This window comes from Capra hircus, chromosome 8 (genome assembly GCF_001704415.2).
Source record: "Capra hircus breed San Clemente chromosome 8, ASM170441v1, whole genome shotgun sequence".
Classification (NCBI taxonomy): Eukaryota; Metazoa; Chordata; class Mammalia; order Artiodactyla; family Bovidae; genus Capra; species Capra hircus.
The window spans coordinates 67,930,828-68,002,916 of record NC_030815.1 but is presented as its reverse complement, the minus strand read 5'-3'; positions in this window follow the sequence as shown (position 1 = coordinate 68,002,916).

Here is a 72,089-nt window from a genome sequence, read left to right as displayed (position 1 = left end):
TTTTGACAGTGTGTAATGTTTGTGAAATTTTATTTTTCTGTAGTCATGTACCTTAAAGAGTTAAGGGCTTGTTGTGGCTGGCTTTCTACTAGGAGGCTTGGCAAATCCTGCCTTGGCCTTGGGCAGGTTGCTAATTACCTCCCTCTGTGCTTCAGGTCAGCTTGGGAAAAGTATTCTATCAACAACCTCCCATGGGGCTGGGGTGGTCCTCTGCTTAGAAGTTGGGCTGACACCAGGCAGATGGGGGAAAGCCTGAAGCTCAAGCTTCTCGCCTCAGTCTCAAAGCAGACCTGAGCAACATCAGCGTTTACTTTACTTGCTTTTATTTTTTGTTGTTTTATGTTGTAGGCTAGTATTTATTGTCCATGTCCGCATGCCAGATTGTGCTAAGAACTTGGCATGGCTTAGTGCATGGCACCCTCCTGTTTTTATCCCTAATTTACAGATGAAGGGCCACACTTCTAATGAGTGAAGCCAGGGTTCCAGCCCAGGTCCATCTGCTTAGCAAACTGGCCTGCTTTTGAGGCCAGATAGTATTTTCAGGGGCATTTCTGGAGCATGGGACTCCCTTCCTGGTTCTTTTATGAACTTGTTGCCCTTTCAAGCCCTGCATCTCATCGTCATGGGTAATTTTCTCCTGAGCACCTCATGTGTAGGGCACATGGTCTGGGGGTCACCAGGGACACACACAAAAATGGAAGATTCGGTTGCTGGTCCCAGGGTCTAAATTCAGCTTGGAAAACCAGAAATGTAGCCTGAGGCAGGGCTAAACTGAAGCAATTTAGCATGCACGAGGAAGATGCTGAAGGTCCTAGTGATGACGATGGGTCCTCACTCTCCTGCCTAGAACACTGAAGGCTGACCTTTCATCTGTGTGAGCTTAACTGTTTACTGTAGTAAGCTTCAGTTTAGCCTACCACCATGTGTAGTCATGATTGTTCCATGAGTCCCTTACTCCCTCACCTGTCTGTCAAATCTTTCTCATCCTTCAGATGTGAGTGACCCAATGGCCACCTCTCTGGGAGGCCAGTCCAAAGTGTGTTTGTCACCTCTATCAGCATGGTGAATTTTCTTTTGGGTTACAGTCATTTGTGTTACCATGTAGAAGGAAAGCCCTTATTAGAAGGAATCTGTGTCTTATATATATATATATCAGTTCAGTTCAGCTGCTCAGTCGTGTCCGACTCTTTGTTGTATATATATATATATACATCTTAACATTTTAGTTATTTTGAGTGTTTATTCTTTGCCAAGCACTGGGATGAAGGTTTTACATGCATATCTCACCTAATCCACACAGCAACACTCAAATCCAGGTGTTAGGAGCCTGAAGGTATGGTCCATAGGGTCTCAAACAGTCGGACATGACTGAGGCAATTTAGCACGCATGAGGGAGATGCTGATTTACCAGGCAGCAGATCACCACCTAGTGATGGCGTGGTCCTTTCCAGTGATGAAGAAACTGAGGCACAGTGGTTGAAATAAGCCAGGGGTCACAGAGCTGGGGCCGTCTGTGCAACTCCACAGTTCACTACAGTAAACAGTTAAGCTCACACAGATGAAATGTCAGCCTTCCGTGTTCCAGGCAGGAGAGTGAGGACCCATCACCATCACTAGGTGGTGATCTAGGGCGTGCTAGATCAGCGTCTTCCTCATGCATGCTAAATTGCTTCAGTCGTGTCCGACTATCTGAGACCCTATGGGCCATACCCCCAGGCTCCTCTCTCTGTCCATGAGATTCTTCTGAAAAGACTACTGGAGTTTGTTGCCATGCCCTCCTCAGGTAATCTTCCCAACCCAGGGATCGAGCCTACATCTCTCATGCCTCCTGCATTGGCAGGCAGGTTCTTAACTATTAGCGCCATCTGGGAAGCCCGCATCTTCTTCAAAATATCTAGGGAATCACTAACCACCTTTGGGTGAATCACCTAGAGGTGATCCCTATAATTATTTCAACCCTGGGAGAAAACCTCTTCAAAAGAGCAAGACTCTGATCCATTCAGTTTGAGACAGAAAAGTAGGGGCTATTTTGAAATTCAAAGGAATTCTAGGGAAAAAGGAACCAGCAAACTATCCTAGACTGCAGAAGATGTTTTCTCAAACCCTGAAAATTCAATTATTAAGTCAGACTGAGCCCTGATTTGTCTTAACGTCTCCCAACATATTCTTCTACTTTTTAAAATTTGTATGAGACTATAGTTGCTTTACAATGTTGTGCTAGTTTCTGCTGTATAGCAAAGTGAATCAATTATATATATATATATATCCCCTCTTTTTTGGATTTCCTTTCCAGTTGGGCCACCATAGAGCACTGAGTCGAGTTCCTGCACCCTACAGTCAGTTCTCATTAGTTATCTAATTTATATATAGTAGTGTATATATATCAATCCCAGTCTCCCAATTTATCCTATCCCTTTGCCCCGTGGTATCCATAAGTTTGTTCTATGTCTCTATGTCTCTATTTCTGTTTTGCAAATAAGTTCATCTGTGCCATAATTCTCGCTCCTTCTCTACATACCAAGTCCAGTCTCACCACTCACAGCTCCAGGTTCGGCTTCCAGCAGGTCTGTGTCTAGCAGCCTCCTTGCTTTCAGAGATGCTCTTCTTCCTCCCTGCTACTCTTCACCAAATCTTAGCTTTCCTTCAAGCCTCACTGCCGAGCTCCAGTTCCTTTAAGTAGTGAAACTGACTCTGCTCCCCATGATTACCCCCACCTCATCACTCCTCTCTCGGTGCTTGGCACCTGGAACTGTAACTTTCTCCTTTGTTAACCGGGCAGCTCTGCAAGGTTGCACTGTGCCCACGTGTTTTGCTCAGGGGCTGGCAGCCGCTGGGTGCTGAGTCCATATCTGAATGTGCATGGTTTCCTCCAGGGCCCCACCCCACTGATTCCCCCAGGAGTACCCGCACTGCTATGGTACGAAGAGTTTTACTTCTCTTGGAAATACTTGCTTTTTTAAGAAGAGAACGAGGGAGAGAGCCCAAATACAGAAGTTGTATTGCAAAGACTAATCTAATGGCGGCATTTTGGAAAATAATAGAGTAGGGGAATGAGTGGGGAGTTTGAAGGGCTCTGGAGTGACTGAGGCAGCCCATTGGATGAAGGATCCCTGCTCTGAACCTCTGACCCTTCATAGACCAGGCCCATGGCAAACCCACCTCCGTCCCGTGCACCCATCTCACGATCTGCAGATGAGTATATGGAGCTTCACTGTGCAGAGAGCTGAGGCACGTCCTGTGGGCACGGCGTGGGTCTCAGACTCCTCCTCCCACACTCCCTCCCGGGGAGCCTGTTTTTGCCCAGCTGGGACTCCTGCTTGTGCTCCGCATCCAGCCCTCCAGCCTCCTGCCTGCTGGCTTTGTTGTTTAGTCACTCAGTTGCGTCCTACTATTTGGTGATCCCATGGATTGTAGCCCTCAAGTCTCCTCTGTCCATGGGATTTCCCAGGCAAGAATACTGGAGTGGGTTGCCATGTCCTTCTCCAGGGCATCTTCCTGACCCAGGGATCAAATCCACATCTCTTGCACTGGCAGGCCGATTCTTTACCATCGAGCCACCTGGGAAGCCTGCCTGCTTGCCCCCTCTATTTATCCTTCCTTCCTCTTGCTCTCTCCCTGTCTTCTGAGGTTTAATTTCCATTTTGGGGGTAGGGATGGGGAAGAGTTTAGTGAAGAAAGTGGGCCTGAATAAGGGGTATCCCCTTGCTTGTGAGCCCAGCTTCTCCCCCTGAAACTCCGACTGCCACTGTCTTGCTGCTATACCTCAAGGGCTGCCTGCTTGCCTGGGAGCCAGTGTGTCTCCTGCTGACCCCTGATTAGGTGGCATGAGCCAACCCTACACTGCTGAGCCACTCCTTAAATCAGATGCTCACTTAGCACAACCACCTTATTATGAGATGTTTAGCGCTATTGTAGTTTTACATACACTTTTACAATTGATTTTAGGTAGAGAATAATTCAATCGTTGTGGGGTTGAGCTTGCATGCATATTCCATTTTTAGAAAATCAATTGCCAGCCGTGGAGGCATTTATGAAGCTGGAGCTCTAATAAAAAACCCACAGTTGGTTCAGCAATGTGGGAGGTTATGGAGGAGGAGCAGAAGAGAGAGATTGGAGAAAGCACTAGGAAAGGAGTCCCCCTATTCCCCCTCTGTTTATATCCCTGGGATATGATGCAAGGTTCCTAAGTATGGGAAAGAATATTAGAGTTTTCATATGTCCCCATTTTACAGATGAGGCCAGGGAGGCTAAGCAAGTGGTGCTCAACCCTGCCAAGAAGCTATTTCCCCAAAATACACGGAGGCTGACTCTTCCTGGATGAATTCCTTGGTTCCTATCACTAGTATTTCCCTGGCAGGGATCTGCCTGGTGACAGGGCCATGTTGACTTGCTACAGTAATGTATTTTAGAGCTAAGGACTAAGCCACACTCATCATGATCTTTCCTTTCCTCTCAGCACTTGCTCAGGTTTTTGATGGGAGACAAGTTGTGTCCCACCTGGCTAGGCTCCGTCACCACCACGTCAGTCTGTGCCCTATATAGGAAACTATCATTGACTCTCCTGGCCCATTTTCCCAATATCAGCCCCTGAGAAATGTTCCTCACTGATTTCTACCTAGCACTGTTATTTCTTTGCAGGGCTCATCCTCCCCTCTGTCCCAGCCTGCCTTTCTGAGACCTCCTCCAGTTCCTCCCCTTCTCCTCCTATCCCCACCATTTACATTTTACCCACTTCAGGGCACTAAGAAGTTTTGCATGCTATCCTAACCTTCACATGCCTGGTAACTGGGGCAACCTTCTAATTTAAGTGGCTGTGAGGTTTCTGGAGGGCTTCCCAAGTGGTGCTAGTGGTAAAGAATCAGCCTGCCAGTGCAGCAGAAACAAGAGGTGCAGTCTCGGTCCCTGGGTTGGGAAGATCCCCTGGAGAAGAGAATGGCAACCCACTGCAGTATTCTTGTCTGGACAATTCCATGGACAGAGGAGCCTGGTGGGTCACACAGAGTCGGAGACAACCGAGGTGACTTAGCACACACATGCATGAGGTTTCTGGAAGGCCAAGGACATGATAACAACAGAACATTGTAATACCAGAAAAAAGGGTACATTTTCTTTTAGGATCTTATCATCCAACCAAACAAAACCTCTTTCATGACCTCAGATGGAACCTACTGGTCTTGTCATGATTCTGCAAGTGCAGATCGTGGGGATTTGCAAGGGGTTTGGGGGAGGAGGGATGAATGGGGTGGTGGAAAACACCCCTGATACTGTAGGAAAACAACTTCAAAGCTATGGCAGGGTAGCAGCAAAATCCTGTGGCTACAGTTGGCTGTAAGGGATGGTAGACTATGGGGTTCTAGGATTATAGAAGGCTGATCACTTTTAGTCCTATTCCTTCAGGGGTCAAAGGGATAAATGTACATAAAGAGGATTGGAATTGGATGGAATTGTGTACGTTAAGTGCTCAGTTGTGTCCAACTCTTTGTGACCCCATGGACTGTAGCCTGCTAGGCTCCTCTGTCCCTGGAATTCTCCAGGCAAGAATACTGGTAGACATTGATGGAGTAGATGTCATCCCAAAGTGGGTCTCACATGACAGGTTATTGTAATGGACTGAATTGTATTCCCCCAAAAGATGTATTGAAACCCTAATCTCTAGTGCCTCAGAAAATAAACTTATTTGGAAATAGGGCCATTGCAGAAATAATTTGTTAAGATGAAGTTATAGTGGAGTACTGTGCTGTGCTTAGTTGCTCAGTCATGTATGACTCTTTGCAACCCCATAGACTGTAACCCTCCAGGCTTCTCTGTCCATGGAAATTTTTCAGGCAAGAATACTGGAGTGCATAGCCATGCCCTTCTGCAGGGCATCTTCCAAATCCAGGGATTGAACCCAGGTCTCCCACATTGCAGGTGGATTCTTTGCCATCTGATCCACTAAGGAATCCCAAGAATACTGGACTGGTTAGCCTATCCCTTTTCCAGGGGATCTTCTTGACCCAGGAATTGAACCAGAATCTCCCACATTGCTTCCCTTGTGGCTCAAAGGTTAAAGCATCTGCCTGGAATGCGGGAGACCCGGGTTCTATCCCTGGGTAGGGAAGATCCCCTGGAGAAGGAAATGGCAACCCACTCCAGTACTCTTGCCTGGAGAATCGCATGGAGGGAGGAGCCTGGTAGGTAGGCTACAGTCCACGGGGTCGCAAAGAGTCGGACACGACTGAGCGACTTCACTCACTCACTCACTCACTCCCACATTGCAGGCAAATTCTTTACCAGCTGAGCTACTGGGGAAGTCCTAAAGTGGAGCAGGATGGCCTTTTAATCCAATGTGATTACAATGTGTCCTTCTAAGAGGAGAGAAACAACAGTAAAAATACATGAAGATGAGACAGAGATTGAAGTGATGTGCCTAAAAGCCAAGGGACAACACCAAGGGTCTGCCAGCTGATCTAAAGCTAGGGGGGAGGCCTACGGCAGATTTTTCTTCAGGGCGCTCTGAAAAAAGCGACATGCTGACTCCTTGATTTCAGGCTTCCGGCTTCCAGAACTGTGAGAGAATACATTCCTATTATCTGAAACCATCCAGTTTGCAGTACTTTGTCATGGCAGACCTATAAAATGAATATAGTTATCAAAGGGAATTTAGATCTTGTAAATCAGCACATCTTTTTTTTTCCCCCTACATTAAGGGAAGCCAGAAATATGAGGCAATGAATGAGACTGAAGACTGTATCCAAACAAGGCAGCTGTCAACCAAATGCCAGTTCTCATTCTGGTGCCAAACCATATCGCCAGCATCACTGTCTCTGCTAAAACCTGAATAATAACCATAATAACCGCCATGTGGGGAGTATGTTGCAAAGATAAAGGAAAATGCCAGAATAAGTTGGTTTTCCCTGCCTTATTTCCTCTTGTACTGGTAAGTAGAAAAGTACAGTTGATGCCACTTTATGAAGTAAACACACACAATATAGTTTACATCCAATCAGATTCTATAAATTTCCTATTTTAAATTTTCAAACATATTTTTTAGAATATTACTTTAAAATTGCTAGTGATGCTTTCTTAGAAAGGACTGTTTGTTTGTTTTTTTCTCTGAAATGGTCTCTTTTAATGTTTAATTTTTATGTGTTTATTGATCCTTGAAATTCATACCTGGGGATTGCTATGTATATTCTTATCTGGACATTTTGAAGTCTACGTTCTATTTGCAACCTTCCCTGTGATCCTCAAACAGTGATTCTCAGTGTGGGGTGACTGTGCCCTTCAGGGGATATTTGGCAATGTTGTAACCACTTGGGGAGGAGGCTGTATTGACATCTAGTGGATAGAGGTCAGGGATGCTTGTAACAGCATCCTGCAACATACAGGACAGATTATCCCAAACAAAGAATTGTTGATGTTGTTGTTTAGTCCCTCAGTTGCGTCTGACTTTGTGACCCCATGGACTGTAGCCCACCAGGCTCCTCTTTCCATGTGATTCTCCAGGCAAGAATATTGGAATGGGTAGTCATTTCCTTTTCCAGGGTATTTCCCAGCTCAGGGGTTGAATCCGTGCCTCCTGCATTGGGAGGCGGATTCTTTACTACCAAGCCGCCTGGGAGTTATCCAGCCTCAAATGTCATTGGTGCCAAATTTGAGAAATCCTGCTCCAGACGAATCTGAGTTTTCTCCCTTACGGTATTTCCAGCATTTTCTGTGTGTTCTAATTCTGCACATGTACTTATCTTGCATCTGGTTTTGTATTGTTCTCTTGATTGTTTCCATCTCTGAGCAAATGTGAATTTTGATCCCAGGTCTTTCGTTTATCCAGTTGTATAATTTTGGTTAAGTCACTAAACTATTCTGTGCTTCAACATCCCTATCTGTAACATAAGATAATAGTATTTAATTTAGGGGTGGTTTTAATGATCAAAGTCAATGCACATAGATAATGCTACTTGGCATTTGCTCAGTGTTTGCTGCCCGCCAAGGACTGTGCTAAGTACTTTAGGTTTCTTATTTTTCACTTCTTCTTCAAAGCAACTCTGTAAGGTTAGCATAACTATTACCCTTTTTCATTTCATATACATTTGGTAAACTCTAGCCATCTCTGTAATTACTGTTTCTTCCAGGTGGGGTGCTCTGTGCTGGGCTGAGGGCAGAAGGAAGACTGTTCTCTAGACCAGGGGGTCCAAAACCCCCAGGCCACTGACTAGTACCAGTCCACGGCCTATTAGGAACCAAGCCACACAGCAGAAGGTGAGCAATGAGCAAGTGAAGCTTCATTTATATTTAAAGCTGCCCCACATTGTTCTCATTACCTCTTGTCAGAGCAGCAGAGGCATTAGATTCTCATAGGAGCACTGACCTGAACCCTAAAGTGAAGCTGGAATATCCTGAGATTGCCACAAAACAGAAATAAAGTGTAAAATAAGTGTAATGCACTTGAATTATCTCAAAATCATAACCCATCCTGCAACCCCGTCACCACAGTCCCATCCAAGGAAAAATTGTCTTCCATGAAACTGGTTCCTGGTGCCAAAAAGTTGGTAACTGCTTCTCTAGACTCTTGACCATGGGCGTGTCAAGAGTCAAGACATGTCAAGTGTCAAGAGTCTTGCATGTCACGATTTGCCTGTCTTGGCCCATGTCCCTGTCTAGCTAGCAGGAAACTGGCTCCACTCCATGTGTCTCTTTTACCTCCTAGAAACATCAAACTTGCCCAGGCATGTCCTTCTCATGAAGCAAGAGAACCAGCTTCGCTGGGCAAGTGCATTTCAAGCCGTTGCTTGCCTCTGGTCTGCTAACATCTCATTGGCCAAAGCAAGTCACGTGGTCAAGTACTGAGTCAAGGTGTGGCAAAAGAGATGCCATCTGAGTTGTGAGCCCACTGCAGAGAGAGATGGCAAAGGGAAGGGTGAAACCTCCAGGTCGTCCTTGCAATCTGCTGCAGCTTTGCGATTATAAACCATTCTCCCAGTCCCACTTGGAAGGAGCCCTGGGGCTCTCACCCCACTGGAAAAATTGGTGTCAGCTTTGCAAGAAATTCTCCTTCCTTCCTTCCTTCCATGGACTGGGCCACACACACTCCCGGATGTTGGATGGCGAAGGTTCCCCACCAGGACCTGGTGATGCTGTCCTGCTCATGGGTTCCTGGCTGCAGGAGGCAGGCCTTCCAAGTGTTTTCTAGGGAGTCAGAGAAAGAAGGACAGTGCAGGTTTCCCCCTCACCCCCAACTATTAAAGCATATGTAGACATAGCAAGAGATGTTAGACCAGGAGTGGGGGAAAGAGGCCACTTTGAAAGCCTTTAGAAAGCCTTCTCTCCCATCTGTTCAGCTTGTGGGAAGGCTCTGTTTCCCGTACTTAGAGGATTTGCAAATTCATTACCAACAAGTAAAATGTACAAAGCACACACAGAGACATCGAGGTCTGATTCACCATCTGCTGGGGAGTCGCATCCACGCAAACAGAGCGGGGCTGTTTCCAGCCGGGCCCCAGAGACTCCATTGGGCAGGACAGGGCCCTTCCATGTAAATCATTGCACCTGGGGAAGGGGTGCACTCCTGTAGGCCCTGGAGCAACCCCCTCTTCCTCTCATTTAACCCTCTGGAACTGGAGAAAACCAAAGGTTTGCCATAACATGTTGAAAAACCTCACGGTTTTCCCAGACTCTTAGCAGAGATGGAGCAGAAGTTGAAAGTGTTAGTTGCTCAGTCGTGTCCGACTCTTTTGCAGTCTCAAGGACCGTAACCCTCCAGGCTCCTCTGTCCATGGGATTCTCTAGGCATGAATACTGGAGTGGATAGCCATTCCATTCTCCAGGGAATCTTCCCAGCCCAAGGACTGAACCCAGGTCTCCTGCATTGCAGGTGGATTCTTAACTGTTTGAGCCACAGGGGAAGCCCACGAGATGGAGCAGAGTTCGGGTGGAAACCACTTATTTCCCTGGCCTCAATGGGGCCAGCTTGGCTGGATGTCAGTGGGAAGAGCCATTGGCATGGCTCTCTCTTGCTGAAGAGATCTTCCAAAGCCCTACCCCGCCCTCTGTTCTTGCTAGTTCCCGTGAAGTCTATTCAGGGCTGGCCTTGGGAAAATTGTGAAGGAGTGGAGTCTGTGCCTGGCTGTCTCCCAGCTCCCTGCGCCCCAGTGCTGCCTCAGCATCCACAGCTGTGACCTCATGACTGCTCCATACAGGCTCTTACTTCCTTTCTTTCTGAGCCCAACAGGGGCTTCATGCTAAGCCCTCTTTGCTCTTTACCCTCCTCCCATCCCCCACCATCGTGTCCCAGCTCAAACACCCCAACTGCCCCATCCATGTGATTATGCCAACTGCACCCCACACAGATGGAGGTTTCTGTACTGCTGTTCTGCTGGGCTCCCCTGTTTCTTCAGGGTCAACCGTGACTCTCTCACCAGTCCTCTCAGGGAGGGGAGTGCTGACCCTAAGTCCACGCTAGCCTCTCGTGCACAGCTACCACCCCTGACATGGCCTGTCGACCTCAGTCTTCCTCCTTGCCACCTTCCTCCCCTGTCAATAAGAAATTAACCAGGACACGCCTTCTGACCGCCTGTCTGGACTCCACAGTGATCCTGTCTTCTTCATTGTAAGGCTCTTTGCTGAGATTGCCCCCTTGGGCTCCCGCACACTGCCTGTAGGTGGACTATCCTCAGACACATTTTCTGCCCCCTAGGTGTGCCGCAGATCTCAGGGCCAACCATCCCGCTGTCCACTGGCTGCCTAGGTTTCCTCTCTGTGAAGCATTTCCCAGGCATCCCCCTGTGGGAATGCTCTGCATGTTCTGTGCCCGAGCAAAGATGGAAGACAGTGCTTAGGACCCCATAAATGCCCCAGCCCAATCACTTATAGCTGAGTCACCATTCATTCCACAAATATTTGTTGAGCACAGCGCCAGGCATATTTTAAACTGCTGGCTAAGTGAGCTAGGCAGGGTTCCTGCCATCTGGGAATTTATAATGAAATTGAAGAGAGACAGATGATAAAATCCAAATAAGAAAAAAATCCAAGTTGCCGTAAGCAGTTATATAAAGAGAAGGATGCAATAACCACATAGTAAGTCATTGAAATGGGGGGTGGTGTTGACAGGGGAACATAGAGAGTCTTGGTGAGTTTTATCTAAAGAGTTGCTTCTCACCAGGGACCTGTGTCAGATGGGGCCAAGAACCTAGTGAGCAGGGAAAAGAGAGTTCCAGGCAGAAGGAACAGCATGTGCAAATGTCCTGAGGCAAGAACGAGCCTGATATGTCCTAGGAACAAGAAAGAAGACCCAGGTGAGTGTAGCCTAGCGAATAGCATGGGGAGTGATGCCTGGAGAGTGGAGAAGTAGGCAAGCGTCCGGACCACTGGGACATTAGGCTGTGGTGGATTTTATACCAAATGCAATGATAAATTAGGCAGGAGGGAACTACAATCTGATTTACATTTTAGAGGAATGTTCCGGCTGCTGCAGGGAAAGTGGGAGAGAGATGCTGGCGACTTGGGCTCCAGCAATAGCTGTGCAGATGGTGAGAGATGGTCTGCTCGGGGATGCACTTGGAAGTGGAGACAAGAGGATTCACTGACGTATTAGATGTGACTTAATGGAAGGAAGCATCCAAACTAAACACGAGGAAGTCTCCTCCCTGTGATGAACTCTGGTGTCCTCCCTACAAAAAGGCTACATATTTCAATGGGCATTAAACAGCAGAAGGCCTGTACGATTAAATGTGAACCTGGCTCTAATTGAGATCTTATATTGGCAATAAAACAAATAAGCAGAAGCATACCACAGTGCCCTGACCTGCCAAGGACAGTACTTTGGTGGAGATTGTTGGACTCACCATGTTCCTCTTCTCCTTTTCTCCTCTGCATGTGCAACCCTGGGACATCATTGTCCTTCTCATCCTCCTTGAGCTGGCTCACTCCCTACTGGTCCTTCAGGTCCCAGCTAGTTCTGGATGATCAGGACTTCTCGGACAAGACTGAGTTTTCCTCTCATCCTGCTACTGATACTGCTGGGCTGTTTGTCTATTTCTTTTCTTAGGTTATAGCTCTTTCATGACAGATCTAAATCCCCACTGTCTAGCAGAGTTTACAGCTCCTAGCGGTTACCCCAGTTTGTCGACTTAGTCAAGAAGTTTCTTCCCTCCATTCCCCAACCTCTTAGCCACCTTGCTGTTGTCTCCTGGGACTGAGCTGTTGAAGTTTCCATCTCAGTCCTCTCTGCCCGCTCAAATCCCAATCAACCTTCAAGACCCAGTGCAACCTTCTGCTCCATTGAGATGCCCAGTTCCTGTTCATGTTTCTCTCCCTGGAACTGCTCACGTTTTCTTACTGCTCTGTACAGACGAGTTGACAGAGTAGATGTGATGCTCCTATCCTTAGAAAAGCCTACTTTCAAGGTTGGCCCTTGGCTAGTAAGCAGGTCTCTACCGTCATAGGATCTCCCCCAAATGGCAAGAGTGGCTTGCTGTGTCTAGACTGTTCGTGCTGAGTATGTGTTTTCCTTCCAGAAGACTGGCATTTTGGTCTAGGCACATGCATAGACATGTGCCTGTGTGACCCGCCCCCATAATAATCTCAGGCACTGTGTTTCTGATGGGTTTCTCCAGGCAGAAAGGTCACACATGTGTTGTTGCAATTTTATTGCTGAGGGAAGAGTGTGTGCTGTGTGTTCAGTCTTGGGAAGGAGAGAGCGAGAGGAAGCCTGCACATGGGTTCCCCCAGAAGCCCACTGAGCCCTTTTGCACTATGATCCAGCTGCGTGTCATTACTGTGCATGTGTGCTAACTTGCTTCAGTTGTGTCTGACTCTTTGTGACCCCATGGGCTGTAGCCCACCAGGTTCCTCTGTCCATGGGATTATCCAGAGAAGAATAGTTGAGTGGGTTGCTGTACCCTCCTCCAGGGGATCTTCCAGACCCAGGGTTTGAACCTTCAGCTCTTGTTTCTCCTGCATTGGCAGGTGGGTTCTTTACCAGTAGCGCCACCATCATTGTAATAAACATTAGCCATGAGAACAATTATATGCTGTGTCCTGTAACTCCCCCTAGTGAACATCCAAGCACAGTCCTGCGGGCCCCTGGCACCTACTCATTTGGGATCTCAGCATTACTGTACCATTCCGTGACTGCTTTTTGTTGTGACATAATGAATTCTTTGCATGTAGGCCTTGTATCCCCTCCCACAAGATCCTGAAGAACAGAAACATGCCTTATATGTACTTCTATCTTATACAAATCATTGCACAAAACACCCAGCAGAAACCCAAGAAATATCTGCTGAGACAATGAATGAATAAATGAAAGAAACATCAAGGCAACCAGTGGTTGGGGACATAGCTTCATGGCAGACTGTGGGCAGGCAGCAGAAATGCTTTACTGTAGGTAGCGCTCAGTGTCCTAACTCCTGGGGCTAAAGAAAACGGAATTGATTTGACTCCAGTAGAGTTTCCAAGTAATTCCTGAAATCATAAGGCAGCCAAGGAAGGCTCTGCTACAATTCCAGGGAGATAGAGAATGCTCGGCACAGATGCAAGAAGAAATATCGATGCAGACCCAGAGCTGTTTGCAAACTGTATATTTAGAGCCCAGAGACTCATGTCCTCAGCATTGTACCTTGTACCAGATGGTTTCAAAGCAGCTGTTTGCGTATTTGTAGCCCCAGAAGTATAGGGAGGTGGTCACGTTTGCATGTAAACATAGATGTGTGTTCAATCATGCATGCTAAGTTGCATCAGTCGTGTCTGACTCTGTGACCCTATGGACTGTGGCGCACCAGGCTCCTCTGTCCAAGGGAGGTCTCCAGGCAAGAATACTGGAGTGGGTTACCATGCTTTCTTCCAGGGGACCTTCCTGATCCAGGGATCAAACCCAGGTTTCTTATGCCTCCTGCACTGGCAGGCGGTTTTTTGTTTTTTGGGGGTTATTTTTAACCACTGGAGTCACCTGGGAAGCCCTGTAAACATAGACACTTCACCACATTTACTTGCAAAATTACGTGAGTGGGCATATATGCTTCTATATGCATGAACAGACAGGTTTCACATATGCCTGTGTGTGTGTATGAGCTCGAATGGGTCTGCACAGGCTTGCAAGCATAATGACGTGAGTTCATGCACTTGGAGTATATGGACATGTGTTTTTGCATGCACCCAGGCACGCTGGAGTGAGTCTGTGCACATGTGTGCACGTGCACACTGATCTTTTCTTATCTTTAATAACAGCTGCTTTAATAACATCTGCAGCTGAGCGACCGCACTAACTGCTGCGGCCCCACCGTGCTATCAGGATTGCTTCAGCCCTTTCAGGATTACCAGCGCTCAGTGCAGTTTAAATATATCTCCAGGCTTAATCCCTAAACAAAGATGCAATGATTTCTGCTAAATGTGTTGGATTATTTATTAAGATAAAGTCAAGGATACGAGAAGCCACATCTAGTGGGATGGTGATTACCATTCAAGATGGGAGGTCATCAAACAAGAGGTACCCCCATCCTTTCCCACCCCCCCCCCACCCAGGGAGGGAGGGAAGGAGAGAGAGAGGGTGGGAGGAGGCGAAAAGAAAGGAAAAGTCAGTGAATGATTAAAATAGCCTGATTGCTAGAGGCAGAGACGTCATCATCCTGGATGACAGCAGGTCATGCACACAGAAGCACCAGCACACTCATTAGCAGTGGGATAAGGCTCAGGCCACTCAGGAAGGGTCACGAGCCAGGACTGGAACCTGAGTGAGAATCCACTGTGAGTGTACAAAGGACAATTAAGCAGCTTCTACTTTCAAGAGATTTTCAGTTGAGTGGTGGGCCAGGGGAATAGAGAGAGAGTCATCGCTAACCCAGAGGAAATTTCTGGGCAAGTTGGAAAGGTGCTCCTCCCACCCCCATCCTCCAGGTGCACACAGTCATGGACCGGGAAGCATAGCTGGGTGGGTGATCTGGGGGGATTTCAGCTCATCAGGTACCCTTGTATACTGAGCCTGAATGAGTCAGATATAGCACCTTGAGCCCATTGAGAGAAGGCCAGAGGAATGAATGTGGATGAAGCCAGGCCTGCTCCAGGGAGCAGGTGGGCCAAAGGGAGGATGATCAAAGAAACTGCTTCCCACCTTGATTCTGCCACATCTAGAGTCAGAGTGCTCCCTTCTCCTCTCGCCCGTATCCCCAGTCTTCCTGCTGCTTCCCACAGGGAGTTCTTGGTATATAGAAACAGCTCAGACTTGGAATCTGGAAATGGAGTTAAAGTCAGAAATAGCCATAGCTTTCTGGGTGAGCTTGGATGAGTAACTGAACTTCACACTTCAATCTCTTCAGTAAAATGGGGCGACAGACTTTTTTCTTTTTACATGTTGAGGTCCAACTGAGACAGAAATTATTCCACAAGCCAATGTGTGTAACCCATGTTAGATGCCATAGGGTGAAATGAGAAGTCATAGTCCTAACCTGAATGAAAAGGCAATTCCCGTGTTTATTGATATGGCTGGATTAAATCTGTCATTCTATTTTTTTTTTCTGCTTACCCTCTCTGTTCTCTTTATAATTTCTTTTGTAGTGACTAATTTTTAAAAATTGTATCCCCCCCTTTCTCTTTTGGTAACCATAAGCTTGTGTTCTGTCAGTGCGTCCATTTCTGCTTTGTTAGAAAGTTCATTTGCATCATTTTTTTTAGATTTCACATATAAGTGATATCATATGATATTTATCTCTAACTTACTTCACTTAGTATGATAATCTCTGGGTCCATCTATTTTACTGCAAACGGCATTATTTCATTCTTTGTAATGGCTTAGTAGTATTCATCACATATATGGACCATTTCTTCTTTATCCGTCTGTTGATGGACACTTACGTTGTTTCCGTATCTTGGCTATTGTAAATAGTGTTGCTATGAACACTGGGGTGCATGTAGTTTTTCCAATTATAATTTTCATCTTTATCAGATGTATGTTCAGGAGTGGCATTACTAGGTTGTATTTTTAACTCTATTGTTAATTTTGTAAGAAACCTCTATGCTGTTCTCCATAGTGGCTGCACTAATTTACATTCCCACCAACAGTGTAAAAGGATTCCCTTTTCCTTCACATCCTCTCCAACATTCATTATTTGTAGACTTTACAGTGATGGCCATTCTGACTGGTGTGAGATGATACCTTATTGTAGTTGTATTGATGAATTTTTATTATACTATTTTATCCCTTTTATTTACTTATTAACTATAATTCTTTGTTGTATTATTTTGATGATTGTTTTCAAGATTATAGGGCACATTTTAACTTATCAGTCTACCTTTAAGGAATATTATGCCACTTCATGTATAGTATAAGAACCTTTCAATGGTATATGTCCAATTGTTCTTTGTTCAATTGTTGTCAGATAATTTCCTTCTATACATATGATAGAAACAACACTACATTTGTCTTTAAACAATGAATTATCTTTTAAAGTGATTTAAATAAAAAAGGAAAAAAATATATATACATATACTTACTCACATAGTTACCATTTTCTATACCGTTCGCTTGTGGGTATTGATATGTATTTCTATTTAGTTTCACTTTCATTTTGCATTTCTTGTAATGCGAGTTTGCTGGTGCCTAATTCTTTCAGATTTTGCGTGTCTTCATTTTGCCTTCATTTTAAAAGATGTTTTTACTTGGTATAGAATGGAAGGTTGGGAGTGTTAATCTTTCAGTAATTAAAAGATGTTTTCCTACTATCTTCTTGCTTACATTGTTTCTGCTATCTTTTTTCAAAACTATGCTGTTATCTTTATTCCTCTGTACATAATGTGTCTTTTTCCCTGGCTACCTTAAAGATAGGATTTTAACATTTATCACTCATTTTAAACAACTATGATAAAGTTTTATTTGGCAAAATCCAATATACATTACTGAGAAAATCTTTTAGCAAGTTAAGAATAACAGAAAACTTTTTTAACCTGATAATGGCAATCCACAAAATCCTACAGCTAACATTATACTTAATGATTTCCCCTAAGATCAGGAATGTCCACCCAACTACTTCTATTCAATATTGTGCTGGAGATGATAGCCAGTGCAATAAAATACGATGAAGAAAAAAATAAGTGAAATGTCTTCATATACAAACAATGTAAGTGTCTATATCAACATGAATATCTTTGTGGAAAATTCTATGAGATATTATATAAATAAAATATATAATATATGGTTTGGTTTTGTAGTGGTTTAGTCACTAAGTCGTGCCCAACTCTTTGCAACCCCATGGACTGTAGTCTGCCAGGCTCCTCTGTCCATGGGATTCTTCAGGCAAGAATACTAGAGAGGCTTGCCATTTCCTTCTCCATATTATTTCTACCAGGACTAGTGAGTTTGACAAATTGCAAGATGAGATCTATGTATAAAAGTCAATTTCATTTCTATATATTACCAAGTAAGAATCAAAAACTGAAATTTTAAAAATAGCACTTATAATATCTTTTTTTTTTAATTTTTATTTTTACTATAGTTTACTTTACAATACTGTATTGGTTTGGCCATACATTGACATGAATCCACCATGGGTGTACATGCGTTCCCAAACATGAACCCCCCTCCCACCTCCCTCCCCATAATATCTCTCTGGGTCATCCCCGTGCACCAGCCCCAAGCATGCTGTATCCTGCATTGGACATAGACTAGCCATTTGATTCTTACATGACAGTATATATGTTTCAATGCCATTCTCCCAAATCATCCCACCCTCTCCCTCTCCCTCTGAGTCCAAAAGTCCGTTATACACATCTGCGTCTTTTTTGCTGTCTTGCATACAGGGTCATCATTGCCATCTTTCTAAATTCCATATATATGTGTTAGTACACTGTATTGGTGTTTTTCTTTCTGGCTTACTTCACTCTGTATAATCGGCTCCAGTTTCATCCATTTCATCAGAACTGATTCAAATGTATTCTTTTTAACAGCTGAGTAATACTCCATTGTGTATATGTACCACAGCTTTCTTATCCATTCATCTGCTGATGGACATCGAGGTTGTTTCCATGTCCTGGCTATTATAAACAGTGCTGCGATGAACATTGGGGTACATGTGTCTCTTTCAATTCTGGTTTCCTCGGTGTGTATGCCCAGCAGTGGGATTGCTGGGTCATAAGGCAGTTCTATTTGCAATTTTTTAAGGAATCTCCACACTGTTCTTCATAGTGGCTGTACTAGTTTGCATTCCCACCAACAGTGTAGGAGGGTTCCCTTTTCTCCACACCCTCTCCAGCATTTATTGCTTGCAGATTTTTGGATCACAGACATTCTGACTGGTGTGAAGTGGTACCTCATTGTGGTTTTGATGTGCATTTCTCTAATAATGAGTGATGTTGAGCATCTTTTCATGTGTTTGTTAGCCATCCGTATGTCTTCTTTGGAGAAATGTCTATTTAGTTCTTTGGCCCATTTTTTGATTGGGTCGTTTATTTTTCTGGAATTGATCTGCATAAGTTGCTTGTATATTTTTGAGATTAGTTGTTTGTCAGTTGCTTCATTTGCTATTATTTTCTCCCATTCAGAAGGCTGTCTTTTCACCTTGCTTAGAGTTTCCTTTGTTGTGCAGAAGCTTTTAATTTTAATTAGATCCCATTTGTTTATTTTTGCTTTTATTTCCAGAATTCTGGGAGGTGGATCATAGAGGATCCTGCTGTGATCTATGTCAGAGAGAGTTTTGCCTATGTTCTCCTCTAGGAGTTTTATAGTTTCTGGTCTTACATTTAGATCTTTAATCCATTTTGAGTTTATTTTTGTGTGGGGTGTTAGAAAGTGATCTAGTTTCATTCTTTTACAAGTGGTTGACCAGTTTTCCCAGCACCACTTGTTAAAGAGATTGTCTTTACTCCATTGTATATTCTTGCCTCCTTTGTCAAAGATAAGGTGTCCATATGTGTGTGGATTTACCTCTGGGCTTTCTATTTTGTTCCATTGATCTATATTTCTGTCTTTGTGCCAGTACCATACTGTCTTGATGACTGTGGCTGAAGTCAGGCAAGTTGATTCCTCCAGTTCCATTCTTCTTTCTCAAGATTGCTTTGGCTATTTGAGGTTTTTTGTATTTCCATACAAATCTTGAAATTATTTGTTCTAGTTCTCTTTAAAGATAGAAAATACTTGACAAAAGACTCCTTATTCACTGAAAACAAACAAACAACAAAAAAAAACATTGCTGAAAAACTATGTAAGTCCTAAATAAATGAAAGTTAAACACCATGTTGGTAAATTGTCAGATTAATGTTGTTAAGATGACAAATCTTCCCAAATGGATCTATAGATTCAATGCAATCCTAATAAAAATCTTAATAAGATTTTAAGTAGAAATTGAAAAGGCGATTCAAAGATTCACATGGACATATAGAGGATCTAGACTCCACAAAATAACTTTAAAAAGGTGATGAACTAACACTGCCTAACTTAAAAACTTACTATAAAGCTGCAATAATCAACACAGTATGATTTTGGCATAAAGTTAGACAAAGAATTCAACTGCATAGAATTGAGAGTCCAGAAATAAACCCACACAAATATGGACTACTAATTTTTTTACAAAATTGCAGAGGACATTCTGTGTAAAAAGAATTAGAAAAAATCTGAAACTGTTGAATATCCTATCATATGCAAGAAAATAAACTTTGATATATACTCCTCATCATATTAATAAAGAAATTCAAATTGGATCATAGACCTAAGTGTAAAGCTCTAATAAACTTCTAGGAAAAATCCTTGTGACTTAAGGTTGAACAAAGATTTCTTAGATATGACACCAAAAACTTGTTTCATTAAAAAACAAACAAACAAAATAAATGATCAATTGGACTTCATAAAAATGAAAGCTTCTGTTCTTTTCAAGTCTCTATTCAAGTAATGAAATGACAAATCATACCCTGTGAGAAAATATTTGCAAAGTATATATCTCACAAAGGATTTGTATTCAGATTATATTAAGTAATTCTCCAAACTCAATAGTAAGAAAACATATAGCCAAATTTTAAAAACTGGGCAAGAGATTGGAACAGACACCTTACCAAAGAGATATATAGATGGCAAAATAAAAAAGCAACTAAAAAGTTGTTGAGCAATATTAGCTTTTAGGGAAACTAAAGCAATAAGCAGCCGCTGCATATCTACTGAAATGGCTAAAATTAAAAAGATTGACATTATTTTGAATTGAAGGGGGTTACGGCAAAGCTGGAACTCTCATAAGTTTTGTTGGTATTGAAAGTGTTACATCCACTTGGAAAAACATTTGAATGCTTTTTAAATGAAAAATAGAGATTTCCCTTGTGGGCCAGTGGTTGATAATCCACCTTCCAATACAAGGGCCATAGGTTCAATCCCTGATCAGGGAACTAAGATCCCACATGCCATGAAGCAACTAAGCCTGAACACCATCAGCACTGAGCCCGTGTACTCTAGAGCCCATGTGCCACAGCAGGACAAGGCTGTACCACAACTAAAGACAGCCCGTGTACTGCCGCGAAAAGAGCTTGCATGCCACATCAAAGACCCAGTGCAGCCGAAAACAAAATAAAATACATTAAAAAATTATAAAAACAGAAAAAAAATTAATTAAAAAAATTAAAATGCACATGTCATATGATCTAGTCATTTTATTCCTAGGTATGTAATCTATGAGAAAGGAAAGCTTAAGTCCATACAGAGGTTGTACTTCAGTGTTCCTAGCAGCTCTATTTGTAATACCCCCAAACTAGCAACTGTATAAATGTCCATCAGCAGGTGAAGGTATAATTCAACTGTGGCATATCCATACAGTGGGACATACCAGGATATAAACAGGAATAATTTCTTGACATTTTTTCATCTATGTTGACATTTATCAGCACAGATGAATCTGAAAATAATTATGTTGAATGAAACTTTAAAAAACAGACCAAAACAGAATACATTCTGTCCAGTCCCATCTATACAAGTTCATAGATGACACAATCACAATCTAGTGTATAATGACAGATCATGAATTTCTTGGGAAGAGTAGGGTGGAGTGAGGAGAGCAGGAAGGAGGCAAAGTGGCAGGAGGAAAATTTGGGTGATGGAGCTTTATATTCATTATCTTGGTTATGGCGATGATTTCATGGGTATACTAGATGTCAAAAATTACCAAGTGGATCCCTTAAATATGTACAGTTTACCTTTCAACTGTCTTCATCCAATTCACCCTTCTAAGATAAAGAAATACTAAAGATATCATATACAACATGGTAAATATAATTAACACTGCTGTATACTATATATGCAAGTTAGAGTAAATCCTGAGTTGCCATCACAAGGATATTTTTGTTCCATTTCTTTAATTGTATTCTTATATCTGTATGAGATGATGGATATTCACTAAATTTATTGTGATAATCACTTCAAGATGTGTGTAAGTCAAATTCTGCTGTATATATCCATTAAACTTACACAGTGATACATGTCAATTATATCTTAAAAAAAAATCCTGGAAGAAAAAATATGGGTGGTTTATGGTATGTTGAAGAAATTCAAAATAAAATAATAGATAGGTTTTGATTAATTGATGACAAAGATGGGGGCTTTATAATGGATATCTGGAGAGATATGCCATTCAGGTAAATCCATATTTGTTGATTCACTCCATATGATATATCTATAATTTTCATTAAGCATGTAACAATAGCCTGATGCTAAAAAAAATTCATTGATCTGAACCATAGAGTGGATGCATTTATTGTCCATAATTTAAACATCTTGTGGGGGCAAAAAGCCAACCAGAAAGCTTTTATGGTGAGATACAAGGATAACCGGAGCCATGGATGCTTATTGTAAATCTAAGTAGATTTGACACATTGAAGACTTGCAAAAAATGATAAATTTACTCTTTGAAGAGACATCAGATACCTATTCGAGATACTCCTCTGCACTGAGCAAGGGCTGAACCCTGCCTTGCTCTATCTGAACGGTCCATTATTCACAAGATAGACACAGGGAAACATGCATAATGAAAGGGCTATGCAGATCCACCTTCGTTGACAAAGGTCCATATAGTCAAAGCTATGGTTTTTCCAGTAGTCATGTATGGATGTGAGAGTTGGACCATAAAGAAGGCTGAGGATCAAAGAATTGATCCTTTCAAAGTGTGGTACTGGAGAAGACTCTTGAGAGTCCCCTGGACAGCAAGGAGATCAAACCAGTCCATCCTAAATGAAATCAGTCTTGAGTATTCATTGGAAGGACTGATACTGAACCTGAAGCTCCAATACTTTGGCCACCTGATGTGAACAGCTGACTCATTGGAAAAGACTGATGCTGGGTAAGGTTGAGGGCAGGAGAAGGGGATGACAGGGGATGAGATGGTTGGATGGCATCACCAACTTGATGCACATGAATTTGAGCAAATTCTGGGAGATAGAGAAGGACAGGGAAGCCTGATGTGTTGCAGTCCATGGGGTCACAAAGAGTCAGACATGACTTAGGGAATGAACAGCCACAACAATCACACCATTTGCCCACTCCACTGGTTTTTCCAGGACCTCCAAGGTTTGGCTCTGGTCACTACTACATCTCACTTCCTGGTCCTTCTCTAGCAATTCTGACTTAAACATGAATATTTCCCCTTTATTTTGGTTTATTTTATACAATTTTAGGGGTTTTGAGATGCAACTTTACTAAAGGATGCAGAGGAAAATAGAATAAGCCAGACAGGAAAAATGTGAACAAAAAGAAATGATGAAATAATAGAGCAAAGAGCTTTTCCTTATTATAGTCAGACTGGCTACTGTACTTTAATGGGCACCCAGGGTTCAACTCCTTCATTCAATTGCACTGAACCCCAAGGCCAGATCCAGCTTCTTAAACTCCAGACACAAGGCCAGTTTCTATTGGTGGTGACTCTGAGTCTGGAGTGACCTCTTGAGATGTGAGCCCAGCTGCATCTCTATGAGCCTGAGGCTGAGGATGTTTCTTTTTTTTTTTAAGTGAATTTTATTTTATTTATTTATTTTTACTTTACAATATTGTATTGGCTTTGCATTCCTCTCCAAAGTGTCTCCTAGAATTTTAGTTCATGTGTGTTAAGTCACTTCAGTTGTGTCTGACTCTGTGCAACCCCATGGCCTATAGCCTCCCAGGCTCCTCTGTCCATGGGATTCTCTAGGCAAGAATAGTGGAGTGGGTTGCTGTGCCCTCCTCCAGGGGATCTTCCTGACCCAGGGACTGAAGCCAAGTCTCTTTCGTTTCCTGCCTTGGCAGGTGGGCTCTTTACCACTAGCTCCATCTGGGAAGCCCCTAGACTTTTTAGACACTTCTGTATTCCACTCTGGCTCTCCAAGGCAGAAATCACATCTGTCTTGTCTGCAGCTCTGTTCCCAGCGTACAGCACAGCATTCAGCATCAGTAGGTTTAAGTGTTTGTTAATGAAAGCATATTCTCTGGCCTTTAGCTACCTTCATTGACCCAGTCAGTCTGCGGGTTCACTTCTCTTGTAGTTATTAACAATTCTGGGTGCAAGAATGTCTGGCCTGACCTATTTGCTACATTTTTTGAAATCTGCTTTCAAAAATTGGTCAGAAATCTATTTTGGATTCCAGTTCTGTCATGTTGTGACCTGGTCACTGAGGTCAATTTACCTGCTATTTGTTGTTGTTCAGTTGCTCAGTCATGTCTGACTCTTGGCACACTGTGGACTGTAGCACTCCAGGCTTCCTGTCCTTCACCGTCTCCTGGAGCTTGCTCAAAATCATGCCCACTGAGTTGGCAATGCCATCCAACCATCTCATCCTCTGTCATCCCCTTCTCCTCCTGCCTTCAATCTTTCCCAGAATCAGGGTCTTTTCTAATGAATCAGCTCTTCTCATCAGGTGGCCAAAGTATTGGAGCTTCAGCTTCAGCTTCAGCACCAGTCTTGCCAATGAACATTCAGGACTGATTTCCTTTAGGATGGACTGGTTTGATCTCCTTGTTGTCCAGTGGACTCTCAAGAGTCTTCTTGAACATCACAGTTCAAAAGCGTCAATTCTTCAGCACTCAGCTTTTTTTATGGTCCAACTCACAAATCCACACATGACACTGGAAAAACCATAGCTTTGACTATATGGACTGCTATTTAGAACCCCATTTTTCTCATTGATAAAGCAGGTATGAAAGTCATCACCTGGACCATGTGGAGGACTGCTATAATTAACTGTCTTCAGAATGGGCTGCAATATTTTAATCTGTAAAGAACACATGCATGTTGGGTGTTGAGGGACTGGATGCCTAAGCCCTACATGTCCCTACTGTCTGTTCCAGGTGCAGACTCTTCCGCTGGGAGAGCACTCTGGCCTCTGTCCCTGTACTCTGACTGCTCTAATTAGTGAGCTTAAAAGAAAGAGGAGAGGCCATGTGTATCCTTACTTTCCTCTTGTTTCCCTCTGGCTCTAGCCTGCGGGAAGGACATATTTTCAGCTCCTCCTCTCAGTGTGTTTACAGGGGCAGGTTTGGTTTCCAGAGCTCTCTGAGGCTGGGAGGATAATCGATATCAAGTGTGTGTAAGTCACTCAGTTGTGTCCAACTCTGTCACCCCATGGACTGTAGCCCACCAGACTCCTCTGTCCATGGGATTCTCCAGGCAAGAATACTGGAGTGGGTTGCCATTTCCTTCTCCAGGGAATCTTCCTGACTCAGGGATTGGACCGTATCTCTTGCATTGCAGACAGATCCTTTACCATCTGAGCCACCAGGGAAGCCCCAATTAACATTCAGCGTACGGTTATATCAAGCCAACTGGTCTGACCCAATTAAGATACAGTCTCCATCTTGGTTTTTATTGGTAATAACATCATTGCTTTGATATATCTGTCTGATAGGGCCTCCCTAGTGGCTCAGCTGTAAAGACTCTGCCTGCTATGCCGGAGACAGAGAAGACATAGGTTTGATCTCAGGGTGTCCCGTCTCAGGGTTCAACCACTGTCATCTCTCTCAATCCAGCATTACCCCTCCTTTCTCCTGCTCTCACCACACTGCAGACCTTGAGTTTAAGCTTCTCTTTAAATCTCCCCCAAGGAACCTTCCCTTTCTCTTGGCAACTGGTGATTGACTCTCTGGGTAAAGTGTGCAGTGTTGCTGTGTATGAAGGACATTCTGGAGAAATAAATTTTGCAGAAGATGAGCAAAGGCTTGGAGAAGAAATGCTGGCTCTGGCAAAAGACAGGAAACCTGGAGGCTGTGCCACCCCGTCTATGAGTGATGGACCTGTTCAGTTTGAGTTACTGCCACATGCCAGATTATCATTTTCAATTGTTCAATATGGCTGCAGGAGGAACAGGCAGGAACTCACTGCAGCCATTTTAATCATCGTTGGGGTTCGATTTTGACACGGGGTGCTTGCTGGCATATAGATACCAGGAGACAGTTTTTTGAACCTGGGTGTCAGAAGTCCACAAAGTTTAGTAAAATTAATCATGTCTGAAGCCTGTTTGAGACCTTGTCAATTGAAAGACCAAGGAGAAGCAGAGGAAGAAGGTCTCCAGGTCTGAAAGAGTCCCCCTTTAGGTCCCCAGACCTGATAACCAGTTAATGGAAAGCTGCTTAGATGCTAGATTTACAAGTCTAGATTTATGCTAGGCTCACTTTGCCAGTGGAAAAACACATTCAGAGGCAGGATGTGGTGGAAATAAGACCATTAAGCGGTCAGAAGACTGGTTTGAAATCCTGGATTAGTTCCTAAATAGCTGATTGACCCAAAGTGAGTTACCAGACCTCCCTGAATCTAGATTTCCATATCTATGAAATGAAAGAAAATTGTACCTGCTTTCTCTTAACCCATAGTGGCATTATGAGAATGAAAAGGAAGAGCGCACTTCAGATGGCTTTATAAGCTATAATACCATTTAACTAACATGAGATACTATTGGCCTCTGTGGCAGTTTCTCACTTCCCTTTCCTCATCCTCCTGTCTCTTCAGCCTTTACTTCCTAAATCCTTCCTACAGCTACTTAAGTTCTCCCAGCATGCCTTATAGAGGAGTCCTCTATACTCTGCTCATAGCCTCTGTGCCCAAATTCAAATATTTCTATTCTGTTAATTTCCCCAGGGGCTGTAGTGTCCTCAGTCATCCGAAGTAGAGATTGTCTCAGGATATGGCAGTAATAACATAATAGTCATCGTTGGAGGAGATGGATCTCTAGCATGGGCATTTCAGGCAGGCAGCCTAAGGTCATTACTCCTTAAGCCCTCTAAGCCTGCAGGTCAGGTCAGCTGAGAGGGAACAAATGGATAGAGTCCAAAAAGCTCACCTGTGCTGAAGCCTGTCTCCCAGCACTGGCCCACCGTGGAGAGCCAAGGGAGTTGCCAAGCGCATTATGCATGTTGACCCAGGAGTATAGTCTTAGAGCAGCCTTCTAAATATTGCATTCAGGTTTGGTCTGCTTTTGAACTTGCTAGTGTTTCTTCATACCGGGAATGTCAAACTGAAGGCTCAGAGCACAGTGCTAAAGCCCAAACTTCAGCTTCTTTTACATGCCCTGAGAGGAAGTGCCTACAACAAAAACTAGTCAAATCCTATAGTTAACTGGTGCATTGTTCATACTTTAGTAGGTGTTGCGGATCGATCAGAACAGACAGGCTCTGGGGAAGCTCAGCCTGGACAGGAAAAAATGGCTTGGAATGCAAGAGAATCCCTTAAAGACAAGCAAGAATTCCATCTTTTATTAATCTCTTTATTCATTGATCGATTAACTCATTCATCCCTCACCAAAATACATTATGGTTTTCAGTGTTCTAGGCATATCCTAGCTGGGGGAAATCCAACATGTTTTCAAAGAAGAGGATGAAATACTTGAACGAGCCTGAAAGGAACAAAATATCTCAGTAGGGAGAGATGGGGAAGAAAGCACACACAATGCAGCTACAAGATCACCACCAGTAAAGGCTAAGGAAATTGATGGGGTGGTACGTTAGTTGTAGGGAAGAAGTGAGGGATGAGACCAGAACTGTGGATAGAGTCAGAATTCAACGGACCAGATAAAGTGCATCAAGGAATCTAGACGTCATGCTGAAGGCAATGAGGATCCACATGGTTTTTTATAACAAAAGACATGCCCTGGAGAGGGGCTTCCCAGGTGGTGCTAGTCAAGAACTCATCTGTCAGTGCAGGTAGACCTAAGAGATGTGGGTTCCATCTCTGGGTTGGGAAGATCCTCTGGAGGAGGTCATGGCAACTCACTCCAATATTCTTGCCTGGGAAATTCCATGGATGGAGAAGCCTGGTGGGCTACAGTCCATGTAGAGTCAGAGGTGACTTAGCAACTAAACCATACCCTGGAGAAGGAAATGGTAACCCACTCCAGTGTTCTTGCCTGGAAAATCCCATGGACAGATGAGCATGGCAGGCTATAGTCCATGGGGTCGCAAAGAGTTGGACCCAATTTAGTGACTAAACAACAACAAAATGACTTGACAGTACTTCTGACATTAGGAAGCCTACCCTAGCCATGGCATCAGAGAAGCGGTAAAGGTGGTAGAGATGATGAGGATGAGGATGAATACAGGGAGCATAGTTAAGAGATAACTGTCATAGACATAACAAGGGACCAAAATGGGCAATGGTAGTGGGAGTGAAAACAGTGGAATAAAGCAAGAGAAGCTCTGGAGGTAAGATTACTGCCAGATTAACCTGGCAGCAACTTGGATTTGGGACTCGAGGTAGAGAGGGGGGACAAGCTTGAGTAACTAGAAGGATGGAAGAGAGAAAAGGCACACAGGAGCAGGAGCAGGTGATGGGAAAGAAGATGGGCTTCATTATGGCAGTGGTGAGCTTGATGCTTAATCCTATGAGATATTCAAGGGAAGCTACCAGAGTAGGCAGTTGGATAGACACGCTCGGATCCCAGAAGGGCAGCAAGGCTTCAGGATATATGTGTGTTCATTGCAGCACTGTTTATAATAGCCAGGATATGAAAGCAACCTAGATGTCCATCAGCAGACGAATGGATAAGAAAGCTGTGGTACATATACACCATGGAGTATTACTCAGCCATTATAAAGAATACATTTGAATCAGTTCTAATGAGGTGGATGAAACTGGAACCTATTATACAGAGTGAAGTAAGCCAGAAAGAAAAACACCAATACAGTATACTAATGCATATATATGGAATTTAGAAAGATGGTAATGATAACCCTGTATGCGAGACAGCAAAAGAGACACAGATGTATAGAAAAGTCTTTTGGACTCTGTGGGAAAGGGAGAGGGTGGGATGATTTGGGAGAATGGCATTGAAACATGTATAACATCATATAAGAAATGAATTGCCAGTCCAGGTTCGATGCAGGATACAGGGTGCTTGGGCTGGTGCACTGGGATGACCCAGGGGGATGGTACAGGGAGGGAGGTGGGCGGGGGTTCAGGATTGGGAACACATGTACATCCGTGGTGGATTCATGTTGATGTATGGCAAAACCAATACAATTTTGTAAAGAAAAAGAGATGGCAAGGGTAAACGTCGACATTCAAGGAATCAGCGAACTAAAATGGACTGGAATAGGTGAATTTAACTCAGATGACCATTGCATCTACTACTGCGGGCAGGAATCTATCAGAAGAAATGGAGTAGCCATCATGGTCAACAAAAGAGTCCGAAGTGCAGTACTTGGATGCAATCTCAAAAACGACAGAATGATCTCTGTTCGTCTCCAAGGCAAACCATTCAATATCACAGTTATCCAAATCTATGTCCCAACCAGTAACGCTGAAGAAACTGAAGTTGAACGGTTCTATGAAGACCTACAAGATCTTTTAGAACTAACACCCTAAAAAGATGTCCTTTTCATTATAAGGGACTGGAATGCAAAAGTAGGAAGTCAAGAAACACCTGGAGTAACAAGCAAATTAAGCCTTGGAATGCGGAATGAAGCAGGGCAAAGACTATAGAGTTTTGCCAAGAAAATGCACTGGTCATAGCAAACACCCTCTTCCAGCAACACAAGAGAAGATTCTACACATGGACATCACCAGATGGTCAACACCAAAATCAGATTGATTATATTCTTTGCAGCCAAAGATGGAGAAGCTCTATACAGTCAGCAAAAACAAGACCAGGAGCTGACTGTGGCTCAGATCATGAACTCCTTATTGCCAAATTCAGACTGAAATTGAAGAAAGTAGGGAAAACCGCTAGACCATTCAGGTATGACCTAAATCAAATCCCTTATGATTATACAGTGGAAGTGAGAAGTAGATTTAAGGGCCTAGATCTGATAGATAGAGTGCCTGATGAACTATGGAAAGAGGTTCGTGACATGGTACAGGAGACAGGGATCAAGACCATCCCCATGGAAAAGAAATGCAAAAAAGCAAAATAGCTGTCTGGGGAGGCCTTACAAATAGCTGTGAAAAGAAGAGAGGAGAAAAGCAAAGGAGAAAAGGAAAGATATAAGCATCTGAATGCAGAGTTCCAGAGAATAGCAAGGAGAGATAAGAAAGCCTTCTTCAGCGATCAGTGTAAAGAAATAGAGGAAAACAACAGAATGGGAAAGACTAGAGATCTCTTCAAGAAAATTAGAGATACCAAGGGAACATTTCACAAAAGATGGGCTCGATAAAGGACAGAAATGGTCTGGACCTAACAAAAGCAGAAGATATTAAGAGGAGGTGGCAAGAATACATGGAAGAACTGTACAAAGAAGATCTTCATGACCCAGATAATCATGATGATGTGATCACTAATCTAGAGCCAGACATCTTGGAATGTGAGGTCAAGTGGGCCTTAGAAAGCATCACTACGAACAAAGCTATTGGAGGTGATGGAATTCCAGTTAAGCTGTTTCAAATCCTGAAAGATGATGCTGTGAAAGTGCTGCACTCAATATGCCAGCAAATTTGGAAAACTCAGCAGTGGCCACAGGACTGGAAAAGGTCGGTTTTCATTCCAATTCCAAAGAAAGGCAATGCCAAAGAGTGCTCAAACTACCACACAATTGCACTCATCTCACACGCTAGTAAAGTAATGCTCAAAATTCTCCAAGCCAGGCTTCAGCAATACATGAACCATGAACTCCCTGATGTTCAAGCTGGTTTTAGAAAAGGCAGAGGAACCAGAGATCAAATTGCCAACATCTGCTGGATCATGGAAAAAGCAAGAGAATTTCAGAAAAACATCTATTTCTGCTTGATTGACTATGCCAAAGCCTTTGACTGTGTGGATCACAATAAACTGTGGAAAATTCTTCAAGAGATGGGAATACCAGACCACCTAACTTGCCTCTTGAGAAATCTGTATGCAGGTCAGGAAGCAACAGTTAGAACTGGACATGGAACAACAGACTGGTTCCAAATAGGAAAAGGAGTACGTCAAGGCTGTATATTGTCACCCTGCTTCTTTAACTTCTATGCAGAGTACATCATGAGAAACGCTGGACTGGAAGAAGGACAAGCTGGAATCAAGATTGCTGGGAGAAATATCAATAACCTCAGATATGCAGATGACACCACCCTTATGGCAGAAAGTGAAGAGGAACTAAAAAGCCTCTTGAAAGTGAAAGTGGAGAGTGAAAAATTTGGCTTAAAGCTCAACATTCAGAAAACGAAGATCATGGCATCTGGTCCCATCACTTCATGGGAAATAGATGGGGAAACAGTGGAAACAGTGTCAGACTTTATTTTTTCAGGCTCCAAAATCACTGCAGATGGTGATTGCAGCCATGAAATTAAGACGCTCACTCCTTGGAAGAAAAGTTATGACCCAACCTAGATAGTATATTCAAAAGCGGAGACATTGCTTTGCTGACTAAGGTCCGTCTAGTCAAGGCTATGGTTTTTCCTGTGGTCATGTATGGATGTGAGAGTTGGACTGTGAAGAAGGCTGAGCGCCGAAGAATTGATGCGTTTGAACTGTGGTGTTGGATAGTCCCTTGGACTGCAAGGAGATCCAACCAGTCCATTCTGAAGGAGATCAGCCCTGGGATTTCTTTGGAAGGAATGATGCTAAAGCTGAAGCTCCAGTACTTTGGCCACCTAATGCGAAGAGTTGACTCATTGGAAAAGACTCTGATGCTGGGAGGGATTGGGAGCAGGAGGAGAAGGGGGCGACCGAGGATGAGATGGCTGGATGGCATCACTGACTCAGTGGACGTGACTCTGAGTGAACTCCGTGAGATGGTGATGGACAGGGAGGCCTGGTGTGCTGTGATTCATGGGGTCACAAAGAGTCGGACATGACTGAGTGACTGAACTGAACTGAACTGAACTAAAATAACTAAATTTAAATTAAAAAAAAAAACCATACAGTTGGATGATGCTCAAGTTTTCTATCAACAACTGAAAACTCCAAGGCGTGGGAAAATGAGAAGAACTGATTTCTTCCTTCTTTCTTCTCCTTTTCCTATTTGGCTGTTTTCTTCTGCATGCCCATGTCTCCTTACTCTGATCAACCATGCCCATGCTGCTCACCGAACTCCATCTATCTCCCTATCTTGGTGGGGTAAGAGATGAGAGGGAATGAGTTGGTTCAGTGGCCATGAGACAGGAAGAAACCCTAGGTAGGGGAGAAGAGAGAAAGACGATTCCTTACAGAAAACTGGCTGTGACTGAATGCAGATAGAATCCTATCAATTAGCATCTTTTTCAGATTACTTATATCATGGTTCCTTGTGGGATTATGGACTGTAGATCTCTCTATTTTTATATTGTTTTTCCCAGTTCAACAACTTTCTGCTCCCCCTAAAAATCATGCGTTTCCCACCCCTGGGTCCAGAGAATGACATGCCCTGGCCACCTCCGCACTTTGCTATTGGCATCTGTCTCATGGCACTTCCTCTTTCTCCCTGTCACTTACATAAGCCTTATCTTCTTTGGGAGTTCAGCCAAAGCCCCGACTTCTCTATGCCACCATAGCCAGTTATTCCAGCCCACTCATTTGCTCACCCTTCTTTATTGGATGAATAGCACACACATTTGAGGACTTAATTATATATCTCCAGTATCATTTCTTAATGATTTCAATAAATTGCAGTCTCCTTGCTGGAGAGCATGGGCTTCCCTGGTGGCTCAGATGATAAAGAATTTGCCCTCAGTGCAGGAGACCTGGGTTTGATCCCTGGGTCTGGAAGATCCTCTGGATAAGGGAATGGCTACCCACTCCAGTATTCTTGCCTGGAGAATCCTATGGAGAGAGGTGCCTGGAGGGCTACAGTCCACGGGGTTGCAAAGAGTCGGACACGACTGAGTGACTAACACTTTTACTTTCGGGAGAGCATGGTCCTAACCAGAGTTGAGAGCTGTAGAAGCTCTGAGAGGCCATTGGCCATTGTTTCTGAGTGTCCACAGTTCTCTCCTTGCCTCTGCACCACTAGATCTCTCCTTCTAGGGGTGAATCTAGGTAACTGGTAGAAAGAAGGATGACAAATCTTAGGAAGCTCAACATTTTTTTCATTAGAAAAGACAAACTGCTATTCAAGACAGAGAAAGAAGGAAAAATAGTGCCAGAAATGTGGAGAAAAGGATGAGAGAACCAGAACAGCCTGGGTTCACTTTGGTCAGAGGTTCAGGAAATTTGGGAAGACATGTCTGGTGAGTGACTGCTGTCCTATGATGAGAAGGACTGGGGTGAAGAATGGGTCGAGACGACTTGGATATTTTTGTTTTGTCATAAAATGCAAAGTGTTGGGAGATCTTAAACTATATAAACTGTTTTCTTTCTTTCCTTGTAATTACAAAGGAAATCAGTTTTAATTCTACTGCAGTTAATAAAATATGAAAGAAGTTGCAAATATCTGTGTATCAAGACTATCTTAAAATCTTATTGCCTTTGAGAACAGTGAATATCCCCTGGGAAATTTTAGGAAAAATGTATCAAAACTTTTGATCAACATGGATTGTGTGCCTGCCTTGCTTATGCTATGTATTATGGGCAATTTCAAAAAACAAATCACTAATGTATTATTTTTTTGTATTATTTAAATTATTGGTTAAAAATTAGGGACATTTAAAAGTATACAAAAGTACAAGGAAGAAGGTGACAGTCATCCATATGCCAAACCCTAAAGGTAATGCCTTAACATTTTCCCAAATTAAAATACTTGCATACAGATGGTCAGCTGGTACACAACAAGATGATCAGCATCACTAATCATCAGGGAAATGAAAATCAAAACCACAATGAGATATCACCTCACACCTATGGGAATGGCTATTATCAAAAATAACAAATAACAAGAGTTGGTGAGGATGTGGGGAAAAAAGAACTCTCCTGCACTGTTGGTGGGAAGGTAAATTGGTACAGCCACTATGGAAAACAGTATACAGATTCTTCAAAAAATTAAAAATAGAACTACCATATGATCCAACTCTTTAACCAAAGAAAACAAAAAGACTAATTAAAAAGATATGTGCACGCCTATATTCAATGTTGGGCTTCCCTGGTACCTCAGTTGGTGAAGAATCTGCCTGCAGTGCAGGAGACCCACGTTCAAACCCTGGGTCAGAAAAGAGCCTCTAAAAAAGGAAATGGCAAACCACTCCAGTATCTTTGCCTGGAAAATCCCAGGAGCCTGGTGGGCTGCAGTCCATGGAGTCGCAAACAGTCGGGCATAACTGAGAGACTAACACACACATATTCACTGCAGCATTATTTACAAAAGCTAAGGAAATACTCTAAGTGCTCATCAATAGATGAACAGATATAGTATATACATAATGGAATATTAGCCATAAAAATTGAATAGAATCTTGTCATTTGCAACAACATAGGTGGACCTAGAGCTTATTATGCTTAGTGAAATATGACAGAGAAAGACAAATGCTGTATGATTTCATGTAAATGTGGAATCTAAAAACAAAGCAAATGAGCAGACATGACAAAACAGAAACAGAGTCACAGATACAGAGGACAAAGAGGTGATTGCTAGAGGCATAGGGGATGGGGGGTTAGAGCGATAGGGGAGGGAGATCAACAGACACAAACCTCTGATTGCAGAATAAATGTCACGAGTATGAAATGCACAACGTGGAGAATACTGTCAATAATTATGTAATATCTTTGTATGGTGGCAGATGGAAACTAGACTCATGGTAATCAGTTTGTGATGTATAGAAATATCCAATCACTATGTTGTATAACAGGAATTAACATAGTGTTGTAGGTCAATTATACTTCAAAAAACACGCAAGCAAGCAAACCAGCAAACTTGTAGACAAAGAGATTAGATTTGTAGTTACTGAAGGCAGAGAGGGGAAGTGGGGTGGAGATAGGGACAGCTGAATGTAGTCAGTCAATATGTACAAAGTTCCAGTTATAAGAGGCACAAGAACTAGGGATGTAGTGTACAACATGAATAAGTAATTAACATGGCTCTCCATGTCCTGTGGGCTTCCTTTGTGGCTCAGCCAGTAAAGAATCCTCCTGCAATGCGGGGGACCTGGGTTTGATCCTTGGATTGGGAAGACTCCCTGGAGAAGGAAAAGGCTACCCACTCCAGTATTCTGGCCTGGAGAATTCCATGGACTGTATAATCCATGGGGTCATAAAGAGTAGGACATGACTGAACGACTTTCACCTCACCTCACCTCTCTGTTCTGTATGGAGATTGTTAAGATAGCAAATCTAAAGAGTTCTCTTCACGAAGAAGAAAAGTATTTCTTTTCTATTGCTTTAATTTTGTGCCTATATGAGATGATGACTGTTATTAAACTTATTGTGGTAATAATTTCATGATGTATGTAAGTCAAATCATTGTGCTTCCCGTCTCAAATGTATGCAGTGAACTATGTAAATTATATCTCAAAAAACTGAAGGAAAAGAACATAACAGTTTAGCTATTGGGCTTGATTTTTTTTTTAAAGGAAAAAAATCTCTTTTTGTAAAAAAGAATGAATTATTTAACTTTTTAAAACAAATTGAAGAAAAACAAAGATGACAGAAAAACCTCACTACAAATCATTCCGTCTGGAAATGATCTTATCATAACGAGGTGGACATCATTCTGAACATGTTTTTCTGCAAATATACAGTTGAAAGGGGTAAGGATATTAGGGAAACAGAGTTGCATAATAGATCCTATTTTTAAATAAATGTAATTAATTTAATATTTCTTGAAGAAATCAAACCTAATGTTAAATTGTAAGACTCTGAACTTCAAATACCTCTGTCACCACAGGTGAGAGCTTTTCCTAAGATTCCTTTTTACTTTAAAAAAAGGAGATTTAAAAACATAAAGAGGTGAGAGTTATGATTTTTAGGTGACATTTGCCCTCTGTCTCTCCCTTTAAAATTTAATTAAATTTTTTGTCCTTAATATTCACAATGATTAGGCTACTTTTCTACAGCAGTAATTTGGTTCCCTACTTTTCACTGAATTTATCGGTTACAAGTCAAGTTTCTGCACCAGCTTATTTCTTTTCATTAGGGCTTCAGTCTCACTTTCCATGCCATTTTGTGCTTTTATTGTTTAATTCACAAGTTCTTGTTTTGTTGACAATATCTTATTAGGTTATTCTATAACAGAGGTTGGTAAATTTATTATGGATGTAGCAAGACAGTAAATATATTAGATTTTGCAGGCCGTAGTTTAACTGTCCAACTTTGCATTTAGCATGAAGGGAGCCTCAGAGAATGCATCATTGAAAGGGTATGACAGTGTACTAATAAAACTTTATTTACAAAAGCATGTGATGGGCCAGTTATGTGTCTGGTGTCTGCTAGCAAGGGCTTCCCTGGAGAAGGGATAGTTTACCCACTCCAGTACTCTTGGACTTCCCTAGTGGTTCACCTGGTAAAGAATCTGCCTGTAATGTGGGAGACTGGGGTTTGAATTCCATGGACTGCAATGTGAGAAACCTGGAGAATTCCATGGACTGTATAGTCTATGGGGTTGCAAAGAGTCAGAGATGACTGAGAGACTTTCACTTTCATTTTTCAATGTGGGCAAAGGGAAGACAAGTTAAATATTAGTTGTTCAGTCATGTCTGACTCTTTGCGAACCCATGGGCTATAGCCCACCATGCTCCTTTGTCCATGGGATTCTCCAGGCAAGAGTACTGGAGTAGGTAGCCATTCCTGTCTCCAGGGGATCTTCCAAACCCAGGGATCAAACCTGGGCCTCCTGCATTGCAGGCAGATTCTTTATTGTCTGACCCAACGGGAGGTAGGTCTCTTTTAAAAAGTAATTTTGTTGCATAGTAGGTGAGTGAAATTCTTGCAGTTTCCAGTGGTGATCTTAACTTAAAAATCTTTTAAATATTTTTCTGTTCTCTTGGGACATTAGTCTTGTGCTTCTAGATATGTTATGGTGCAGAGACTGGCCATAAGGCAGACCAACTTTACCTGGGTTAATGTAGGTGGGAAGACTTTGGCTCAGAGAAGTGATCATCTGGCCCAAGGACACAGGAACTACTAGTCTTAGAAATAAAACTCAAAATAGGGGAATTTCTGGATATCCAGTGGCTAGGGTTCTGGACATTCACTGCCATGCCTGGCTTCAATCACTAACCAGGGAACTGAGATCCTCCGAGCCTCACAGTGCAGCTGACAACAACAAAGACAGAAATTTGAATAGAAATCTTTACATTTTTTTCCTAAAGTTTTTATTGAGGTAAAGCTCATATAATAAAACATTCTGCATTTTGAAGTGAAAACTTCAGAGGCATTTAGTGCATTCATAATGTTGTACAATCACCACCTCTATCTACCTGTAAAGCATTTTTATCACCCCAGAAGGCAGCTATGTATTCACTAAGCAGTCTCTTCTCAGTCTGCTCTGCCTCCAGTCTTGACAACCAGCAATCTGCTTTGGGTTTCTGTGGATTTATCTGGTCTAGATATTTCATATAAATGGAATCACACTATATATAATTTTTAGTGTCTGACTTCTTTTATTAAGCATCCCGTTTTGACATTCATCCACGTTGTAGCATGTATCAATACTTCATTCCTCTGTATAGCTGAAAAATAGTTCACTCTTTGAATGTAACAGTTTATCCATTCAACGACTAATGGGCTTTTGGGATGTTTCCACCTTTTAACTATTATTGCTGCTATGAATATGCATGTTCAGTTCAGTTCAGTCACTCAGTCGTGTCCAACTCTTTGCGACCTCATGAATCGCACCACGCCAGGCCTCCCTGTCCATCACCAACTCCCAAAGTTCACTCAGAGTCGCGTCTATCGAGTCAGTGATGCCATCCAGCCATCTCATCCTCAGTCATCCCCTTCTCCTCCTACTCCCAATCCCTCCCAGCATCAGAGTCTTTTCCAATGAGTCAACTCTTCGCATGAGGTGGCCAAAGTACTAGAGCTTCAGCTTTAGCATCATTCCTTCCAAAGAAATCCCAGGGCTGATCCCCTTCAGAATGGACTCGTTGGATCTCCTTGCAGTCCAAGGGACTCTCAAGAGTCTTTTTCTCCAACACCACAGTTCAAAAGCATCAATTCTTCGGCGCTCAGCCTTCTTCACAGTCCAACTCTCTCATCCATACATACATGCATGTAGATGTATTTATTTGAGCCCCTATTTTCAGTTCTTTCAGGTATATCCTAGGTGTGGATTTGTTGAATTACATGGTTATAATTCCATTTTTAACTTGAAGAATTGCCAAACTTCCCCCTAGAAGCTGCCATTTTATATTCCTACCAACAAAGTATATGGGTTTCAATATCTCTTCATCCTTGTCAACACTTATTATTTTCCACTTTCTTTTTTTAATATAAATTTATTTATTTTAATTGGAGGTTAATTACTTTATAATATTGTATTGGTTTTGCCATACATCAACATGAATCCGCCACAGGTATACATGTGCTCCCCATCCCAAACCCCCCTCCCTCCTACCTCCCTGTACCATCCCTCTGGGTCATCACAGTGCACCAGCCCCAAGCATCCAGTATTTTCCACTTTCTTGTGAACACTAAATTTTGACTTCCAGTGTTCTCATCATAGGCGGTCACAGAATTTCTCTTACATTTTAATTTGTTTTATTTTTCTAATTATGGGACTTCTCTGGTGACTCAGCAATAAAGAATCTGCCTGCCAATGCAGAGACGTAAGAGAGACAGGTTCAGTCCCTGGGTTGGGAAGATCCCCTGGAGAAGGAAATGGCAACCCACTCTAGTATTCTTGCCTGGGAAGGAGGAGTGTGGTGGGCTATAGTCCATGGGATCACGAAGAATCAGACACAACTTAATGACTAAACAACAATGGTACCTAATGATGATACATAATCTATATCATTAAATGTTTTATTGATATATTTTCTCCTGAAATTCTGAATTCTCATGGAATGTTCATTGATCCTAATGACAACATTTTGAAATATTGTTTAAGCAAAGTGAACTGTGATTTTTTTTAATGCTTGAGAAGTGCAGTAGAGATAACAGCTGAACCTCTTTGTGGCTCTCCTGCTAGGAGCATGAGGAAGGCCTGAGTGCCCATCTGCTAGGGTTGCTGTTGAGGTATTTACTTCCTTGGATAAGATTTTGGAAGCAGATACTTGCTAACACCCTTTAGCAAGAATGCTCACTAACATCCTTTCCAACTACATTTTAAAAATTAGAATCTGAATATTTATGGAGGTCTTTCTGAGAATGTACAAAACCCTGAGAGTATTACAATGCATAGTTTAAAAAATGCATTTTGTTATCTTGCCACGTTAGAGTAGCATGGGGACTGGTGTCCAAATATCCAACCTAGTTGGGATGTTGCAAGTCAAAATGCCAAGGATCACTGCTCTGTACAGAGTTAGCAGAATGGAGAGGCTAAGTGACTCCCCCAGCTTGACTCCCCAGATCTGTAGCAGCCTTCCAGAGGATCTCTGGACTATGGCTGCTGTTAGCTGGCCCGTCTTCTTAAAATCTGCAACCTCGTAAATTTGCCAGCAAAACTGAGCAGGCACATGTTGCCCAATCCTGACTTTACCACCGGCAAGGAGAGGCATAAATCCCTTTACATCTGTGCCTGCAGCTCTTTCGCACTTGGATCCTTTCTGAAAGTCACTATTGGCTCTTTGAAAGAAAATATCTTTTCTCCATGGTCTTCTCCATCTTTAATAGACATGTCATCCCATGCACCTAGTGAAGATATTTTAGAAAAGGACCTTCTTTTTTGAGCTTGGCATTACCCCAGGTAAAAGGGATCTTCTTAGATGACGTGACTATAGAAAAACTCCTATGTAAAATGGGGCTGGCACCTACCTCTCCCGATGAACAATGCTGCAAATCAGGCAGGGCTTTTGCAATATATACATATGGAATGAGGTTTATTTATGAGTGGGAAGAAACCTATAAAGAAGAGTTATTAAGTCCAGGAGGAACTGATTTATGTCATAGTAAAATTCAGACTATAGTTCAGCCAGAGGAATGACAGTCTCTGACAGGTGTCCATGAATAAATTCACCTTCTTCTAAAGCATTCTCTTCTCTTTGCTAGCCACTGGCCAAATTCTTTAGTTGACTTGAGGACTTTTCCCTTCTTGCCCTTCTCATTTTCCTCTTCTTCGTGATCTTTATAGCTCCAGGAGGTAAGAGGAAGAGGGTCACCTGATCAGTACCCTTGAGAAAGCCTTGGGTTTTTCATCACTTCATGCAGATTTTCAGAGCCTGAAAACCAAGCTGTTTTCTCTTCAGGAATAGTGGAGTCTGGCTAGGAGATCTGAGGAAGCCCAGGGTAGGTGTCAGCATGGACACCTGGTTTCTGTCAATAAACACGTGGGATCAGAGCATCCCCTGGGGCTGCTGGGGATAGAGTCCTGCCTTTTAAGACTCTGTGGGTAAGAACTGTTTAATGAGATCCTGGCCTCCAGGGGCCGTTGCCTCTATAAAAGCTCAGCATACTCAGATCTTTTGGCCAAGGGTTCTTTGTACCTGAGGGTGTAACAGTGGCTGTCTGTGGATGCAGGTGACTGGGGCTCCTTTGGACACCAGACTTCATCTGCATTCAGGTGGGACATGATGTCCTTCCGGCATCCACTGCAGAGGTGGATGTGTCTGCATGTGTAATTGTTCAGAAAGCACAGCCTGGCTTCTGTTAAATGGAGTTGGGATACTGAATGCATAAATATAGCAAGGGGTCATTTGTAGACCATCTCTATCTAACTATTTATCTATCTATTTCCATCCATAAGGCACTTATCTACCTTTATACCAGTATCCATTTGTCTAACTTTCTATTTGTCTATTAACTTGCATAGAAATACAGAGTCCATGCCCAAAATCTCATTACAAAATCTGATCAAATGGAAACATTATGATGAACTACTTTTTCTCTTTTCTTAAAACAACTTCATGTAAAAGTGTTCATGAGTAAAAGCAGGGATGAATATTATACCTATAGACACCCCTTGAGGGGTTTCAGCTTGATGTGATATCAGCCATCTAAAGCCACCCATCAACAATCCCAAAGTAAGAGGTTAAAAACCCTTTCCTCCCATTATACACTTGGGTCTCCAAGGATTTCAAGGGCAAGGATGAGAAGTGGCCTCCAGGACTCTGAGTTTCTCCTCTCAGTACTTTCAGTCATCTGTCCAACAAAGCCCATACTTTCCACCCTGCTTTCTGATGTCTGGGGAGAGGAGTACAGGTCCCAGGAGCCTGTCTTGGCCATGGTAGGGCACCTCTAAGATTCAACCATCCTACAGTCTCTTTTCCTCAATTTCTGGAATATAGAAAAAAAAATCACTATAAACACTGTTACCAGTATCACCCAAAAGTGGAGAAAGAGGAGCCTTATTGTGTTCTTAGCTATAAGCTTGGCACTGGAGCAGAAAATGTTTGTGAGTTCCCTGTGAGCCATTCTTGCCTGAGGAGAGAGCAAGAGAGGGCCAGATCTCCTGCATAAAATACAATGAACAGAGCCTCAGAATTCCACCCAGTTTCAAGTGTTACCTAGCTACTTGGTGCCCTCTTTCCCATACATGAAGTGGAGTAATAGCAAGCAAAATACACCTGATCTCGTTAGAACATTCTAGATAACTTTTTGCCTCTCTAAATCTGAACCATATTTGGATCAACTTGAGTTATCATCCTCCCATAAATCCCTTGCTGATCTCCAGGGCAAAACTGGACTCTTCTATTCCTCAGAGTCTATATCACTCATTATCTATTCTAGAACATATCGTATATATTTTGTGTTTCTGTGGAAATTTCATATGTTTAAGTCTTAATACTCCAGCAAAGTTGAGAGCAGACCCTTCATTGTATATATGCTTATCTTAGAGCTTCCCTGGTGGCTCAGATGGTAAAGAAACTCCCTGCAATTCAGGAGACACAGGTTTAATCCTTGGGTCAGGAAGATACCTTGGAGAAGACACTCCAGTATCCTTACCTGGAGAATCCCATGGACAGAGCAGGCTGGTGGGCAACAGTCCAAGGGGTCACAAAAAGTCAGACATGACTGAGTGACTAACACACACACATGCTTATCTTAGAGTCCTCCAGGGATCCTAACTCAGTGCTGAGTGTGGAATTAATGAGAACTCCAGAAACACATTTTGGCCATCATAGATCCTCTTCCTATTTCAGATTGTAAGATGTCTGAAACTTATCAGCTTGGACCTGCCATTCTCATGAAGGCCCTGAATTTGTGGTGTCAAGTCTCCCCACAAAGATGGGATTAGCACAGGTGGGTTTGCCCTGACGCAGACTCAGCACAGCAAAGGCCTGTGCCTCACTCACATCAGAGTCCTGTGCAGGTGGACTGGCTTCCTTTCCCATGTCTCTTGCAAGGAGTGACTGGGAATCTGATTCTCTCATTTGTGACCTGTTGCCTCTGAAGATACCATAGGATGGGGATGAAGAGCAGGAGTATCGCGTGGGATTTTTAAAGGGTTGAGACTACTCAGGACTTATAAATTCTGCTTATGTCCCTTCTTCAGAACAGTTTCACAGCTCTCCATCTAATATACACAAGGTTAGGAAAGGTCATCTTCCTATGTACCCAAGAGACGGGAACCACGTGAAAAGCCTGTGGCATCAGTTTTGCCATGGCCCCTGAGACAGGCTCTTTTGTTCTAGTGATATCAAAGAAGCCAGTGGGGCTGGAGAGCCAAGAATGCGGGAGTTTCCAGACCTGGTTGGAGGGCTTGGGATTGGATTCTAAGTGGCTGAAAACCCCTGGAAGCTTTTGAGCAGAGAAGCGACCTGATCAGACTTAGATTTTGAAAAAGTCTGAGATGCTGTTCCCTTTGGCCCTTCCCAGCCTCTCTGGCTCTGACTGGTCCATGGAGGGAAGCTGCCCCTTCACCCTATAGTCCTTGCCCTCTCATTCTTCTGACATTGCAGTGAGTGGTCCACCAGCTACCAAAATGATGCTCAGTGCCTAGGTCAATCCCTGCAAAACCTGTGACTCAGTATTTTTTCTATCTCATTTTTTGTTTGTTGCTTTTTTTTTTTTTTTGATCAGGGCTCACCCATTCCTTCAAAGATTCAGTGTCCTTGAACAGTTTTGGATGGCTTCCTTTAGGTAAGATGTGATAAATTCATCCACACAGAGACAACACATTTCACCTGCTAGATAGATGGAAGGTAGGATGGTGTGTGTGTGTGTGTGTGTGTGTGTGTGTGCTCACGCGTGCTAAGTCGCTTCAGTTACATCCAACTCTTCTTGATCCTATGGACTATAGCCTGCCAGGCTCCTCTGTCCATGAGATTCTCCAGGCAAGAATACTGGTGTGGGTTGCCATTTTCAGATTTTACCAGTGGATGCTTGGACAGGGCAGAAAAGACTATAGGGAAATTCATCTTATAAGGAGCTCCAAGCAGCATCAGTGGTATTGCAGTTACACCTTCTGGTCCAGTGACACTAAGGGGAGCTGAGAATGCTTGACATAAGCTTTTCAGCTCCGGGAAGGTAGACCATGAATAGACCTCCCCACCAGCCCCAACAAGAGTGCTTCTGCGCCCGACACCACTGCTCTCCACTCACATCACTCGATAACCCGGTGGCCTGGCAATCTCTCACCTTCAGCACTGGCAGGAACAACATTCTTCAGAGGGGGAAGTACAGTTTAATTTCTAGGTTCACCCAGGCATGGACTGGGCTGCATAGGAGGCTGATAATGAAATATTGGTGGCGCATATTTGATAATGTGCTGGGTGTACCTGGCACACAGCTCAGGATGAATGAACACCTTCCTCTGGGGGGGTCTGCACTCTTTCTGCCCAGAGTGGGTGGTGCTCAGAAAAGCCAGGACTTTGTTTCCTTGTGTTCTTCATATCCGCTTCACAGTCCCTCCTCTAAGCAGGAGACCTATGCTCCTTCCCCAGCCCCCTCCCCTGAACAAAGGTGGAGGGAGGGGGAGAAGAGAAAGAAAGGAAAAGCGCTGCTTCTCCCCTGACTTGCTCTGCTCTAAACTGAGATCCGACAGAGAATGGTATTTCTCTCACTGCGGTTTCCCAGTGACAATGGGGTCAAAGAAAGCATTTTTCAAAAAGAGCTTCTTTTCTCAATTTATGGCAGAGCATCCAGTAGCAAGCAGCAAAATGAAATAGGTCTCTGTTATCTCTCCCCCAAAAAGAGACAACCATTACAAGGGAAGAGATAATTCCTGTCTGGCTTTTATATTCTTCATAAAACGCATTGTGCAGGCATGTAAAATATATGGAACTGGGCAGACATATGAGGCAGGGAAAGGTACAGCCTCTGACTGTACAGCCTCCTCATACTTTTGGAGGCTGGAGGACAGCAAAGCAGAAAGCTTTTTTTCTCCTCCTTTTTTTTTTTTTTCCTGAGAATAAGGACAACAATAACTGAGAAGTCTCCCCAATGTAGCCTCTTTACTGACCATTCCCATGGCAGATGACAGCATAGAGGTTAAAGTTATAATAATAATAGTAGAAATGATATTTTGAAGCCTGCTTTTTTCACTTTTCCCATCTGTGACTCAGCTTTCAACTTGCTGGAATACAGGTTACAACTTCTTGAGTTCTTAGAGTATGGGGTAACTTTAGAGTTTTATGGTGTTTGGTCAGTCCAACCATGTATCTGCTCACAATATTTAGCTCAAGTCATATATGCCAATCTGTACATACATGTGCGCATATGGAATGTCCTTCTAGTCTGAGTTCTCCAGGAACTGACAGATGCTTTGGCTGGAAGATGGCCTCAAGAACACTTATGCCGTGTTCCAGGAGGGAGAATGCAGTGGTGTGTTGCAGGTACCTGGCTCCATGTTAGATGCCCTTTCTTTAAAGTGTCTTCCACCATGTCTCTCCTCAACTTTTTGGTCAAAAGTCGTTAAAGCAACTTAAATGGAGACACATGCCAAATTGTCCCTGAGCTTTAGCTGAGAAGCAGCTTGTGGCCTAAGCACTGGAGGAACAAGATAATCTGTTCTCAGAAGAGAAGATAATTTGGAATTTGGGGGACTGAAATACGGCCCACTGCAAAATTAGAGTCTGGCTATGAGGATGTATGGGTGTGTGAGTCAGTGGAATAGTGAGTGGAGGAGATAAAGGAGAGATAATCCTCCCTTCTTTTCTCTCTCTTTCTTTTCTGCTTCCTCTATCCTTCCACAAAGACTATGAGAAATTCATATGCATGGAATACTATGCTAAGGTTTCAAGGCAGCATAGTCCAAGCCTCCTAGGATTCAATGTTCATTAATTCTCTAGACCAGTGGCTCCCAAAGGTAGGGGACTTTTAACAGCACAGATGTACATGCCCTGCCCCAGACCAACAGAATCAGAACAGAAAAGTGGCAGAGTTGAGAACTCTGTGTTTTAAAGTTGCAAGGACACTCTCATGAGCAGCCAGAGAGGACCCCCGCTTTCCTCCCAGGAAGGAATCAAGTGGCCAGATCCAATATTACAAAAGGGTGCAGAGCTTGTTTCCACTCTATCACTATAATTTGCTCCTTGTGGGCTTTCTCAGACCTTAGGCTTTTTACCTCTACAGTGAAAGTTATGGGGAATTCTCCAGTGGTCCAGTGGTTAGAACTCCATGCCAAAGGCCTGGGTTTCAATTCCTGGTCAGGGAATTAAGATCTCACAAGCTGCACAGCATAGCCAAAAAAATAAAAAATAATAATAATAATAAAATTAAGAGTCCATTGTAGCTTTTTAAAAAGTAAAATATAGGTTTTGGTAGCACAACGTACAGGGTTTTGGTGGGATTAAATATGGTAATGTAGGCGAACATGCTTTCCAATCCATAAAGGACTGTGCAATATGACCCCCTCTCTCTGCTTTCTAAGAGTCTTTCTTCATCTTATTTCCCTCCAGCCCCGGGGAAGAGCTGTCCGACCCCTTGTGCTTCATCTGTTCTAGCCCTGCCACTGCTCCATATCTCCCCTCTCTTTTACTCTCTGTGTCCCCACCCATCCCTTCCTTAGCTATACACAGACTTGAAAATGCAGGATACTCTCTGTTCCCATTTTCTCTCTACACGTCTACACCACTCATTAATGGTTAAAAACAGCATGTCTACACCCTTGCTACTCAATGAAAACTGTGCCTCCAAAGCTAACAAATGGCTGCCAATTCTTTTTTACCACCTAGTTTCAAATATCACCTCTATACAGATGTCCTCAGCTCTGTTATATCTTGAGCTCCAGTTCTTCATTAATATTAATAACTGCTCATTGTGTATACCTGTCCTGTAGCTATGGAAGAACCTCAAATCAGCTTGCCGAGTTGGGAATATAATGTTCCTTGGCATATCAGTTAGGATGGCCTTGGCTGTAGATAGTGGAAGCCTGAGCTAAAAACAGGTTAAAGGATAATTAAATTTTATTGTCTTACATGTTGATAAGTATGGGAACATGATAGTTCTAGGATTATTTGATTCTGTGGCATCGACAGATCAGGTTCTTTTGATTTGTTCATTTTCCCACCCTCAGTGTATTGGCTTGGTTTTTTGAACTGGCTTCCCTTTGGGTCTCCAGATAACCACAGCAGTTTCAGATGATGTATGAGTATGCAAAATCAAAAGGCAGGAAAAGGGACTGTTTCTAATAGAACATCTCTTTTAAAGACCCATAAAAATCCATTCTAGTGGACCTCCAGAATAACTCATGTCTCATTGAGTAGGATCACATTATATGTTCTGTCTAAGCCACTTGTGGGAAAGAGAGATGGGAAGACTGTGGTTCCCTGAGCTTTGCCTAAATCACATGGAAGCTCTGTAATGTTAGTGAGAATGAAATGGAAGAGAGGGATGGCTATTGGATGGTCCAGCAACAGTGCTGCTCATTATTACCACATCCTTCAACAATAACTCCCAATTTACTCATATGCATTATTGGTACCCATACAACCCCACTCCAACCACGCCTGTTCTCTCTCTATTTCAACCATGCCAAACGACTCCCCCATTCCCTAATCTCAACACATATTATTATTGCTCTGGGCTCCTTTTCATAAGTTGTCCTATAAACCTAGAATCTAGTTACTGGTTATCTGCTGACATTTTATCAGAGATCTGAGCTGGGTGCTGGGGAGGAGAGCATACTGGTTTTTCCAACCTGATTTGTGTCTAGTCATCCTTCTTGCAGGGCTCCATTGCAGTTCTTACTGTGCTCCATGTTTCTTTGTTTTCTTTCTGCTTTTGTGTTTTCACTCCCCTTTATATGGCCAGGACTTAGCACAGAGTCAGCACATCATAGGTTTTAATAAGCTTATGTTGGATCAAGAATAAAGTAAGCAGGTTGAGTTATAGGTTGCTGTTGTTTAGTTTCTAAGTCATGTCCCACTTTTTTGTGACCCCAGGGACTTTAGGCCACCAGGGTCCTCTGTCCACGTGATTTCCAAGGTAAGAATGCAGGAGTGGTTTGCCATTTCCTCCTCCAGGGGATCTTCCTGACCCAGGGATCAAACCTGTGTCTCCTGCAGTGGTAGGTAGATTCTTTACCGCCGATTCACCTGGAAAGCCCGTGAATTATGGGTAGCTGTACCTGACTAGATAATGCCTCCTCTGTTGCAGTTAGTCTTCTCTATCTTTCAATACATGCACAAAATTCTCCACTGATGCTTCAAATGTTGTTCAGACCACATGGACCCAGGGAAGATGCCCAGGTATTCCAATGATTCTCTCAGAAACAAGATAGTATTTGGACCAGATAGTGTTTGGAAGGAAGCTTATAAAAGAAAGATAGGGCAGAAAATGGCTTTGCTATTGCTCAGTCGCTAAGTCATGTCTGACTCTTGGCGACCCCATGGACTGCAGCACGTCAGGCTTCTCTATCCTTCACCATCCCCCAGAGCTTGCTCAAACTCATGTCCATCGAGTCGGTGATGCCATCCAACCATCTCATCCTCTGTCATCCCCTTCTCCTCCTGCATTCAATCTTATCAAGCGTCAGGGTCTTTTCCAATGAGTCGGCTCCTCTTATCAGGTGGCCAAAGCATTGGAGCTTCAGCTTCAGCATTAGTCTTTCAATGTATATTCAGGGTTGGCCTAAGCAAGGCTATTTCCACACTGCCCCAGAGGAAACACCAATATTCTCTGAGGTCAGAATCTTTGAGAAAATCCTACCAAATGCTGCATTTTGTTGATGTACCCCATGGAATATTTAACCAATAAGGGAACTTATGAGAATAAATGAGCTTTTTTTTTTTCCTAAGCAACATTTATAATACAATGGTGATACTTGAGGGGAGGTACTGCCTTGATGGGGGGCTGGATGCTGTCCAAGTTCCTGGGAAAGGCGGCCTTCTGTGTACACACATATCTACGTGGCTCATTGCCACCTAGAGGCTGAGACCATAACTGGAATATGAGCATTGTGTTCCAGACAGGGACGCACCAGAATGTAAAGCAGCAAAGGAAGTTACTCAGTAAGCCCAGCAGGAACCCTGGCATTTATTCAACCAGAGTGACCAGAGTTCCGGCAGGTCAGGCTGAAGGCACCCGGGAGGACCCCCTCTACCCTTATGTGCCTATCTTCAGCTGGCCTCCTGTCCCCTGGCCAGCCAGCCACGGTTACTGTGACAGGGTAGTTTGTACTAATAAAGCACACTGCAAAAGTCATCGCAGCTTATAGAGAGGGGACAACAGTTGAGGCCCTGTTTCTTTTAAAGTTAGTTGTGCCTTTGGTGGGGCACTTGAGGGTTTCCAGCACATCCTTCTTCCCTCAGCTTTCCTGGTGCCCGTGCTTGGCTAAGGGCTTCCCTGATGGCTCAGATGGTAAAGAATCTGCCTGAAATGTGGGAAACCCGGGTTACATCCCTCGGTTGGAAAGATCCCCTGGAGAAGGGAACGGTTACCCACTCCAGTATTTTTGCCTGGAGAATCCCATGGACGGAGGACTACATGGACTGGTGGGCTACAGTCCATGGGGATCACAAGAGAGTCTGACACAACTGTGCAACTAACACTGCCTGGCTAATGTGGTTTGGAAAACCTGAGAACCAGTCAGGCAGGAACAAAACAAATCTATAGACAGGGAATTATGTCCTCAAATGCCCTATGCACACCTGCCACTTTGGTACTCTTTCCATCTCTTGAAACCCTGTCTCTCCTCTTCCTCCCAGATTTCTGTCCCTACACAGGGCTTTCAGGAAAAGATCTGATCTTTGTCATTTACAACAGAACACAAATTTAAGCCCCTCTACTACATCTCCTGGTCTTCCCAGGTAGCACTAGTGGTAAAGATCCCAGTGCAGGAAACAACAGAGAAGTGGGATCGATCCCTGGGTGGGGAAAATCCCCTGGAGGAGGGCATGGCAACCCACTCTAGTATTCTTGCCTGGAAAATCCTATGGACAGAGGAGTCTGGTGGATACAGTCCATGGGGTCGTGTGGAGTTGGACACGACTGAAGCGACTTAGCAGGCACGCACATACTACATCTCCCAGGAATACTTGCCAGTGAAATCAGCTACTACCTGTAGAATGAAAGAAGTTGTTCTCTGTTCCTTTTAAGCCTCCCTGACTAGATGTGCTGTATGAGCAACACAGAGGCACACTTCTGTGCCATTTAAATGCCAATGTTTCACAGCTTTTGATCCCTACAACAGTCACATGAGATAGAAGGGATATTCTTGGCATCTTCATTGACTAGAAAAAGAAACTGTAGTTGTGATTGAGCAGATAAGATCCCATTGGCAAAAGAGTCCCATGGTTGTTGGATAGCAAATGGTCCCAGAGCTCCATCCTGAAGCCAGGATCCTCTAAGTCAGAGGTCCCCAACCTCTGATATCTACTGCCTGATGATCTGAGGTGAAGCTGATGCAATAGAAATAAAGTGTGCAATAAAATTAATGTGCTTAAATCATCTCGAAACCATCCTCCACCCAGGTCCATGGAAAAATGGTCTTCCATGAAACCGATCCCTGATGCCACAAAGGTTGGGGACTGCTTCTCTAAGTGACAAAGCCTCATGTGACCTTACCCTCCTCTATGCCAGCTCCTGGTAGCTAGGTGCCCAGGGTGCCATATCATACCATATTCTGTGTACCAGGACACCTGAGTAGTTCAGATACCACAGAGGATACTAGCAATACTGTGAGTTGCCGTTCAGTTCATTTTAAATGATTGTTTCCCCTGAAGCAGTCGATCTCTTACCAATGCTTTTGGGCTCATAGCTTTCCCTTGCTCCTCTGTGATCCTTGAGTTCCTCCACATCAGATTTGATGTTCCCACTTGCTCCCAGCTTAAAAGACCCTCTTCCTTATCTTTGTTTTCTTTGTGTGGTCTTTCCAGACACTAGGTGAGAGGGCTGTGGACCAGGGTGTCTCTCATCATCACTGGGCGTGAGGAATTCGTGTCTGTAAATTGCAGGAGATGAACTGGGGAAGGCAAAGAAAAAAGTCGTTTTGGAGGCGGAGACGACCACAGAAATACTGTGCTCCGTGAAATAGATAAGCAGAAGAGCTGTTTATTCCCTTGGTGGCGTGAGGCCCGGCTTTGAGGCAGATAAATCTTTGCTGGTAATACAGTACTTAAACCAGAACTGACACCTTTTTATATCAACTGCAGAGAATTGCTTTTGTGAGGCTTGGATACAAAGGCTGCCGCTGCTCTTTCTTGCATATCAATTCCAAGCCAGCCTGTTGCTTATCTCATGCCTGCCCTTTGGGTAGTTACCCCTGGTCTCAATGTAGCATCAAGGTCTGAGAAGGGCAGAGGAGAGGAGAGATGACCCTGAAATGTAAGGGACAATGAGACAAAGCAGGGAGACTCTGGATGGAGTTAGGGGATATCCTCTCTGCCCCTCCCACCTCCTGATTCCTAAGCAAGAGCCACTGGAACCAGCTGGCCGGGGGCACAGCAGATGGACATTCACTGTGCACACAGCCTTGGCCTGGCACTGTGGCCCCAGGGCAAATGGGCTCAAATTATTTTTAACTCTGTTCTTTAACAGACAATGAAAACCTATTTCTGAATACAAATTGGAAAATACTGATAAGCGAAGAGGAGAAATGTATTATACATATATATTTTGTTATGTATGCTTCCAAGGGTAAATATACATATATATAGTAATGTATTTATGTATGTATATATATGTGTGTGTGTGTAAATATGTGTATGTAAGTATATATGCATGCATGCTCAGTCACTTCAGTAGTGTCTGACTCTCTGTGACCCCATGGACTGTAGCCTGCCAGGTTCCTCTGTCCATGAGATTCTCCAGGCAAGGGTATTGGAGTGAATTGCCATGCCCTCCTCCAGCGGATGTTCCCAACCCAGGGATCAAACCTTGTCTCCTGGGTCTCCTGCACTGCAGGCCGATTCTTTACCCACTGAGCCACCTGGGAAGCCACCTGGGACCGCAGTGCCTGGCCAACCAACCTGTAATGGACCAAATGTCTATGCCCCTTTCATATTGGAGATGGGTCTTTAAGGAGGTCATTAAGGTTAAATGAGGTCACAAGGGTGGGTTCTCATCCAGTAGGATTGGTGACCTTGTAAGAAAGCGTATCAGAGAACTTCCTCTTTCTTTGTCAAATGAGGACATAGCAAGATGTGGTCAGGCATCTACAAGCTGGGAAGAGAATCTCACCAGAAACTGAAAAGGCTGGGACCTTGATCTGGGACCTCCAGCTCTAGAGCTGTGAGAAATAATTTTCTGTTGCTCAAGCCACTAAGTCTAGGGCAGCACTAGCAGACCAAGACACATGCTCTACATAGAATTTTGCCTCCGTGTTCATCTTGAATGCATCAGGCACATCTCTCTAGCACATATACTCCCGTGACCTCATGAAAGGAGCTAAGTTTGTCACTCTGTTCTCACACTCAGGAACCTCTGTGGCTCTTAATCATCTTTTCATTTCTCTGTTCGGCTGCAGGACTTCCTTCATCTTGCCCTTTCCACCCAACTCAACTCTTTCCAATGGAGATAAGGTGGAATCTGTAGACATGATTTTGGCATAAACAATTATAGTTATGTGACTTTTCCCAGTGAATCTCTAACCCCCAAATCAGTGTGTTTTCTTATAAAGGAAGCTAATAATTTTGACATCTTATGAATAAGGTGAGAACTGAGTTGGAAAATACTTATCAGCATGCTAAGTCACTTCAGTCGTGTCTGACTCTGTGTGACCCCATAGAAGGCAGCCCACCAGGCTCCCCTGTCCCTGGGCTTCTCCAGGCAAGAACACTGGAGTGGGTTGCCATATCCTTATCAGCATGGTGGCTGGTAAATAGTAGATGCTCAACTCAAGCAAAAGCAGGTGTCTGTGCACACTAGTGTCTTCAGTCTCCTGTGCTTTCCATGCTCAGAGAGCATCTCCCGGGGCCTTGCCTGGTTAGGTGTCCAGTCCAGCTCGTTTCCCCTTCCCAGCTTGAGGTGGCTTTGGGTGCACCTTCCTTTGTTCTACCTACCTTGGTTCTTCTCAGGTGTCCCTGCCCTCTCCGATCTCATAGGTTCTTCAACTTCCAGGACTGTCTAAATGGAAGGAGCTCTGGCCCTACGAATAGTTTACAGTTCCCTAAATAAATTCGAGGGCTGCCCAGGTGGCTCAGTAGTAAAGACTCTGCCTGCCAATGTGGGAGACCTGGGTTCAGTCCCTGGGTGGGGAAGATCCCCTGGAGAAGGAAATGGCAACCCACACCAGTATCTTGCCTGGGAAACCCCATGGATAGGGGAGCTTGGGGGGCTACAGTCCATGGGGTCACAAAATAGTCAGACATGACTTGGTGACTGAACAACAGTAAAATAAATTCACAGGCCCCTTTTGATGTAGATGGTTCCACAGTTTACCTTGAGATACTGAAAGTGGATAATAGATAACATACTAAGGAAGTCACTTTGCACTCTAAGTCATGGGTCTAGGATGGACCAGACCAAGATCCTTACCTGGCCCTGTTTCATGATGGTCCTTAGAAAAGATCACTTTGGCAATTGTGCCAGGAATTGCTATTACTCTTTCCCAGCCCAGTCATGGGGCATGAATTGCACACCTTCCAAAGCACTAGCTCCCTGCAGGGCCAGCACATCACTTGTGGCACAGAACCTGTAGTTGTGGGCACTTGGCAGAGCTGGAAGCTCAGGTCCCCTGCCAATCTGTAGCTTCCTTCCCAAGCAGCTGCCACCGCACAATGGAATTAACATAAAACACAACTCAGCAGAAGCACATTTAATTTACAGTGATTATACTATCTATTATACAACACAGTTTTAAGTACTACAAGCTCCCTGGAGAACAGGGGGAAAAAATGCGTGTGAAAAGAACCCAACCCTCTCCAAAATCACATAATAACAGAAGAATCTCGGTAACAAAATACAATTCATGGCACAATAAATAGTGCATTTTAAAGTACTTAACATTTCTCAAGTCTCTATTTCATTCCCATCAGGATCTCAGTTTATTTCTAGTGGAGAAAAAACAAGTATATCAACAATTTAGAATTCTGAGAGACAATTAGAACTGAATGTGGATTTTTTTTTTAAACAGGAGAATAAGTGTTCCAGGGTGAATGTTGGATAGGTTTCCAACTGGATGGAACAACTGTGCTCTGTTGGTGCACCCCAGCCAGCCCTGGGATCCCACACCACGTCCTTAGCCTGGGAAAGCTCTAAGCCTTCTATGCCGATGGTCTACAGGGATGGCACAAGAATAAGAACTCTGATGTCTCTAGTCTTGACTCCACCATTCTCTAGTCATGTGACCACTCTGATCTTCAGTTATCTCATCTGTAAAATGGGGATAATACCAGCCCAATCGGATATATCATGAGAAGTGAATAAGATTTCATAGTTAGCCAAGTGCCTGACTTACAGCAGGAGCTCAGTAATCCCTTATTCCTTTCTTGCTATATTTCCACTTCCTACTCCCTTTCCTCCTGGAGTAACTGGAGAGACCATGCTTTTCCTAAAGGAATGAGTCATGAAAAGTGAGCTTCGAGGTGACCCTAGGGAGATCTTAGAGACAAGAGAGTGTTCAACAGCTTTCAAGCAGCCTCTGCATCTTGTCAGCGAGCATCAGCCTGGAGGCATGTGCAGGTATGAACCCCATCTGAAGCACTGGGTGGGCTGTGATCTGAAACAGTCCTGTCCCGGCTCCTCAAACCACTAGAGTCTAAGGAGGGCTCTGTGTGTGTAAGAACTGCAGGTCAGCCCTAAGTTGGACGAGAGGACGGAATGTGGTGAGGGCGTCGAGAAAGGAGTCAAACGCCCTCCCTGTCTGCCCAGTGGAAAGGGGTTACTGACAGCCACACCTGAATTCACTGCCCCTGGCTTACATCTGCAGTGGATGACTGCCGGGAGCCACCACGGGAGATCCCACCCATGACAAAGTCATGTGGAAGAGAACTGTTAAGCAAGGCTTCAGAACTCAATGGGCTCCCTAGGCTTTCTCAAGCATCTACCCCCCAAACCAGAATCTGTCTGTTTTACTACTTCATGACTTTCACTAACTCCTCTGACATTAACAGGGGGGCAACCCTGATCACCTTTCTCTGGAGAAAATAAACTTATGGCTATAGCTAATAAGCCTCCTGGACATGAGAAAAATATTTCAAATCAAAACCCCTCTGTTAGCATTATAGCTTTCTTGGCAGATATATCCAGACTCTTACAGCTACACATGTGATTATTTATATCCTCCCAAATGTGAGAGGCACAGAAAGCCTAAAACATAGAGCCTTTCAAAGAGTTAAAAGTTTTTAGAGTAGTGTTAATGTAGGATTTCATTATTTGGCCAATGCTTGTTGCTAAGTTCCCATATCTCTTATCCACTGTGCACCTGGGAGTGCATTAGTTAACATAGTTGGAAAGTAAGGAAAACAAGTGTAGCCTTGAAATTAACCACATCAGACTTTTGAGCTAATTGGTTCTTTCTTGTAACTCACTGCACCTTTACTCCATGAAAATGTAACTCTGTTTAATACTTTTTGAGGCTGACATAGATTAGAAATATAAGAAAAAAACATTTCAAGGGAAAATAAGTTTTCTGGTTGAGAAGCCTTTATCAAAATAGGGTTATAAAATGGTCACAGGCCTCCAAGGCCAGAAGATCATGTACACAACATTGTTTATAGGAAGGAAAGGTTTGCAGAAAAATCTTGGTTTCGATAAAGACAAAACAGATGTAATGTTTGGGCTGACTCTGTATGACTTTGCATCTTTCATTTCCCTCTATGTACAAGTAAAAGTATAAAAGACCCTTTTGAAAATAAAAACAATGGGCCTCGCTTGAAGAAGCTTGGTCACCCCGTGTTTTTCTTTTTTCTCTTTTTTTCTCTCTTACTTTCTTTTTTCAGGTTGATCCCTTGGAGCATAGAGGCTCCCTGCGTTCACTTATCTGCCCGGGTTTCTAAGACCTGAACAGGAAGACGTTCTGTGTCTTCACTCCCTTGGGAGACCGGGAAGGCACCTGTGGCCTCTGTGAACAGGGCAAACTTCTTGTCTCAAAGTTTTATTGGCTTTCTATGTAAACCAAGGTATATCAGCCTCTTTCTCTTCTCTATTTTCTCATCTATAATATTCTTTCCTTATCTCTCTCTCTAAATCATCTGCCGACACTGTTTTTCCTTCAGGTTCCCCTGGATCCTGCGGGGGCTGGACCCCGGCAGATGACAATTGATCCCATTCTTCAGGGAAAGGGGAGGGATCTCAACCCCTCTTCACAGCTTGGTTAGCAAACTTTATTTTGCTATGTCAAGATGGTTTTTACATCACTCAGTACAACATTTGTGCCCTGGATCCCTGTGCTGTGTTGGATGCCAGGCCAGACACAGAGTCAATACAAAGATGAACAAGATTGTCGTCTTTATTTTGGGGAGTGGCATATACATACTTCTGTATATAAAATATCTTCCTTGGTGGCTCAGATGGTAAAGAATCTGCCTGCAATGTGGGAGACCTGAGTTCGATCCCTGGGTTGGGAAGATCCCCTGGAGAAGGGAATGGCAACCCACTCCAATAGTCTTGCCTGGAGATTCCTCTGAACAGAGGAGCCTGGTAGGTTATAGTCTGTGGGGTCACAAAAAGTTGGACATGACTGAGCGACTGACATATATAAAATTAACAAGAGGGACCTGCTGTATAACATAGGGAACTATATTAAAGATTTTTAAATAACCTGTATGGAAAAGAACCTGAAAAAGAATATTTTATATATATAAATAATTAATATGCTACATGTAGAATTAATACTATTATATATTACTCATATATATATATTATATTCTGAATCACTTTGCTATAAACACCTGAAACTAACACAACATTGTAAATCAATTATACTTCAGTAAAAAAGGACCATAATCCTGCTTTGTGGGGGACACATTTCAGACAGTATGCTGTGCTGTGCTGTGCTTAGTTGCTCAGTCGTTTCTGACTCTTTGCGACCCCGTGGACTGCAGCCCACCAGGCTCTGTCCATGGAGATTCTCCAGGCAAGAATACTGGAGTGGGTTGCCATGCCTTCCTCCAGGGGATCTTCTCAATCCAGGGATCAATCCTAGGTCTCTTGCATTGCATGTGGATTCTTTACCACCTGAGCCACCGGGAAAGCTCAAGAATACTGGAGTGGGTACCCTATCCCTTCTCCAGGGGAACTTCCCAACCCAGAAACCTAACTGGGGTCTCCTGCATTGCAGGTGGATCCTGAACCAGCTGAGCCACCTGAGAAGCCTTTCAGACAATATACAGGAGACTGAAGCACTGCAGGGTAAGGTGTGTGCCCTCAAAGAGCTAAAACAAACTGAGATACAAGCATTCAAAAGTTCAAGGTAGGGTGCCTCTCCTGATGCAGAGGAAGATAATCTCAGCTAAATGGGACAGGTCACGTTTGGGGCTGCTGAAGACAGCAGTACACCCAGCCTTAATCCTCATGCTGTTCTTTACACTGGTTTCCTTAGATCTACATTCCTGCGGGGAATGTGATATGACCTGCATAAACTAGAAACAGTTACTTAATCCATAATCATTCGTCTCTGTATTAAGTGAGAGAAGTAGATATCAGTCAGTCCACACATACTTTGCAACTTAATACATGCCCAGCACCTGGAGAGTTGAGCTCTGTGGGGGATATAAAGCAATAACCAATGTGAATAATATTTAACAGTTCACAGAACATTTTATCATATATTCTGTGACTCTCACAGTAAACCTGTGCCATCAAGAAAAATACAGATATCAATATGGAAATGGAAAAGTGAAAGTATTAGTCACTCAGTTGTGTCCGACTCTTTGCGACCCTATGGACTATACCTTGCCAGGCTCCTCTGTCCATGGAATTCTCCAGGCAAGAATACTGGAACGGATTCCCATTCCCTTCTCCAGGGGATCTTCCTGACCTAGGGATTGAACTTACGTCTCCTGGGTCTCCCTCATGGCAGGCTGATTCTTAACCATCTCAGCCACCTGGGAAGCCCAGATATGAATATTTTGTTATTTTAATCTTCATTATTATGATCTTCATCTTACAGAGAGAACCCTGAGGCACAGAAACATTGTGTTCTGCCCCAGTTTGCACAGCTAGTACGTACTGATGTCCTGAAGCCAGGTCTCCGGATTCTAAATCCTCTGTGCTCTTTACACAGTTCCATGCTGCCTCTTACAAATACATGCTAGCAGAAGTATGGTGTTTGAAGATTATTGCTGAAATATCCAGAACCGTATGCAATATGAATTCCAAAAATCTTGCTGACCCTCGGGTTGCATATATACATGAAAGGAGAAATAAATCATCCATTCTACTTGGAAACCTCCCAAGTCCAAATGTTTCCTCATCCTAATGAAGTGCCAACCTGGTCTCATAGATTAGCTCTTGCATTGGCCAAACTTCACCCTTCTTTCTGGCTCTTCTGTTCCTCTGTTGCTTCGCTGAGTTAATAGCTTTTACATAAAAGTGAAAACTAGCCTCTTCTTTCAGATTTCTCTAGTCCTATTTGACCTCTTTCTAAGCCACCAAATGCTGCCCTCATACTCCTTATGAAGTTCCCATCAGGTCCCTAGGGTATGCCTGGGGACAGGTCCAAAGATAGTTATATTATAACCCACACTGTCTCTGTTGTTGCTATAGACTGGAATAGATTGCATTTAAGATTATACCATTCAGCTTTGCATATTTATTAATACAACTACTTCTTATAATTTTTCTTCAAAATAAAAAATATAAATAACTACGTATCATTTAGTTCATGTTCACTGGACACAAAGAAGTCTTACGTTGTTAGTCTAGAACTCAGCCACTGGCTTTGACTGTCAGCGCAATGCTAGGATTTGGGGCCCAACAGAAATCTGTTCATGGATTAGAGATAAGTTTGTTTGGTGGAAGTGAGGCTGAAGAAGTTCAGCACATTAGGAGGATTTCAAATGAAAAAAAAAAATATTGTAGTCTAGCTTGTTGACTATTTCCATCTAGGAAGAAAGGAAAAAAAAAAAAAGACTTTAACAAGTAAAGCCAACCCGCGATGTCAGAATCACTTACTGAATAATCTAGCTGGAAAAAAAAAGCCAATTTAGCAAAAAGATAGGAAGTTCAGAGGTGAAGTAGATCTGCCTTCATTTCATAGTTTTCTCTTTCATACCTGTATGTGCATGGTGTAGTTTAAGGGTTTATTGAGAGGGAAAAGGGTGGAAAGAAGGAAGGGAGGGAGAGAGGGAAGAAGGGAAGAAGGAAGGAGGGAGGGATCATCGTGAAGGCTTAGAGTAAAATCAGGAAGAGATCGGCTAAAGCGGTATCAAATAGAAAGCAAGCCCCACAGACAAGGATGACTTCACCCCATTTTTCTTTTGCACAAGTGCATGAAGGGATATAAGAGTAAAAGATCAGATGTCTGTGGCTTTCTTGAAGCCAGGTCTTTACAGAAGAATTGTAAAAGCAGAGAAGAGAATGGAGAGGGAGGAGAGGGATACTAAAAGAAGGAAAGCGAGAAAGGGAGTGAAAAGAGAAGAGAGAAGAAAGGAGAGGAGGGAGGGTGTTGTTGTGAAAGAGAAAGAAATAGAGAAATTAGGAACAATAAAGAATTTTTTTAAAAGGATGTGATTTAGGGAAGAAGGAAAAAAAAGAAGCACAAAGAGAAAATATGGTTCCATTCTAAGGATGTTGTCACTGTAGGTACAGGGGTATTTTGGGGGAAGAGGAGGGAGCCCAGGCCATTGTGCAACTATTATTATATAATTAAATCTAATAACAGTAATTCACTGGGAGAGGTCACTGCCAGCATTCTGGATAGACTCTGATTTGATGAGACTGACGTTTCTTGTATTCATGCTGCCTGATGGGGGGCCAGGATGGTGGGAGGGCTCAGTTAGGAGGAATGAAAGGAACAGAGGATGAGTTGACTTGTTCCCCCTCCAGCTTTCCTGAATAGAGGCTGCTCCAGACTCAATCACATTTGATTATTCTCATTTATAATTCTCCCAGTCATAGCCTTGTCTCTCCATTAATTATGGCGATTAGTCTGAACTATTGTTGACACTAATTAGACTGTGAGAAACGTGTTTGAGCTGCCCATTGGTTGGCATTCGGAAAGGAGAGAGACGGTGGGTAAAAAGTGGAGAAAGTGCCAGGGCTTCATCTGTCCAGACTTGGACAGATGAAACGAGTGGTGCTAGCTCAAGCACAGCAAGAAGAGGGGTCATGGGATTTGACCCTACCTTCCTCAGGCTGCCCTTCTGCACCTACCCAACCTTTGCTTGCTGTTTGCTCTCATGCCCTAGTGTTTCCACATAGACATTGTTCACATTCCTGTCTGTACCTATGTCCATGCTGTCTCCTGCCCCTGAAATGCTTGCCTCCTCTCTTTCTATCACATCAAAACCCAAAGATCTTCAGGATCCAGCTGATGACCCCATATTCTCCACAAAATCTTCCCTGACTATTATAATTCCAACTACTTTCATTCTGTTTTGAATTCTGTTGCTATTACCATAGGGTAGCTTCATTAAGAGCATGAGATTTGGAGTTGGCAAAACCTGCCTTTGAGTCCCAATTCTAACATTATTAAGACATATACAAGTTACTTAGCTTTAGTTACTTAACCAAAAATAATTTTGGAGGTGAGAGGAAATTGGAATACAAGAAAAAATGTAAGCAATGCAAGAGGGGAATTGCTATTTAGAAATCCAAGAGTTGTTCCTCCATTAAGATTATCGTCAACATCTACCCAAGAGAAAAGAGTGATCCAGTAGTTAGAATAAGTTGTGTTGGAACCAGAAAGTGTTACTCAAGGTTAACCTTGGGTAGCCCCAAAGCTGTTAGATTCTTGCTGCTTTTTGGACTCTGAGTTTATTGTTGGGAAGAAAGAAAGGGATTATAAGAGAAAGAGAAGCTTACCTACATGTATGATGGGGAAAGGAAGATAAGCACTAAAATGATTATATTTAGGAGTGATGGTTCATAGAACATCTACATATCTATTAATAGCACTGTGATAGACTCTATGGAGGAAGCTTGAGAAGGACAGGTTAGCTTGATCTCCGTCCTGGGTTTATTTTTGTAGTTCTCATTCAGTTCATTTGACAGACTCTTAGTGGGTGTTGACTATGCACCATTTGCTGGACTGGAAAGGTTCAAAGTCACACAAGAACTCCTCCCTGTCCTCATGGGGTCAAAATCTACAGAGAGATTGGGTTCCCCTCACTGAGGACTGCATGGGCAGGAAGCAGACTCTCTGGTGACTAAGAAGGAGATCTATTTGCAAGGCAGTAATAGAGATGCAGATGTAGGGGACGAACTTGTGAATATGTGGCAGAGGAGGAGGTGGTGGGAGAAATTGAGAGAATAGCTTGACATATATACACTATCACGTGTAAAATAGATAGCTAGTGGGAAGCTGCTATGTAGCACAAGGAGCTCAACTCACTGCTCTGTGATGACATAGAAGGGTGAGATACGGGGGGAGGAAGGGAGGGAGGACCATGAGGGAGGGAGTATATGTATACATATAGCTGATCCACATTGTTGTACAGCAGAAACTGACACATGGTAAAGCAAGTATACTGCAATAAAAATATATTTATAAATGTAATTAAAAAGAAGACTGGGAAAGTTGCTCCTGGCTGGACTTGGTCCCAGGCTGATGAGAGATTTGGAGACAATTCTGAAGGATTTCACTCAACTATAGAGTCAGGTCATTACAGGACAACAGCAGAGTCAGCTCTGCTGCTTGACAAGCAAACTGGGGAGCACAGAAGTCACAGTTTTCCTTAGTTCTTGCCTTTCTTCCTCAAGGAACACTGTTCATTCTCTGCCTCTGAGGTTTTTCTCTACTTTCTCTGGAAAGTGCTAGAGGAAAAGTAAAATCTTGCCTTGAGTTGGACAGAGCCCCAGAGTAATTAGCACATTAAGACAACTTACAGTGTGAGAGAAGCATAAATATTAAGCTGCAGCTGTTGGGGCTGGACAATAATGGATTTGGAAGAGGAAATCCTGGCCTTCAATGTATATGGAAAAAGGGCTTTGTGAATGGAAAAGCATTCACCTAGCATTATTGTTCTTGTTGATGGTGTTGATGTTGACTGAGCCAAGACAGCCTGCACCACAACAGGAATCCCAAGCAGCAAAGAAACCCTAGGCATCTTTGCTTCTCAAGACCTCTTCCAGTAATTAGATTTCTTCCCTTCTTTGATGTCTGGCTGGACCAAAGCAGGTGTGAAATGATATGCCAGTACCAGAGACCACACTCCCAGAAGTATGAATAGCACACAGGGACTGGAGGAAGGAATAGACAGAGTGAAATGCAAGCAGAGTGTCTTACCTGTCTGAAATGAGTCCAGTGGCTGGGCAAATCCAATACACCAGTCTGTCTTCATACAACATCTTTCTTATTAATAATGTAAGCATGATGGAGGCTGTTATTGATCTTCGATACCTAAATCTTACTTCTCTATGAATAAAAAATGCAATAAGATCTCAGAAATAACCTAAAGACCATAGCCTGGGTCTAAATGACAGGGATAAATTACAGTACGCTGCACAAAACTGAGAAATGTTAATGGCTAGCAGTCCCAGTTTGCTTACTAACTGGCTTAGAGCAGCTCAAAACTGGAGCTGCTGGGGATCCAGCCAAGAAGATCTCTGACCCCAGGCCCTCTGTGGCCTGCAAGACAGCACCAGATCCATCACTGTCAAAGGCCCTGCACTGATAATAGCCGCATTTCTTTGGTCTGACGTACTTTCATGCTTCCACTGTTATTGATGTGTATGTGGGGGGTGAGGGGGAGAGAATTTAGCTTTTCTTCCTTCAATGGGATTTAAGATGTTATATAAAATTAAGCATGATATAAAATGGGAAATTTAAACTGTAAAATATCAGTGGATTTGGAGAAGGGAACAGCAATCCACTGCAGTATTCTTGCCTGGGAAATCCTATGGACAGAGGGGCCTGGTGGGCTATAGCCAATGGGATTGCAAAGAGTTGGACATGACTTAGTGACTAAAAAACAACAACAACAACAAATACCTAAAATAAGTTATCTACTCTAGCTGGAGTGAGTTTAGTTCTGTGTTTCATTGCATCTAAATATATATATATAAATATTTATATATATATAAATAAATATATATATGTGTGTATATAAATATATATGTGTGTGTGTGTATATATATATATATACACACACACACATGCTGCTAAGTTGCTTCAGTCATGTCCGACTCTGTGCGACACCATAGATGGCAGCCCATCAGGCTCCCCCATCCCTGGGATTCTCCAGGAAAGAACACTGGAATGAGTTGCCATTTCCTTCTCCAATGCATGAAAGTGAAAAGTGAAAGTGAAGTCACTCAGTCATGTCCAACTCATCACGACCCCATGGACTGTAGCCCACCAGGCTCCTCCGTCCATGGGATTTTCCAGGCAAGAGTACTGGAGTGGGGTGCCATTGCCTTCTCCGATATATGTGTGTGCGTGTGTGTGTGTGTGTGTGTGTGTGTGTGTGTGTGTGCTTCCCAGGCAGCTCAGTGGTAAAGAATTTGCTTGCCAATGCTGGAGACTTGGGTCCAGTCCCTGGGTTGGGAAAATCCGCTGGAGAAAGAAATGTCAACTCATTCCAGTATTCTTGCCTGGGTGATCCCATGGACAGAACAGCCTGATGGGCTATAGACTATGGGGTTGCAAAGAGTTAGAGATGACTTAGCTACTAAACAACAACAAACAAACAATGAAATTGAAAGTTACTCAGTCATGTCTGACTCTTTGTGGCCCCATGGACTATACAGTTCATGGAATTCTCCAGGCCAGAATACTGGAGTGGGTAGCCTTTCCCTTCTCTAGGGGATCTTCCCAACTCAGGGATCGAACCCAGGTCTCCCGCATTGCAAGTGGATTCTTTACCAGCTGTGCCACAAGGGAAGCCCATAAATATATATTCTACTGAAGGCACTTTCTCTATTTTGGCCCTATTTTCACTCTAATCACTTATATAGAACTTGCCTTCTTCCAATGTCCCACTGTGGTGCAGTCCACAGGATTTAGGTGTATTGCTTGACTTTGAAGCCAGAAGGATTTTTAGGATATCTGCTGCATGCAATGGAGAAATGAAATGAATGTAATGAAGTGTCTCTATCAACTCAACTTTGTTTGAGACCTCTCAGTGGTATCTCTGCTTCCACAAGAAGTGGCTTTTTCTAGATACAGCCTGTTTTCATGTTCCTTTCCTGGTCTTCCAATTCTAGCAAAGCAACTGTTTAGCCTTCATTTTCATCTTGGATAAATGAGTTCTTTGGAACCTTTTGATTTTTTGTCTCTGATCTAAAGTCTAGAAGACATGAACATCCTACATATTCATTCTGTCTCTCTCTCTGTTTCTCATATTGCTTTACCCAACTCCTTCAGAGATCCATGTCTATTGGATACCCCTTTTAATAGCTCTTTGTTGCTGCTTCTTTCTTTCCACTAGATGATTCCATCTGCTTCTTTTCTGCAGGCTTCATTCCTTCACTTCAGGTCTTGTTATAGATACAAACAACACTGAAGCAGGAGGCAGGCTCTGTGGTCTATTAACAACCTTGATGAGTCATTTCCCTGACCTCCTGGACATTCACAGAAGACTTTGAACTAGCTCAGATGGTAAAGCGTCTGCCCACAATGTGGGAGACCCAGGTTCGATCCCTGGGTTGGGAAGATCCTCTGGAGAAGGAAATGGCAACCCACTCCAGTACTCTTGCCTGGAAAACCCAGAGATGGAGAGAGAAGCCTTGTAGCCTACAGTCCATGGGGTCACAAAGAGTCGAACACAACTGAGTGACTAAACTTCAAACTTTCAAAGCTCTTCCCAGAGCTCAGAAATAGGCTTCCCCCTTCAGCATTTCCATGAAATTGTTCTTTTAAAGGTTAAAATTATTTTCTAATTGCAAATCCGATAACTTTTCTCAGTGATCAACCTACTTGACCTTTGGGGCAACATTTAATTATTGATTTAGCTTTCCTTCCTGGAACTTGCTGCTTCTTTTCCTTTCAGTGCCCTCGGCTCTCGTTTACTTAAGATTTCTCATCTGACACTCTTCACATATCCTCAGTTTTCTCTTCCACATCACCAAATATCAAAAAATCATAGAACGTCTCCAGAATATTAAAACCAAGAACAAAACATAAGAAAAAATGAAGCCCTAAGAATCTCATATCCTCAGGAGTTAGCATTCACATATGAGAGTTAGAAAAGTTTATGTTTAGATGTGGTTCAGAAATTTAACCACCAATTTATCTCTTATGAATTAAAACTACACAGAGAATTGAAGATATAATGAATAATAATGATGGAAATGAATGAAACAATTAAAATGATAGTTGTTTAAAACAGAATTACTAATGATCAATTAAACTAAATAAATATAGAATTATCAAATTAATTGTTATAGTTGTAAAATGTAATGCAAATGTCAAAAAGTATATTTTTACAAGAGAAGACACATAATATGAATAATAATTTTGTGAGGAAAGAAAAAAATAGAAGTAGGCTAAACTTTAAATGTAAGTGAAAGTGTTAGTCCCTCAGTCATGTCCACTCTTAGGGACCTCATGGACTGTAGTCCACCAAGCTCCTCTGTCCATGGAATTCTCCAGACAAGAGTACTGGAGTGAGTTTTCATGCCCTTATCTAGGGGATCTTCTCCACCCAAGGATCAAACTTGGGTCTCCCTCATTGCAGGCAGATTCTTTATCATCTGAGCCACCAGGTCTAAATTTTAAATAATCAAAGTTATTAGATTTACTTTCTTCATTAACATTGATAACTAAGAAAATAGAGTCAATTATTTTACAGACTGAAATTGTATAGCCTAAATGTAATGTGTGTATAGCTAAATCATAAGAGGAGAAAAAAAGGAGGAAAAAATATCAAAAAAAAAAAAGGAATAAAGCACAAAGCAAGATGACAGTAGATAGTAAAATATATCAGCCTTTAAAATAAATACCCCAAATCACAAATTTACATGTAAGGCACAAAATCTTAAAACTGCTAGAGTAAAACATATGAGACAATCTTCAAGAATTAGGCCTAGGTAAATTCTTTAACAGTACACCAAAATTTTCCATTAAAAATGGACAAAATAGACCTCTTCAAATAAAAAGCTTTTGCTTCATGAAACGCCTTGTTAAGAGGATAAAAATAGCAAACTACAGATTGGGAGAAAATATTACCAAATTACTCATCTGACAATTGAGTTCTATCTAGAATATGTATAAAGAACCCTCAAAACTCAATAGTTAAAAACCAACAAATGAAAAAACACAAAAGAAGGGGTGAATGGCAAATAAGGACTTGAAAAGATGTTCAATATTATATAAGCCATTAGAGAAATACAGATGAAGACCACCATGCTATATCACTATGTACCCAGTAGAATGGCTAAAACTTTTTTAAAGGTAAGATAAAATGCTGAAAAGGATGTGGAAAAGGTAGATCTGGTGTGAATTGCTGATGGAAATGCAACATGATACAACAACTCTGGCCTATAGTTGGGTAGTTGCTTATGAAACCAAACATGCAATTATAATGACTCCAGTAATTAAATTCTTGGACATTTATCCCAGAGAAATGAAGATTTGTGCTCACAAAAACCAGTACGTGAATATACATAGCAGCTTTATTTGCAATAGCCCCAAACTGGAAACAATCCAATATCCTTTGGTGGGTGAATGGTTAAACAAACCCTGGTATATCTTTGTCATGGAATACTACACAGCAACAAACAGGAAATAAATAGATCATGAACACAACTTGGAAAGCTCTTAAAGGTATGATGCTTAGTGAAAAAGCCAATCTGAAAAGGTTAACATTGCATGATTCTAAATATAACACCCTCAAAATGACGCAATTATGTAAATAGAGGACAGATCAGTGGCTGTGCTGAAACAAGGATGAGGTTGGGGGCGTGGTGGTGGCTATGACTATAATTGGATACTACAAGGAAGTTGCTTTGGGTGAGAAAACAGGTCTATATCTTGATTGTGGTGGTGGTTCTACAAGCCTACATATGGGATCGAATTGCACAGAATTGTATATACGTGCACATGAGTCCTTGTAATATACTGGCAAAATCTGAACACAGTTTGTAGTCTACTTAGTCACAGATTAGCTTGTATTATAGTTACAGATGTTGACAGTTATAGAAGTTGAAGCAAGCTGGGCAAAGAATTCAAGGGACTCTAGATGCTGTTTTTGCAACTTCCTGTGAATCTATAATTATTTCAGAATTTAAGTTAAAAATAACTAAATGATATATATTTCCTTTCCTGTCTGATTAAAGGGTCTAGAATCTAGTTCTTGGATTTTAATAGCATGCTCCAGTAAAAAGAAGCAGGGCTCCTTAAGAAACGGTTGATTTTAGGACTAGGGCATGAAATATATAAGATGAATCTGGAGTATCTTTTTTGTAAAGCAAGACTTAGAAATTCAATTTTTCTTAAAAAGATTAAACATCGACTGCAAAACTAATTAAATTCACTTTAATAATGTAAATGGTATTTATATATTTATAACTGACAAACACTCCACATTTATAAAAAGCATAGATAGAATAAATATATATTAAATACTTATATGACTGTTTGAAATAGTACCAGTTCAATGGTTTATTTTATTTCTTTATTTGCTCTAGATTTGTTTTAAACTCTCTTAAAACTATCATTAGGGCTTCCTAGGTGGCTTAGTGGTAAAGAACCCACCTGCCAGTGCAGGAGGTGCAGGAGACCCAGGTTCAATCCCTGGGTCAGGAAGATCTCCTGGAGAAGGAGATGGCAACCCACTCTAGTATTCTCGCCTGGAGAATTCCATGGACAGAGGAGCCTGGAGGGCTACAGTCCACGGGGTTGCACAGAGTACATACACACACAGAAATATGGTAATTCTTATTCTGACCAGCAAGTACTCTTATCAAACTGAAAAAAAAAAAATACTGTTATGATCAAGTAGTTTAAAAAGTTCAAATTTATGATCAATTGCTTTTTGGTCAGAGCATTTTTAATTAGTTACATTTTATGAAATGATTCAAATTTGAGCTGCTGGTCATCAGGGTAATCTCATTTTTGGTGAAAAATGTAGCTGTCGTATCTATGGACTTCTAGATCCATGTTTTTTTACATAGGAGCCGCATGAACGAGAAGAATTTCAGAAGTTAGGGGAGCAAAACTAGATGAAGGATTTATTAACAAAATAAATTATAGGATCTGATTTATGTCAAAAGCGTCTTAATATATCTGAAAGTGAGAAAGTGCCAAAGTAAAAAACAAACAAACAAAACAGTAATAGCAGTTTGTCAAAGGGACACATGAGCCATCTGAAAGAACTCTAAATAGACAAAACTGAAGAGATTACAGTAACAAAAGAAGCGTGATACTATTGAATTTAACGTGAATTAGAAAATAATCTGAGTCCGTACCAATATGAAAAAAATGCTGAATAAATAAAGGGGTGAGAAGAAGCAAGTCACCTGTTCTAAAGCCCAAATAATTTAGGTAAATATTCCACCCTTAAGGGAGTGAAGCATACCTGAGCAGGCTGCACATAGAGACTAACTTCCAAAGACTACAATCCTGAGCGGATTCCCTAGTGGCCCAGCGGCGGAGACTCTGGACTCCCAATGCAAAGGGCCCAATTTCAATCCGTGGTAAGAGAGCTAAATCCCACAAGCTGCAACTGAGAGTTTTCAGGCCTCAACTAAAGATCTCGCATTCTGCGACTAAGACTTGATAGCCAAATTAAATGTATATAAATATATATATACTTTATATATATATATTTATATAAAACAAGACAAAGAGTACAGTACTGAAAAGAAAGTCAAAGAGTAACTACGGTGGAGAAAGCTGACAAATCAGATAATCAAAGTTAATATCAACAATGATAAGCCAAGTTAATAGTATGAAACCTTGACATAACGTGATGAGAATGGGATTTTAATTTTGTGCCCTTTCTCCGTAAAGCTCATACTTTCAGGAAACAAACAAACAAAAAAACCAAACCATCAAGCAAATCCCAACTGAGAAACACTCTGCTGTATATTTGACCAGTAGTCCTCAAAATGATCAGTGCCAACAAAAACAAGGAAAGTCTGAGACACTGTCACAACCAAGAAGAGCTTGAGAAGACATGACAATTTAACATAATGTGATGTCCTAGATGAGATCTAGAACAGAAAAAAAAAAAAAAGTCAGGACATGAAACAAAGGAAATCTGAGAAAAATTCAACTTAATTTAACAATGATGTACCAATATTGGTTAATTAGCTATGTGTTATACTAACGAAAGGGCTTCCCTGGTGGCTCAGATAGTAAAGAATCAACCTGCAATGCAGGAGACCTGGGTTTGATCCCTGGGTGGGGAAGATCCCTTGGAGAAGGGAAAGGAAATCCACTCCAGTGTTCTTGCCTGGGAAATCCCATGGACAGAGGAGCCTGGCAGGCTACAGTCCATGGGGTCACAAAGAGTCAGACATGACTGAGCAACTAACACTTCACTTCACACTAATGTAAGGTGTAAATAATAGGGAAACTGAGTAGGAAAAGTGAAAATTTGTGCTGTCTTCACCATGTTCCTATAAGTCTGAAATTGTCTCAAAGTAAAAATATTATTTAAAGACTTCAATAATGTTAAACATCCACATTAAAATGCCAGGGTTTATGGACTGTGTTAAAACACCACAAAAAACAAAACTGTAGAGCCCAATGAGATAGTTTTAGGTACATAAAAGTACAGCAAAATTACATAAAACTTTGAAAACAAAAGAATGTATAATGATTTATCATGTGAATACAAATGAGGAAGAGATGGTCCTATGAATTCAAGACAAAAAGCTGTTCAAAGGAGAATGAGGTCATTCTGCATAACAAAGATATAATAATCATTAATATTTATGTTTAAATATACTAATTGAAATAAAGTGGACAGAGAAAGACAAGTAACATATGATATTACTTATGTGTGAACTCTAATAAAGAGTGATACAAATGAGCTTATTCATAAAATAGAAAGAGACTCACAGATCTCAAAATAAACTTATGGTTACTAAAGGGGAAATGTGATAAGTTATGAGGGAAGGGAAGTGATAAATTAGGAGATTGAAATTAGCGTATACAGCTATTTATAAAATAGATACCTAACAAGGACTTACTGTACAGCACAGGTAACTGTAGTCAATATTTTAAAATAACCTATACAGGAAGATAATCTGAAAAAGAATGGATATATATATACATACACACAAACACACATACAAAATTGATTCATTTTGCTGTATACCTGAAAATAGCACAACATTGTAAATCAACTATATGCCAATAAAAACTTTTTTTTTAAATGACTTTGACATTCATGAATAATTGCATCACACAAAAAGAGAGACTTTAGCATAGCTCTCTCAGTCTTTACTAGATTAAATTGACTAGAACAAATGGAGGTAGAGAGGATTGAATAATGTAACAAGTAAGGTTAATTTTATAGATGAATATCAAAATGTGTAACTTGAGAGAATATATTTTTCCCAAGTAACCATGACATATAAAAAATTCATTATACCCCGTTGCTGCTAAGTTGCTTCAGTCATGTCCGACTCTGTGCGACCCCATAGACAGCAGCCCACCAGGCTCCCCTGTCCCTGGGATTCTCCAGGCAAGAACACTGGAGTGGCTTGCCATTTCCTTCTCCAATGCATGAAAGTGAAAAGTGAAAGTGAAGTCACTCAGTCATTATACCCTAGATCACAAAGGAAACTAAAAGTTCCTGAAAGAAATATTTTCTGTTCATGTTTTCTAATTGGCAAATAATAAAGGTAAACTAAAATCTCATGGCTTTTAATAAATAAAAAGAACCATTTTTAAAAATTAAGTATTCAAGAAATTAGAAAAAATAACCAAAACAATAGGAAAAAAATCAGAAATTATAAAAAATGACAGGACAAGAATTCTGTTGTTATTGTTTAGTCCTAAGTAATTAATTAGAAATTGAAAAAGCAATAGAAATTTGAAATAAAAATCCAAGAGCCTTTTAAAGCCTATCTGATAAATAGTTGGCAAGTATAATAAACAAGCAAAAGTGAGATTAAACACAAAAGCCTTAAGATACAGCATGAAATCCTAAGAATATTTCTTGAAACTCAAAAAGATACACTTTTCAATTCTGCGTTGTGCAGTTAGAAAATCTTACTAAAATGGATGATTTTCTAATAAAATGCAATGACCTAGCTGAACTCAGATAAAACAACTCAACCTTCTATTTTGATTAAAACAGATGAAAGAAATTTAAATTGCTTTTCAAAATCACCTTACAGTCTCAATATAATGGACCAAATTCTTTTTGTTTCTGTTTCTTATCTCTTTCTGAATCTCCAGGAATTCCATCTGGATGGATACATTCTCCAACAGCTGAAGCTTGGGCAGTCTTCCAGAACTAACACATCTCTTTCAGCATTTCCACAGCTGTATTATTTTAAAAGTCTTTGGTGTGCTCAAAGTTTTAAAGTCATTACAACCTAAAATTATAACTCGAGAACACTTAAAAAACACAAGTGGAGAGGAATCTTGAACTCTGCCAGAGTCCAAAACCATATTTTTATCCAATGAGTGAGTCTCATCCTCTATCTGGAATTTATACTTTCTAAATCACTGCTGACAGTGATTGCAGGCATGAAATTCAAAGACCCTTGCTCCTTGAAAGGAAAGCTATGACAAACCTAGACAATATATTAAAAAGCAGAGATATCACTTTCCTGACAAAGATCCATCTAGTCAAAGCTATGGTTTTTCCAGTAGTCATGTATGGATGTACGAGCTGGACCACAAAGAAGGCTGAGTGCTGAAGAATTGATGCTTCTGAACTGTGGTGTTGGAGAAGACTCCTGAGAGTCCCTTGGACAGCAAGGAAATCAAACCAGTCAATCTTAAAACAAATCAACTCTGAATATTCATTGGAAGGACCGATGCTAAAACTGAAGCTCCAATACTTCGGCCACCTGATAGGAAAAGCCAACTCATTGGAAAAGATGCTGATGCTGGGAAATACTGAAGGCAAAAGGAGAAGGGGGTGGCAGAGGGCAAGATGATTAGATAGCATCACCAACTCAATGGACATGAATTTGAGCAAACTCCACAAGATGACAGAGGACAGAGGGGCCTGGCCTATTGCAGTCCCTGGGGTGGCAAAGAGTTGGACATGACTAAGTGACTGAGCACACACACAAGGCACACAGAGTTCTTACTGAGGAGTATGGGTTTAATCATTTTGTAACAAACACTTTATTAACTCCTTAAGATTCAGGGAGGGCCTAAAGCAAAGCTTTCCAGATATTATTATTGATTATGATCTTGGCAAGGTTTATCCCCTATGAGAACAGCTGTCATAATATAGACTCAGAATGGGACCTAAATCATTTTGCACTAAGCCAATGGAGAGTCCCATGGATGGAGGAGCCTGGTGGGCTGCAGGCCATGGAGTCGCTAAGAGTCGGACACGACTGAGTGACTTCACTTTCAATTTTCACTTTCATGCATTGGAGAAGGAAATGGCAACCCACTCCAGTGCTCTTGCCTGGAGAATCCCAGGGATGGGGAGCCTGGTGGGCTGCCGGCTATGGGGTCGCACAGAGTCGGACACGACTGAAGTGACTTAGCAGAGCAGAATGAGATTTCAGAGTTTGTTACGACAGGAAGCTTACCTAGCCTATTTTTACTAAGACATTTTCCTTCCAATCTGGCCATCACAACAATATCATTTGTCATTGAAGATACATACTTCTGCTTTTTAAACAACACACTGTTATTCCAGAAAATATAAAACTTCTATTATTCCATATTTGTCTTTCTATGTGCCTTATATCTCTCTCTATACTGTTATCCTGAACAATAATTCCAATAAATCATGATTATTTGGGAGCTGTGCTTAGTCACTCAGTCATTACTGACTCTTGCAACTCCATGGACTGTAGCCTGCCAGGCTCCCCTGTCCATGAGATTTCTCAGGCAAGAATACTGGAGTGGATTGCCATTTCCTTCTCCAGGGGATCTTCCAAACCCAGGGATCGAACCCAGTTCTCCTGCATTGCAGGCAGACTCTTTACCAACTGAGCTACAAGGGAAGCCCACCCAAGATATTACTCCCGCAGATATCTGCAAATCCCTCTTGTCCCACTCTACTATTTCTTTTTTTCAGAACCAGTTGTACTTTCTTATATACTATGTAATTTGCTAATTTATATGTGTTCTTGTCTGTCTTATCGCCATCGCTTCCTTTATTGTAAATCCCACTGAGGGTAAGACATTTCAGATTTTGTTCATTGCTAAAACGGTATCTAAGACATAGCAGAAAATTTACAAATATCTATTGAATAAAAAATATATT